Source organism: Anomaloglossus baeobatrachus, chromosome 5 (genome assembly GCF_048569485.1).
Source record: "Anomaloglossus baeobatrachus isolate aAnoBae1 chromosome 5, aAnoBae1.hap1, whole genome shotgun sequence".
In the NCBI taxonomy this organism is placed as follows: domain Eukaryota; kingdom Metazoa; phylum Chordata; class Amphibia; order Anura; family Aromobatidae; genus Anomaloglossus; species Anomaloglossus baeobatrachus.
The window spans coordinates 268,125,086-268,197,174 of NC_134357.1; the positions used below are offsets into that span (position 1 = coordinate 268,125,086).

The 72,089-nt window shown below is 47.1% G+C and overlaps 1 long non-coding RNA gene across 1 annotated transcript; it reads left to right on the top strand.

The window, feature by feature from the left end:
- Positions 1-2,468: 2,468 nt before the first annotated feature.
- LOC142309954 (uncharacterized) lies at positions 2,469-51,535 on the top strand. The gene is made up of 2 exons (XR_012754045.1): positions 2,469-2,640; positions 50,585-51,535. It is a non-coding gene; the product is annotated as an uncharacterized LOC142309954 (long non-coding RNA).
- Positions 51,536-72,089: the final 20,554 nt, after the last annotated feature.

Sequence of the window (72,089 nt, forward strand, 5' to 3'; positions counted from 1 at the left end):
ACTGGAGGGGGAGTAGAGTCTCAGGAGGCAGGCACGGCGGTGGGAACGGTGTGGCTGTGCTGGCAGCGGAAGCTGTGCTGGCTGTGTGGAGCAGGCCGGTGCGGCGGGTGTCCCAGATGCTCTGTCAGCGGTGCGGGCTTCAAAGAAATAGCATCCGGAGCTCTCAGTTCAATGACAAGATCTTGAGCTGAGGGCTCCATCTGGACATCATTTGAACCCAGAGCATCTGGGACATCAGCCACACCGTCCTGCTCCACACAGCCACCGCTGCCTGCACAGATATATATCCAGCCGGCAGAGGCCCGCACAGAGGCAGGCACCCAGCAGCCCGCACAGAATCGCAGGCACCCGGCCACCCGCACAGAGGCGCAGGCACCCATCCGCCCGCACAGAGGCACAGGCACCCACCCGCCCGCACAGAGGCACAGGCACCCACCCGCCCGCACAGAGGCGCAGGCACCCACCCGCCCGCACAGAGGCACAGGCACCCATCCGCCCGCACAGAGGCACAGGCACCCACCCGCCCGCACAGAGGCGCAGGCACCCACCCGCCCGCACAGAGGCAGGCAGCGGGCCACCCGCACAGAGGCAGGCACCCAGCCGCCCGCACAGAGGCAGGCAGCGGGCCACCCGCTCAGAGGCAGGCAGCCGTCTGCCCGCACAGAGAGACAGGCAGTCGGCCGGCCACCCGCACAGAGAGGCAGCCAGCTGGCCGCCCGCACAAAGAGGCAGGCACCCGGCTGCCCGCATAGAGAGGCAGGCACCCGACCGACCGCACAGAGAGGCAGGCACCCAGCCGCTGCCCGCACAGACAGCTACCGCGCCAATTCTACACCTGGTAGGACTGCCTGCAATAAACTGCACCTGCTCTGCGGTCACATACAGGGCATGATCTTCTCTCTGCTGTCGAGGTCTGGGGATGTGAGATGAGGTGAGGCCGTGGAGCTAGGCAGGAGAGCGACTGGATGCGCACATTCACTGATTGGAGCAGGGGCAGTAGATGAAACTCATCTTTCTGTCTCTGCGCCAATTACACCGTTTGTATGCACGGCGTGGGCGCCCGGTTGCCAGGCTTCAAGAAAGGGATGGAGAGGCGCCGCTGGAGACAGTACGTTTAGCTTCACACATAGGGTCTCCTTGCGGCTCCTCCCATCAAAGTCTTCTGGCCGCGCAGCGGCGGTTACAATAAAAATGCAGTGCTGGGACCAGAGGAGGCAGGAAATTTACATCTTACCTCTCTGCGGCGCTGCCGCCCCCCCCCCGAAGCATGGCCGTCGGCGCCCTGTGCGACTGCACAAGTCGCACATGCCTAAAGCCGGCCATGTGCGGGAGCATTGTCTCTCTATACGTGTGGTAACATTACTGTGTGGGGCGAGCACTGTGGGGGCATTATAGTGTGTGTTTGCACTGAGGGGAAATCATACTGTGTGGGGTGGTGGTGAGCACTGTAGGGGCATCATACTGTGTGTGGGGGTGTGGAAACTGTGGGGGCATTAAACTGTGTGGGGGCGAGCACTGTGGGGGCATTATACTATGTGGGGGGGAGTACTGTGGGGCATCATACTGCATGGGGGGACACGGGCACTGTGGGGATATCATACTGTGTGGGGTGGCGGGCACTGTGAGGGCATCATACTGTTGTGTGAGTGGGGTACGGGGCACCATACTGTATGTGAGGGGCAGGTGCTGTGGGGGCATCATACTTTGTGTGGGGACTATGGGGATATTATGCTATGTATGTGGGAGTGGGGTGGGCGGTTCCATCCTGTGTATGCGCTGGGCACTGTGGGAACATCGTACTGTCCGTGGGAGTGGGGTAGAGTGTGTGTGTGGGGGGGGGCTCCATCCTGTGTATGCGCTTGTCACTTTGGGAACATCTTACTGTCTGTGGGAGTGGGGTAGTGTGTGTGTGTGTGTGTGTGTGTGTGTGTGTGTGTGTGTGTGTGTGTGTGTGTGTGTGTGTGTGGGGGGGGGGGGGGGCTCCATCCTGTGTGTGGGGGGCACTGTGGGAACATCATACTGTTTGTGGAAGTGGGGTAGGGGGCCCTGTGGGGCATCATAGTGTGTGGGGGTTTGGGGGCGAGCACTGTGGAGGCATCGGGCACACATAAATGACCTGGCAAGCGTGGGGCAGTGCGAGTCTCTTTCAAAGTGGGCTGATGACTATGTAGATACTGTGGCTGCTGGTCCACTAGTATGGCCACCTACAGCTGGGTCACTGTAGCATCTGCTGTGAGAGTAAACAATTCACCTTGTGGCGATTGCCTCATTTTCAGCTCCGGCTGTGTAGAGTGCAGGGCGGGCTGTGAGGGGCGATAAACTACAGCACTGCAGCTATGTGAAATGATTGGTCGGGTAATTCCATCATTGTGATTAGCCGTCCCCTCAGTGCGAGGCTCAGCCCTGTGATTTATGGGTGCTATAAGCATTTGTCTGCAGCATCTATAGTCGCCAAGATGGCGCTGCAGCTCCAGTGTTGGAGACAGAGTGGTGCGGAGCTGCCCGGCCTCTAGTGCTCGTCAGGGCTTATCCCACACACAGGAGCGGCGGCGGCGGCGGCGGCGCTGTGAGCAGAGCAGACGCCTGTGACCGGAGCGGTGCGGGGTGCGGAGCGGACGGAGACAATACATCAGCCGCTGGGTGCGTGCGATCCGGGGAGGACTGTGCCCCCCGCACTGCAGTCTGGGGATAACGTGGCTGGGTGGTGTCGGGGAGGGGGCGCGAGCAGTGAAGATGAATCGAAGTTTTAGCAAGTCCCAGACTCTGCGCTATGTGGAGGTGAAGAGCAAGGTCCCCCCGGTCCTCTCCCTCCTGCTGCCGTGTATTGTCCGGTAATGAATGGAGGGATGGCAGCCCGTCCTGTACACAGCGCTCAGACTCCGCTTTTGTTTCTTGTCTGGCGCTCACTTGGGGAAGAATTCTTAAGGTCCAGTCACACTAAGCAACTTACCAGCGATCCCAACAACGATAGGGATCGCTGGTAAGTTGCTAGGAGGTTGCTGGTGAGCTGTCACACTGCGACGCTCCAGCGATCCCACCAGCAACCTGACCTGGCAGGGATCGCTGGAGCGTGGCTACACGAGTTGCTGGTGAGCTCACCAGCAACCAGTGACCAGCCCCCAGTCTCCTAGTTACAGCACACATCAGGTTAATTAACCCGATGTGTGCTGCAGCTAAATGTGCACAGAGCAGGGAGCAGCGCACACTGAGCGCTGGCTCCTTGCTCTCCTAGTTACAGCACACATCGGGTTAATTGCCTGATGTGTGCTGCAGCTATCTGTGCACAGAGCAGGAGCCGGCAGCACAGGCAGTGAGAGAGGCTGGTATCAAAGGTAAATATCGGGTAACCAAGGACAGGGCTTCTTGGTTACCCGATGTTTACATTAGTTACCAGCCTCAGCAGAAGCCGGCTCCTGCTGCCTGCACATTAGTTGTTGCTGTCTCGCTGTCACACACAGCGATCTGTGCTTCACAGCAGGACAGCAACAACTAAAAAATGGCCCAGGACATTCAGCAACAACCAACGACCTCACAGCAGGGGCCAGGTTGTTGCTGGATGTCACACACAGCAACATCGCTAGCAACGTCACAAAAGTTGTTCGTTACCAGCGATGTTGCTAGCGATGTTGCTTAGTGTGACGGGGCCTTTACTCCAGTTTGCTATGAACCCCGTGTGTCATCCCTATGTATGATCCCTATGCAACTATCCAGTGTATGATTCCAGTATGTATGATCCCTATGCAACTATCCAGTGTATGATTCCAGTATGTGCGATCCCTATGCAACTATCCAGTGTATGATTCCAGTATGTATGATCCCTATGCAACTATCCAGAGTATGATTCCAGTATGTGTGATTCCTATGCAACGATCCAGAGTATGATTCCAGTATGTATGATCCCTATGCAACTATCCAGTGTATGATTCCAGTATGTGCGATCCCTATGCAACTATCCAGTGTATGATTCCAGTATGTGTGATCCCTATGCAACTATCCAGAGTATGATTCCAGTATGTGTGATTCCTATGCAACGATCCAGAGTATGATTCCAGTATGTATGATCCCTATGCAACTATCCAGTGTATGATTCCAGTATGTGCGATCCCTATGCAACTATCCAGTGTATGATTCTAGTATGTGTGATCCCTATGCAACTATCCAGTGTATGATTCCAGTATGTGTGATCCCTATGCAACTATCCAGTGTATGATTCTAGTATGTGTGATCCCTATGCAACTATCCAGTGTATGATTCTAGTATGTGTGATCCCTATGCAACTATCCAGTGTATGATTCCAGTATGTGCGATCCCTATGCAACTATCCAGTGTATGATTCTAGTATGTGTGATCCCTATGCAACTATCCAGTGTATGATTCTAGTATGTGTGATCCCTATGCACCTATCCAGTGTGTGATTTCTCTGTAACTATCCAGTGCGGGGGGGGGGGGGTGTCATTCTTGGGCTGCTTTCACACATCAGTTTTTTGGCATCAGGCACGATCCGGCGAAAAACTGATGCTACTGATCCGTTTTTTCGCTGGATCCGTCACATCAGTTGCATCAGTTTTTTCCATCAGTTCCTTCAGTTTTTTGACAGATCCGGTGTGATACTGAGCATGCTCAGTTCAAAGAAACGGATCCGGCGGCCGGATCTTTTTTTTTTTTTTTACCGCATTACGCCGGATCAGGCATCCATAGGCTTCCATTCTAAAACACGCAGTACGGCGCCGGATCAGTTTTTTTTGCCGGACACAAACGTTCACTTAAACGTTTCATCCGGAAGCTGGACAAGTAAATTTTGCCAAAATTTCGGCAAAAACGGGATGAAACGCAAGGCCATCCGGCACAACCCAACGCTAATGAAAGTTCATGGGGGAAAAAACGAATCGGGCGGCAACAGACGCCGGATCCGTTTTTGCCGGATTGTGCATGATTGCAAAAAACTGATGTGTGAAAGCAGCCCTATGCAGCTCTCCAGTGCGTGGTTAGGGTGTCTGCCCTATGCAGCTCTCCAGTGCGTGGGTAGGGTGTCTGCCCTATGCAGCTCTCCAGTGCGTGGGTCGGGTGTCTGCCCTATGCAGCTCTCCAGTGCGTGGGTCGGGTGTCTGCCCTATGCAGCGCTCTAGTTCGTGGGTAGGGTGTCTGCCCTATGCAGCTCTCCAGTGCGTGGGTAGGGTGTCTGCCCTATGCAGCTCTCCAGTGCGTGGGTAGGGTGTCTGCCCTATGCAGCTCTCCAGTGCGTGGGTAGGGTGTCTGCCCTATGCAGCTCTCCAGTGCGTGGGTAGGGTGTCTGCCCTATGCAGCTCTCCAGTGCGTGGGTAGGGTGTCTGCCCTATGCAGCTCTCCAGTGCGTGGGTAGGGTGTCTGCCCTATGCAGCTCTCCAGTGCGTGGGTAGGGTGTCTGCCCTATGCAGCTCTCCAGTGCGTGGGTAGGGTGTCTGCCCTATGCAGCTCTCCAGTGCGTGGGTAGGGTGTCTGCCCTATGCAGCTCTCCAGTGCGTGGGTAGGGTGTCTGCCCTATGCAGCTCTCCAGTGCGTGGGTAGGGTGTCTGCCCTATGCAGCTCTCCAGTGCGTGGGTAGGGTGTCTGCCCTATGCAGCTCTCCAGTGCGTGGGTAGGGTGTCTGCCCTATGCAGCTCTCCAGTGCGTGGGTAGGGTGTCTGCCCTATGCAGCTCTCCAGTGCGTGGGTAGGGTGTCTGCCCTATGCAGCTCTCCAGTGCGTGGGTAGGGTGTCTGCCCTATGCAGCTCTCCAGTGCGTGGGTAGGGTGTCTGCCCTATGCAGCTCTCCAGTGCGTGGGTAGGGTGTCTGCCCTATGCAGCTCTCCAGTGCGTGGGTAGGGTGTCTGCCCTATGCAGCTCTCCAGTGCGTGGGTAGGGTGTCTGCCCTATGCAGCTCTCCAGTGCGTGGGTAGGGTGTCTGCCCTATGCAGCTCTCCAGTGCGTGGGTAGGGTGTCTGCCCTATGCAGCTCTCCAGTGCGTGGGTAGGGTGTCTGCCCTATGCAGCTCTCCAGTGCGTGGGTAGGGTGTCTGCCCTATGCAGCTCTCCAGTGCGTGGGTAGGGTGTCTGCCCTATGCAGCGCTCCAGTGCGTGGGTAGGGTGTCTGCCCTATGCAGCTCTCCAGTGCGTGGGTAGGGTGTCTGCCCTATGCAGCGCTCCAGTGCGTGGGTAGGGTGTCTGCCCTATGCAGCGCTCCAGTGCGTGGGTAGGGTGTCTGCCCTATGCAGCGCTCCAGTGCGTGGGTAGGGTGTCTGCCCTATGCAGCGCTCCAGTGCGTGGGTAGGGTGTCTGCCCTATGCAGCGCTCCAGTGCGTGGGTAGGGTGTCTGCCCTATGCAGCGCTCCAGTGCGTGGGTAGGGTGTCTGCCCTATGCAGCGCTCCAGTGCGTGGGTAGGGTGTCTGCCCTATGCAGCGCTCCAGTGCGTGGGTAGGGTGTCTGCCCTATGCAGCGCTCCAGTGCGTGGGTAGGGTGTCTGCCCTATGCAGCGCTCCAGTGCGTGGGTAGGGTGTCTGCCCTATGCAGCGCTCCAGTGCGTGGGTAGGGTGTCTGCCCTATGCAGCGCTCCAGTGCGTGGGTAGGGTGTCTGCCCTATGCAGCGCTCCAGTGCGTGGGTAGGGTGTCTGCCCTATGCAGCGCTCCAGTGCGTGGGTAGGGTGTCTGCCCTATGCAGCGCTCCAGTGCGTGGGTAGGGTGTCTGCCCTATGCAGCGCTCCAGTGCGTGGGTAGGGTGTCTGCCCTATGCAGCGCTCCAGTGCGTGGGTAGGGTGTCTGCCCTATGCAGCGCTCCAGTGCGTGGGTAGGGTGTCTGCCCTATGCAGCGCTCCAGTGCGTGGGTAGGGTGTCTGCCCTATGCAGCGCTCCAGTGCGTGGGTAGGGTGTCTGCCCTATGCAGCGCTCCAGTGCGTGGGTAGGGTGGGATGGCACACTGAAATCACACAATGGATAGTTACATAGGGATGACACACTGGAATCACAATGTAACTATCCAGTGCCTGATTCCAGTGCCTGATTCCTATGTAACTATTCAGTATGTGATTCCAGTGTGTCATCCCTATGCAGCTATCCAGTGCGGTGTCATCCCTATGCAGCTATCCAGTGCGTGGTTTCAGTGCGGTGTGTCATCCCTATGCAGCGTTTCAGTCCCTGATTCCAGTCCCTGATTCCTGGTTCTGATTCCTATGTAACTATCCAGTGAGTTATTCCAGTGTGGGATGGCACTCTGGAATCACACGCACTCTGGAATCACACACTGGATAGTAACTAGGGATGACGCACTGACTTTACAATGTAACTATCCAGTGCCTGGTTCCAGTGCCTGATTCCTATGTAACTATTCAGTGTGTGATTCCAGTGTCATCCCTATGCAGCTATCCACTGGAATCACACACTGGATAGTTACATAGGGATGACGCACTAGAATCACACACTGGATGACACACTGAAATTACAATGTAACTATCCAGTGCCTGATTAGTGCCTGACCCTTATGTAATTATCCAGTGTGTGATTCCAGTGTGTCATTCCTATGCAGCTATCCAGTGCCTGATTCCAGTGCCTGATTCCTGTGTAACTATCCAGTGTGTTATTCCAGTGTGGGATGGCACACTGGAATCACACACTGGATAGTTACATAGGGGTGACTCACTGGAATCACAATGTAACTATCCAGTGTGTGATCCCAGTGTGTCATTCCTATGCAGCTATCCAGTGCCTGATTCCAGTGCCTGATTCCTATGTAACTATCCTGTATTGGATCACACACTGGATAGTTACATATGGATGACACACTGGAATCACAATGTAACTATCCAGTGCCTGATTCCAGTGCCTGATTCCAGTGTGTCATCCCTATACAGCTATCCACTGGAATCACACACTGGATAGTTACATATGGATGACACACTGAAATTACAATGTAACTTTCCACTGCCCGATTCCAGTGCCTAATTCCTATGTAACTCTTCAGTGTGTGATTCCAGTGTGTCACCCGTATGCAGCTATCCAGTGCGTGGTTTCAGTGCAGTGTGTCATCCCTATGCAGGGACCCGTGGAAGCCTAATCACAGGCGAAACGGCCATCGTCCATAGTGAGGGGCCGCATCCAGGTCTCCTCCACCCGCTGATTTTACAACACCTTTTAACCGAGTTTATGGAATAAAGATTATCTGGAAAAAGACATCAGCATTGGTGCGGTCTTATTCTTCTTCTGTATTGATGAACTGAACTGACTTTTGCTGTTTGGACCTGCACGCTGATCCGGCTTCCAACAAGGACGTCTGGTGCTATACTCCTTACCCTCCAGTGATCCCAGGTGTGATAGGCGTGTATGGGTGGTGCAGGACTGTGTTCTCTTGGATTCATATCATCCCTATGCAGTGTTCCAGTCCCTGATTCCTAACTATCCAGTGTTATTCCACTGTGGGATGGCACACTGGAATCACACACTGGAAAGTTACATAGGGATGACACATTGAAATTACAATGTAACTATCCAGTGCGTGGTTTCAGTGCGGTGTCATCCCTATGCAGCTATCCAGTGCCTGATTCCAGTGCCTGATTCCTATGTAACTATAGAGTACCTGATTCCAGTGTGGGATGGCACACTGGATAGTTACATAGTTTTGACGCACTGGTATCACACTCGATTGTTACATAGGGATGAAGCACTGGAATCACACACTGGAAAGTTACATATGGATGACACACTGAAATTACAATGTAACTATCCAGTGCCTTATCCCTATGTAACTATTCAGTGTGTGATTCCAGTGTGTCATCCCTATGCAGCTATCCAGTGCGTGGTTTCAGTGCGGTGTCATCCCTATGCAGCGTTCCAGTCCCTGATTCCTATGTAACTATCCAGTGTGTTATTCCAGTGTGGGATGACGCACTGGAATCCCACACTGGATAGTTACATATGGATGACTTACTGTTATCACAATGTAACTATCCAGTGTGTGATTCCAGTGTCATTCCTATGCAGCTATCCAGTGCCTGGTTCCAGTGCCTGATTCCAGTGTCTGATTCCTATGTAACTATTCAGTGTGTGATTCCAGTGTGTCATCCTTATGCAGCTATCCACTGGAATCACACACTGGATAGTTACATATGGATGACACACTGAAATGACAATGTAACTATCCAGTGCTTGATTCCAGTGCTTGAATCCAGTGCCTCATTCCTATGTAACTATTCAGTGTGTGACTCCAGTGTGGGATGGCACACTAAAATCACACACTGGATAGTTACATGGGGATGACGCACTGGAATCACACACTGGATAGTTACATATGGATGACACACTGAAATTACAAATTAACTATCTGGTGCCTGATTTCGGTGCCTGATTTCGGTGCCTGATTTCGGTGCCTGATTTCGGTGCCTGATTTCGGTGCCTGATTTCGGTGCCTGATTTCGGTGCCTGATTTCGGTGCCTGATTTCGGTGCCTGATTTCGGTGCCTGATTTCGGTGCCTGATTTCGGTGCCTGATTTCGGTGCCTGATTCCTATGTAACTATCCTGTGTGTGATCACACACTGGATAGTTGCATAGGGATGACGCACTGGAATCACACACTGGATAGTTGCATAGGGATGACGCACTGGAATCACAATGTAACTATCCAGTGCCTGGTTCCAGTGCCTGATCCCTATGTAACGATTCAGTGTGTGATTCCAGTGTGTCATCCCTATGCAGTTATCCAGTGCGTGGTTTCAGTGCGGTGTCATCCCTATGCAGCGTTCCAGTGCCTGATTCCAGTGTGGGATGACACTCTGGAATCACACACTGGATAGTTACATATGGATGACACACTAAAATTACAATGTAACAGTCCAGTGCCTGAGTCCAGTGCCTGAGTCCAGTGCCTGAGTCCACACTGGATAGTAACTAGGGATGACACACTGAAATTACAATACCTATCCAGTGCCTGATTCCAGTGCCTGACCGTTATGTAACTATTCAGTGTGTGATTCCAGTGTGTCATCCCTATGCAGTTATCCAGTGCGTGGTTTCAGTGCGGTGTGTCATCCCTATGCAGCGTTCCATTCCCTGATTCCTATGTAACTATCCAGTGTGTGATTCCAGTGTGTCATTCCTATGCAGCTATCCTGTGCGTGGTTCCTGTGCCTGATTCCAGTGTGGGATGGCACACTGGATAGTTACACAGGTTTGACGCACTGGAATCACACACGATGGTTACATAGGGATGACGCACTGGAATCACACACTGGAAAGTTACATATGGATTACACACAGAAATTACAATGTAACTGGCCAGTGCCTGGTTCCAGTGCCTAATCCCTATGTAACTATTCAGTGTGTGATTCCGGTGTCATCCCTATGCAGCTATCCAGTCCCTGTTTCCTGGTTCTGATTCCTATGTAACTATCCAGTGAGTGATTCCAGTGTGGGATGGCACTCTGGAATCACACACTGGATAGTAACTAGGGATGACTCACTGAATTTACAATGTAACTATCCAGTGCCTGATTCCTATGTTACTATTCAGTATGTGATTCCAGTGTCATCCCTATGCAGCTATCCACTGGAATCACACACTGGATAGTTACATAGGGATGACGCACTGGAATCACACACTGGGTGACACATTGAAATTACAATGTAACTATCCAGTGCCTGATTCCAGTGCCTGATTCCAGTGCCTGATTCCAGTGCCTGATTCCAGTGCCTGATTCCAGTGCCTGATTCCAGTGCCTGATTCCAGTGCCTGATTCCTATGTAACTATCCTGTGTGGGATCACACACTGGATAGTTACATAGGGATGACGCATTGAAATTACAATGTAACTATCCAGTGCCTGATTCCAGTGCCTGATTCCAGTGCCTGATTCCTATGTAACTATCCTGTGTGGGATCACACACTGGATAGTTACATAGGGATGACGCACTGGAATCACACACTGGATAGTTACATAGGGATGACACACTAAAATTACAATGTAACTATCCAGTGCCTGATTCCAGTGCCTGATTCCAGTGCCTGATTCCAGTGCCTGATTCCAGTGCCTGATTCCAGTGCCTGATTCCAGTGCCTGATTCCAGTGCCTGATTCCAGTGCCTGATTCCAGTGCCTGATTCCAGTGCCTGATTCCAGTGCCTGATTCCAGTGCCTGATTCCAGTGCCTGATTCCAGTGCCTGATTCCAGTGCCTGATTCCAGTGCCTGATTCCAGTGCCTGATTCCAGTGCCTGATTCCAGTGCCTGATCCCTATGTAACTATTCAGTGTGTGATTCCAGTGTGTCATCCCTATGCAGCTATCCAGTGCGTGGTTTCAGTGTAGTGTGCCATCCCTATGCAGCGTTCCATTCCCTGATTCCTATGTAACTATCCAGTGTGTTATTCTAGTGTGGGATGGCACACTGAAATCACACACTGGATAGTTACATGGGGATGACGCACTGGAATCACACACTGGATAGTTACATATGGATGGCACACTAAAATTACAATGCAACTATCCAGTGCCTGATTCCAGTGCCTGATTCCAGTGCCTGATTCCAGTGCCTGATTCCAGTGCCTGATTCCAGTGCCTGAATCCAGTGCCTTATCCCTATGTAACTATTCAGTGTGTGATTCCAGTGTGTAATCCCTATGCAGCTATCCAGTGCGTGGTTTCAGTGCAGTGTGTCATCCCTATGCAGCGTTCCAGTCCCTGATTCCTAACTATCCAGTGTTATTCCACTGTGGGATGGCACACTGGAATCACACACTGGATAGTTACATAGGGATGACACATTGAAATTACAATGTAACTATCCAGTGCCTGATTCCAGTGCCTGATTCCAGTGCCTGATTCCAGTGCCTGATTCCAGTGCCTGATTCCAGTGCCTGATTCCAGTGCCTGATTCCAGTGCCTGATTCCAGTGCCTGATTCCAGTGCCTGATTCCAGTGCCTGATTCCAGTGCCTGATTCCAGTGCCTGATTCCAGTGCCTGATTCCAGTGCCTGATTCCAGTGCCTGATTCCAGTGCCTGATTCCAGTGCCTGATTCCAGTGCCTGATCCCTATGTAACTATCCTGTGTGGGATTACACAATAGATAGTTACATAGGGATGACGCACTGGAATCACACACTGGATAGTTACATGGGGATGACACACTGGAATCACACACTGGATAGTTACATGGGGATGACGCACTGGAATCACACACTGGATAGTTACATATGGATGATACACTAAAATTACAATGTAACTATTCAGTGCCTGATTCTAGTGCCTGATTCCTATGTAACTATCCTGTGTGGGATCACACAATAGATAGTTACATAGGGATGACGCACTGAAATGACAATGTAACTATCCAGTGCTTGATTCCAGTGCTTGATTCCGGTGCCTGATCCCTATGGAACTATTCAGTGTGTGATTCCAGTGTGTCATCCCTATGCAGCTATCCAGTGCGTGGTTTCAGTGCAGTGTGTCATCCCTATGCAGCGTTCCAGTCCCTGATTCATAACTTTCCAGTGTTATTCCACTGTGGGATGGCACACTGGAATCACACACTGCATAGTTACATAGGGATGACACATTGAAATTACAATGTGCCTGATTCCAGTGCCTGATTCCAGTGCCTGATTCCAGTGCCTGATTCCAGTGCCTGATTCCAGTGCCTGATTCCAGTGCCTGATTCCAGTGCCTGATTCCAGTGCCTGATTCCAGTGCCTGATTCCAGTGCCTGATTCCAGTGCCTGATTCCAGTGCCTGATTCCAGTGCCTGATTCCAGTGCCTGATTCCAGTGCCTGATTCCAGTGCCTGATTCCAGTGCCTGATCCCTATGTAACTATCCTGTGTGGGATCCCACACAGGATAGTTACATAGGGATCACACACTGGATAGTTACATAGGGATGACGCACTGGAATCACACACTGGATAGTTACATATGGATGACACACTGAAATTACAATGTAACTATCCAGTGCCTGATTCCAGTGCCTGAATCCAGTGTCTTATCCCTATGTAACTATTCAGTGTGTGATTCCAGTGTGTCATCCCTATGCAGCGGTCCGGTGCGTGGTTTCAGTGCGGTGTCATCCCTATGCAGCTATCCAGTGCCTGATCCCAGTGCCTGATCCCAGTGCCTGATCCCAGTGCCTGATCCCAGTGCCTGATCCCAGTGCCTGATTCCAGTGCCTGATCCCTATGTAACTATCCTGTGTGGGATCACACAATAGATAGTTACATGGGGATGACACACTGGATAGTTACATGGGGATGACGCACTGGAATCACACACTGGATAGTTACATATGGATGATACACTAAAATTACAATGTAACTATTCAGCGCCTGATTCTAGTGCCTGATTCCTTTGTAACTATCCTGTGTGGGATCACACACTGGATAGTTAACTAGGGATGACGCACTGGAATCACACACTGAATAGTTACATATTGATGACAAACTGAAATTACAATGTAACTATCCAGTGCCTTGTTCCAGTGCCTGACCCTTATGTAACTATTCAGTGTGTGATTCCAGTGTCATCCCTATGCAGCTATCCAGTGTGTGGTTTCAGTGCGATGTTATCCCTATGCAGCGTTCCAGTCGCTGATTCCTGTGTAACTATCCAGTGTGTTATTCCAGTGTGTGATTCCTATGCAGCTATCTAGTGCATGGTTTCAGTGCGGTGTCATCCCTATGCAGCTATCCAGTGCCTGATTCCTATGTAACTTTCCAGTGCCTGATTCCAGTGTGGTATGGCACACTGGATAGTTACATAGGTTTGACGCACTGGAATCACACTGGATAGTTACATATGGATGACACACTGAAATTACAATGTAACTATCCAGTGCCTGATTCCAGTGCCTAATTCCTATGTAACTATACTGTGTGGGATCACACACTGGATAGGTAACTAGGGATGACGCACTGGAATCACACACTGGATAGTTACATAGGGATGACACACTGAAATTACAATGTAACTATCCAGTGCTTGATTTCAGTGCCTGATTTCAGTTCCTGATCCCTATGTAACTATCCAGTGCCTGATTCCAGTGTGGGATGGCACACTGCAATCACACACTGGATAGTAACTAGGGATGATGCATTCAAATGACAATGTAACTTTCTTTGTCGCTTTGTGGGATCACACAATGGATAGTTACATAGGGATGATGCACTGGAATGACAATGTAACTATCCAGTGCTTGATTCCAGTGTCTTATCCCTATGTAACTATTCAGTGTGTGATTCCAGTGTGTCATCCCTTACAGCTATCCAGTGCGTGGTTTCAGTGCAGTGTCATCACTATGCAGCGTTCCAGTCCCTGATTCCTAACTATCCAGTGTTCTTCCACTGTGGGATGGCACACTGGAATCACACACTGGATAGTTACATAGGGATGACACATTGAAATTACAATGTAACTATCCAGTGCCTGATTCCAGTGCCTGATTCCAGTGCCTGATTCCAGTGCCTGATTCCAGTGCCTGATTCCAGTGCCTGATTCCAGTGCCTGATTCCAGTGCCTGATTCCAGTGCCTGATTCCAGTGCCTGATTCCAGTGCCTGATTCCAGTGCCTGATTCCAGTGCCTGATTCCAGTGCCTGATTCCAGTGCCTGATTCCAGTGCCTGATTCCAGTGCCTGATTCCAGTGCCTGATTCCAGTGCCTGATTCCAGTGCCTGATTCCAGTGCCTGATTCCAGTGCCTGATTCCAGTGCCTGATTCCAGTGCCTGATTCCAGTGCCTGATTCCAGTGCCTGATTCCAGTGCCTGATTCCAGTGCCTGATTCCAGTGCCTGATTCCAGTGCCTGATCCCTATGTAACTATCCTGTGTGGGATCACACACTGGATAGTTACATAGGGATCACACACTGGATAGTTACATAGGGATGACGCACTGGAATCACACACTGGATAGTTACATATGGATGACACACTGAAATTACAATGTAACTATCCAGTGCCTGATTCCAGTGCCTGAATCCAGTGTCTTATCCCTATGTAACTATTCAGTGTGTGATTCCAGTGTGTCATCCCTATGCAGCGGTCCGGTGCGTGGTTTCAGTGCGGTGTCATCCCTATGCAGCTATCCCAGTGCCTGATCCCAGTGCCTGATCCCAGTGCCTGATCCCAGTGCCTGATTCCAGTGCCTGATTCCAGTGCCTGATTCCAGTGCCTGATCCCTATGTAACTATCCTGTGTGGGATCACACAATAGATAGTTACATGGGGATGACACACTGGATAGTTACATGGGGATGACGCACTGGAATCACACACTGGATAGTTACATATGGATGATACACTAAAATTACAATGTAACTATTCAGCGCCTGATTCTAGTGCCTGATTCCTTTGTAACTATCCTGTGTGGGATCACACACTGGATAGTTAACTAGGGATGACGCACTGGAATCACACACTGAATAGTTACATATTGATGACAAACTGAAATTACAATGTAACTATCCAGTGCCTTGTTCCAGTGCCTGACCCTTATGTAACTATTCAGTGTGTGATTCCAGTGTCATCCCTATGCAGCTATCCAGTGTGTGGTTTCAGTGCGATGTTATCCCTATGCAGCGTTCCAGTCGCTGATTCCTGTGTAACTATCCAGTGTGTTATTCCAGTGTGTGATTCCTATGCAGCTATCTAGTGCATGGTTTCAGTGCGGTGTCATCCCTATGCAGCTATCCAGTGCCTGATTCCTATGTAACTTTCCAGTGCCTGATTCCAGTGTGGTATGGCACACTGGATAGTTACATAGGTTTGACGCACTGGAATCACACTGGATAGTTACATATGGATGACACACTGAAATTACAATGTAACTATCCAGTGCCTGGTTCCTATGTAACTATTCAGTGCCTGATTCCAGTGCCTAATTCCTATGTAACTATACTGTGTGGGATCACACACTGGATAGGTAACTAGGGATGATGCACTGGAATCACACACTGGATAGTTACATAGGGATGACACACTGAAATTACAATGTAACTATCCAGTGCTTGATTTCAGTGCCTGATTTCAGTTCCTGATCCCTATGTAACTATCCAGTGCCTGATTCCAGTGTGGGATGGCACACTGCAATCACACACTGGATAGTAACTAGGGATGATGCATTCAAATGACAATGTAACTTTCTTTGTCGCTTTGTGGGATCACACAATGGATAGTTACATAGGGATGATGCACTGGAATGACAATGTAACTATCCAGTGCTTGATTCCAGTGTCTTATCCCTATGTAACTATTCAGTGTGTGATTCCAGTGTGTCATCCCTTACAGCTATCCAGTGCGTGGTTTCAGTGCAGTGTGTCATCACTATGCAGCGTTCCAGTCCCTGATTCCTAACTATCCAGTGTTCTTCCACTGTGGGATGGCACACTGGAATCACACACTGGATAGTTACATAGGGATGACACATTGAAATTACAATGTAACATTCCAGTGCCTGATTCCAGTGCCTGATTCCAGTGCCTGATTCCAGTGCCTGATTCCAGTGCCTGATTCCAGTGCCTGATTCCAGTGCCTGATTCCAGTGCCTGATTCCAGTGCCTGATTCCAGTGCCTGATTCCAGTGCCTGATTCCAGTGCCTGATTCCAGTGCCTGATTCCAGTGCCTGATTCCAGTGCCTGATTCCAGTGCCTGATTCCAGTGCCTGATTCCAGTGCCTGATTCCAGTGCCTGATCCCTATGTAACTATCCTGTGTGGGATCACACAATAGATAGTTACATAGGGATGACGCACTGGAATCACATGTAACTATCCAGTGCCTGATTTCAATGCCTGATTTCAGTGCCTGATCCCTATGTAACTATTCAGTATGTGATTCCAGTGTGTCATCCCTTTGCAGCTATCCAGTGCGTGGTTTCAGTGCAGTGTGTCATCCCTATGCAGCGTTCCAGTCTCTGATTCCTATGTAACTATCCAGTGTGTTATTCTAGTGTGGGATGGCACACTGAAATCACACACTGGATAGTTACATGGGGATGACGCACTGGAATCACACACTGGATAGTTACATATGGATGGCACACTAAAATTACAATGCAACTATCCAGTGCCTGATTCCAGTGCCTGATTCCAGTGCCTGATTCCAGTGCCTGATTCCAGTGCCTGAATCCAGTGCCTGAATCCAGTGTCTTATCCCTATGTAACTATTCAGTGTGTGATTCCAGTGTGTCATCCCTATGCAGCGTTCCGGTGCGTGGTTTCAGTGCGGTGTCATCCCTATGCAGCTATCCAGTGCCTGATTCCAGTGCCTGATTCCAGTGCCTGATCCCTATGTAACTATCCTGTGTGGGATCACACACTGGATAGTTACATAGGGATGACGCACTGGAATCACACACTGGATAGTTACATATGGATGACACACTGAAATTACAATGTAACTATCCAGTGCCTGAATCCAGTGTCTTATCCCTATGTAACTATTCAGTGTGTGATTCCAGTGTGTCATCCCAATGCAGCGTTCCGGTGCGTGGTTTCAGTGCAGTGTGTCATCCCTATGCAGCGTTCCAGTCCCTGATTCCTAGCTATCCAGTGTTATTCCACTGTGGGATGGCACACTGGAATCACACACTGAATAGTTACATAGGGATAAGACACTGGATTCAGGCATTGGATAGTTACATTGTCATTTCAGTGTGTCATCCATATGTAACTATCCAGTGTGTGATCCCACATAGGATAGTTACATAGGGATCACACAATGGATAGTTACATAGGGATGATGCACTGGAATCACACACTGGATAGTTACATATGGATGACACTGAAATGACAATGTAACTATCCAGTGCCTGATTCCAGTGCCTGATTCCAGTGCCTGATTCCAGTGCCTGATTCCAGTGCCTGATTCCAGTGCCTGATTCCAGTGCCTGATTCCAGTGCCTGATTCCAGTGCCTGATTCCAGTGCCTGATTCCAGTGCCTGATTCCAGTGCCTGATTCCAGTGCCTGATTCCAGTGCCTGATTCCAGTGCCTGATTCCAGTGCCTGATTCCAGTGCCTGATTCCAGTGCCTGATTCCAGTGCCTGATTCCAGTGCCTGATTCCAGTGCCTGATTCCAGTGCCTGATTCCAGTGCCTGATTCCAGTGCCTGATTCCAGTGCCTGATTCCAGTGCCTGATTCCAGTGCCTGATTCCAGTGCCTGATTCCAGTGCCTGATCCCTATGTAACTATCCTGTGTGGGATCACACACTGGATAGTTACATAGGGATGACGCACTGGAATCACACACTGGATAGTTACATATGGATGACACACTGAAATTACAATGTAACTATCCAGTGCCTGATTCCAGTGCCTGAATCCAGTGTCTTATCCCTATGTAACTGTTCAGTGTGTGATTCCAGTGTGTCATCCCTATGCAGCGGTCCGGTGCGTGGTTTCAGTGCGGTGTCATCCCTATGCAGCTATCCAGTGCCTGATCCCAGTGCCTGATCCCAGTGCCTGATCCCAGTGCCTGATCCCAGTGCCTGATCCCAGTGCCTGATCCCAGTGCCTGATCCCAGTGCCTGATTCCAGTGCCTGATCCCTATGTAACTATCCTGTGTGGGATCACACAATAGATAGTTACATGGGGATGACACACTGGATAGTTACATGGGGATGACGCACTGGAATCACACACTGGATAGTTACATATGGATGATACACTAAAATTACAATGTAACTATTCAGCGCCTGATTCTAGTGCCTGATTCCTTTGTAACTATCCTGTGTGGGATCACACACTGGATAGTTAACTAGGGATGACGCACTGGAATCACACACTGAATAGTTACATATTGATGACAAACTGAAATTACAATGTAACTATCCAGTGCCTTGTTCCAGTGCCTGACCCTTATGTAACTATTCAGTGTGTGATTCCAGTGTCATCCCTATGCAGCTATCCAGTGTGTGGTTTCAGTGCGATGTTATCCCTATGCAGCGTTCCAGTCGCTGATTCCTGTGTAACTATCCAGTGTGTTATTCCAGTGTGTGATTCCTATGCAGCTATCTAGTGCATGGTTTCAGTGCGGTGTCATCCCTATGCAGCTATCCAGTGCCTGATTCCTATGTAACTTTCCAGTGCCTGATTCCAGTGTGGTATGGCACACTGGATAGTTACATAGGTTTGACGCACTGGAATCACACTGGATAGTTACATATGGATGACACACTGAAATTACAATGTAACTATCCAGTGCCTGGTTCCTATGTAACTATTCAGTGCCTGATTCCAGTGCCTAATTCCTATGTAACTATATTGTGTGGGATCACACACTGGATAGGTAACTAGGGATGACGCACTGGAATCACACACTGGATAGTTACATAGGGATGACACACTGAAATTACAATGTAACTATCCAGTGCTTGATTTCAGTGCCTGATTTCAGTGCCTGATCCCTATGTAACTATCCAGTGCCTGATTCCATTGTGGGATGGCACACTGCAATCACACACTGGATAGTAACTAGGGATGATGCATTGAAATGACAATGTAACTTTCTTTGTCGCTCCATTGGGAGACCCAGACAATTGGGTGTATAGCTTCTGCCTCCGGAGGCCACACAAAGTATTACACTTTAAAAAGTGTAACCCCTCCCCTCTGCCTATACACCCCCCCCGTGCATCACGGGCTCCTCAGTTTTATGCTTTGTGTTGAAGGAGGCACACATGCACTCATGCTCCCATTTTTAGTCAGCAGCAGCTGCTGATTATATCGGATGGAAGAAAATAGGGCCCTAACAGGGCTCCCGGCATGCTCCCTTCTCACCCCACTAAGTCGGCGGTGTTGTTAAGGTTGAGGTACCCATTGCGGGTACACAGGCCGGAGCCACATGCCGTTTTCCTTCCCCATCCCTTAGGGGCTCTGGGAGAAGTGGGATCCTATCCGGTCATCCAGGCACTGGGACCGGGCTCCCTCCGCAGCCCCTGTGGGATTCTGTCGGACAGGAGACTGAGTATCATCAGGGACAGGGCCCTGCATCTACAGGTACTCTGTGTCCCCTTGGGGACGGTGCATGGAACACCTTGACCTCAGACGCTGCAGCGACTGCGCTGTTGGTATGAGACCGGGACTACCGCGCCGACCGCGCCTGCTTGCCGGCCGCGGTTTTTAACTTTAGTCCCCGGCTTTTGCGGCCTAGTGCCTTAAACTCCCGCCCCCGGGCCTGCCAGTCAGGGGGAAGGGCGGGACGGTCGGTCTGACGCCGACAGTGAGGGCTGGAGCACACTTGGCTGTCCTCCGCCCCCCTCACTATTCACTCTGGGGCACCAGATTCCCGCACTTTTGTGGTTACGCCCACGGCTCACTCCTCCCCTGTGAACGCCGACGGCCATGTTTTAAGCACATTCTGCCGGTGGAGGACTTCTGGCAGCACCTCTGGGAGACCCGAGGCAGGGAATCTGGTGGCCACACACTGCTTGAGCGGTCGGTAAGCCAGGTGGCTTCTTCCCACCGGTGCTGGGCCCCCTAGAGTGCTGAACTGTGTATGTATGTATATATATATATATATATATATATATATATATATATATATATATATATATATATATATATTGTATACATTTTCTCGGTTCGGCTGTACTGTTAGCTTGTGGCTATATATCCCTCAGTGATCACTCTCCTGGGAGACTACAGCATGTCGTTCACAAGGAGCAAGGATGCCAAGACACAGGGTTATTTTGCAACCTGTACCTCTTGTGCGGCTATGCTACCTGCAGGTTCCACCTACCCTCACTGTGAGCAATGCTCGGGCCATGTGGCACTCGCTCAGCCGGAGCCTGGGGCACTGGTGGGACCCTCGGCCCAGGTAGAACCGCCGGCTTCCCCTGTCCAGGCGGCAGGGACAGAGTTTGCAGCTTTTGCTGAGAAACTCTCTGAGTCACTTTCACAATCCATGGCTCAGTCTATGGACAAATGGTCTGCTAAGATACTAGAAGCTTTGCAGCCCAGACCGGCCCTTACACAGGCCCTTTGCACTGCGGGATCGCCCCCAGGCCCCTCTCGGTCTGCGACGAAGCGTGCGCCTGGGGTGGCCTCTAGTTATTACGTGGAGGACTCCGGCACGGACCGCAGTCCCAGACCGGCTAAGTGGGCTCGCTTAGAATCTTCCCCGACTTCATCACGCTGTTCGGGGTCTCAGCTTGAGGACTCTCTAGAGGATGAGGCGGAGGTCGCAGCCCAGGACTCTGACCCTGACGTTGCTCTCAATCTTGATACACCTGAAGGGGACGCCATAGTAAATGACCTTATAGCGTCCATCAACCAGGTGCTAGATCTTTCTCCCCCAGCTCTACCTATAGAGGAGTCGGCAGCACAGCAGGAGAAACACCAATTTAGGTTTCCCCAACGTACTTGGAGTTTTTTCTTCGATCACTCGAACTTCAAAGATGCTGTCCAGAAGCACAGGGCTTTCCCGGACAAGCGCTTTACTAAACGCCTTAATGACACACGTTACCCCTTCCCCTCTGACGTAGTTAAGGGTTGGGCTCAATGTCCCAAGGTGGATCCTCCAGTCTCTAGACTGGCGGCTAGATCCGTAGTAGCAGTGGCTGACGGTTCAACGCTCAAGGATGCCACGGACAGGCAGATAGAGCTCCTAATGAAATCCATCTATGAAGCCATAGGCGCGTCCTTTGCCCCAGCCTTTGCAGCAGTGTTGGCACTCCAGGCTATCTCAGCTTGTCTGTCTGAGATTAATGCGGTCACCCGTACCTCTGCTCCGCAAGTAGCGTCTTTAACGTCTCAGGCGTCGGTATTTTCATCCTACGCCATGAATGCTGTCCTGGACTCGGCTAGCCGTACAGCGGTAGCATCCGCCAATTCGGTGGCAGTCCGCAGGGCCATGTGGCTACGCGAATGGAAGGCAGACTCTGCTTCCAAGAAGTTCTTGACCGGTTTGCCCTTTTCTGGCGACCGATTGTTTGGCGAACAATTGGATGAAATTATTAAGCAATCCAAGGGAAAGGACTCGTCCTTACCCCAGCCCAAACCAAAGAGACCTCAGCAACGAAAAATTCAAGCGAGGTTTCGGTCCTTTCGGCCCTCAGCCAGGTCCCAATCCTCATCGTCCAACAGGCCACAGAAGAGCCAGAGAAACTCTTCTGCATGGCGGTCTAAGTCACGTCTCCAAAGACCGCCGGAGGCACCGTCTCCAAGGCGGCCTCCTCATGACTTTCGGCCTCCCCAAACCGCATCCTCGGTCGGTGGCAGGCTCTCCCGCTTTTGCGACGCCTGGTGGCCACATGTCCAAGACCGATGGGTGAGGGACATTCTGTCTCACGGTTACAGGATAGAGTTCAGCTCTCGTCCTCCGACTCGTTTTTTCAGAACATCTCCGCCCCCCGAGCGAACCGTTGCACTTTTTCAGGCGGTGGACACTCTGAAGACAGAAGGAGTTGTGATCCCCGTTCCCCTTCAGGAACGTGGTCGCGGCTTTTACTCGAACCTGTTCGTGGTACCAAAAAAGGATGGTTCATTCCGTCCCGTTTTGGACCTCAAATTGCTCAACAGACATGTGAGAACCAGGCGGTTTCGCATGGAATCCCTCCGCTCTGTCATCACTTCGATGTCCCAAGGAGACTTCCTGGCATCAATCGACATCAGGGATGCCTATCTCCACGTGCCGATCGCTCCAGAGCATCAACGCTTCCTGCGTTTCGCCATTGGGGACGAACACCTTCAGTTTGTGGCACTGCCTTTCGGCCTGGCGACAGCCCCACGGGTCTTCACCAAGGTCATGGCATCCGTGGTGGCGGTCCTACATTCTCAGGGCCACTCAGTGATCCCTTACTTAGACGATCTCCTAGTCAAGGCACCCTCCCGGGTGGCATGTCAACACAGTCTGACCGTGGCTCTGGAGACGCTCCAGAGGTTCGGGTGGATCATCAATTTCCCAAAGTCAAAATTGACTCCGACCCAATCACTGACTTACCTCGGGATGGAGTTTCATACTCTCTCAGCGATAGTCAAGCTACCGCTGGACAAACAGCGTTCGCTGCAAACAGGGGTGCAATCTCTCCTTCGGGCCCAGTCACACCCCTTGAGGCGCCTCATGCACTTCCTGGGGAAGATGGTGGCAGCAATGGAGGCAGTTCCCTTTGCGCAGTTTCATCTGCGTCCACTCCAATGGGACATTCTCAGCAAATGGGACAAGAGGTCGACATCCTTAGACAGGAACGTCTCTCTTTCTCTGGCAGCCAAGACCTCTCTTCAGTGGTGGCTTCTTCCCACTTCCCTGTCGAAGGGAAAATCTTTCCTGCCCCCATCCTGGGCTGTGGTCACGACGGACGCGAATCTGTCAGGGTGGGGAGCGGTTTTTCTCCACCACAAGGCTCAGGGAACCTGGTCTCCGACAGAGTTCTCCCTTCAGATCAATGTTCTGGAAATAAGGGCAGTGTATCTAGCCCTAAAAGCGTTCCATCGGTGGCTGGAGGGCAGGCAGATCCGCATACAGTCGGACAACGCCACGGCGGTCGCGTACATCAACCACCAGGGCGGCACTCGCAGTCGTCAAGCCTTCCAAGAAGTTCGGCGGATTCTGCTGTGGGCGGAGGCCACAGCCTCCACCATCTCCGCGGTTCACATCCCAGGCGTAGAAAACTGGGAAGCTGACTTTCTCAGTCGCCAGGGCATGGACGCAGGGGAATGGTCTCTTCACCCGGACGTGTTTCAAGAGATCTGTTGCCGCTGGGGAACGCCGGACGTCGATCTAATGGCGTCTCGGCACAACAACAAAGTCCCGGCATTCATGGCACGGTCTCAGGATCACAGAGCTCTGGCGGCGGACGCCTTAGTTCAGGATTGGTCGCAGTTTCGACTGCCTTATGTATTCCCTCCTCTGGCAATGCTGCCCAGAGTGTTGCGCAAGATCAGGTCCGACTGCCGCCGCGCCATCCTCGTCGCTCCAGACTGGCCGAGGAGGTCGTGGTACCCGGACTTGTGGCACCTCACGGTGGGTCAACCGTGGGCGCTCCCAGACCGACCAGACTTGCTGTCTCAAGGGCCATTTTTCCATCTGAATTCTGCGGCCCTCAAACTGACTGTGTGGCCTTTTGAGTCCTGGCTCCTAGCGTCCTCAGGGTTATCTCAAGATGTCATTGCCACCATGAGACAGGCCAGGAAACCAACGTCAGCCAAGATCTATCACAGGGCTTGGAGGATCTTCTTAGCCTGGTGCTCTGATAAGGGGTTTACCCCCTGGCCGTTTGCCTTACCCACGTTTCTTTCCTTCCTTCAATCTGGAATGGACAAGGGTTTGTCTCTCGGCTCTCTCAAGGGACAAGTCTCGGCGCTTTCCGTGTTCTTTCAAAAGCGTCTAGCCAGGCTTCCGCAGGTCCGCACGTTCCTGCAGGGAGCTTGCCACATAGTTCCACCTTACAAGCGTCCACTGGAACCCTGGGATCTCAACAGGGTTCTACGGGCTCTTCAGAAACCACCTTTCGAGCCGCTGAAGGATGTCTCTCTATCACGTCTTTCGCAGAAGGTGGCATTTCTAGTGGCAGTCACATCACTCCGAAGAGTGTCAGAGCTTGCAGCGCTGTCATGCAAAGCCCCCTTCCTGGTATTTCACCAGGATAAGGTGGTTCTGCGTCCGGTCCCGGACTTTCTCCCCAAAGTGGTGTCCCCTTTTCATCTCAATCAGGTATTTCCTTACCTTCATTTTGCCCTCATCCAATTCACCAATGTGAAAAGGATTTGCATTTGTTAGATCTAGTGAGAGCACTCCGGATCTACGTGTCTCGCACGACGCCACTGCGCCGTTCTGATGCGCTCTTTGTCCTTGTCGCTGGCCAGCGTAAGGGGTCGCAGGCTTCCAAGTCAACCTTGGCTCGGTGGATCAAGGAACCGATTTTTGAAGCCTACCGTTCTTCTGGGCTTCCGCTTCCTTCAGGGCTGAAAGCCCATTCTACCAGAGCCGTGGGTGCGTCCTGGGCATTGCGGCACCGGGCGACGGCTCAGCAGGTGTGTCAGGCAGCTACCTGGTCTAGTCTGCACACTTTCACGAAACACTATCAGGTGCATACCTATGCTTCGGCGGATGCCAGTCTAGGTAGGCTAGTCCTTCAGGCGGCGGTTGCCCACCTGTAAGAGGAGGGCCGTTGTTGGCTCTTTTTCTCAGGGTATTCTTTTACCCACCCAGGGACTGCTTTTGGACGTCCCAATTGTCTGGGTCTCCCAATGGAGCGACAAAGAAGGGAATTTTGTTTACTTACCGTAAATTCCTTTTCTTCTAGCTCCTATTGGGAGACCCAGCACCCGCCCCTGTTCCCTTCGGGCTGTTGTTCTTTTGTGTACACATGTTGTTCATGTTGAATTGTTCTTTTGGTTCATGGTTTTCAGTTCTCCGAACATCCTTCGGATTGAATTTACCTTAGACCAATTTATAAGTATCCTCCTTCCTGCTTTTGCACCAAAACTGAGGAGCCCGTGATGCACGGGGGGGTGTATAGGCAGAGGGGAGGGGTTTACACTTTTAAGTGTAATACTTTGTGTGGCCTCCGGAGGCAGAAGCTATACACCCAATTGTCTGGGTCTCCCAATAGGAGCTAGAAGAAAAGGAATTTACGGTAAGTAAACAAAATTCCCTTCATCCAGTTCCTGAATCCAGTGCCTGATTCCAGTGCCTGATCCCTATGTATCTTTGCAGTGCCTGATTCCAGTGTGGTATGGCACACTGGATAGTTACATAGGTTTGACGCACTGGAATCACACATTGGATAGTTACACTGTAATTTCAGTGTGTCATCCATATGTAACGTTCCAGTGCCTGATCCCAGTGCCTGATCCCTATGTAACTATTCAGTGTGTGATTCCAGTGTGTTATCCCTATGCAGCTATCCAGTGCGTGGTTTCAGTGCGGTGTCATCCCTATGCAGCATTCCAGTCCCTGATTCCTATGTAACTATCCAGTGTGTTATTCCAGTGTGGGATGGCACACTGAAATTACACACTGGATAGTTACATGGGGATGACACACTGGATAGTTACATATGGATGACACTGAAATGACAATGTAACTATCCAGTGCTTGATTCCAGTGTCTTATCCCTATGTAACTATTCAGTGTGTGATTCCAGTGTGTCATCCCTTACAGCTATCCAGTGCGTGGTTTCAGTGCAGTGTGTCATCACTATGCAGCGTTCCAGTCCCTGATTCCTAACTATCCAGTGTTCTTCCACTGTGGGATGGCACACTGGAATCACACACTGGATAGTTACATAGGGATGACACATTGAAATTACAATGTAACTATCCAGTGCCTGATTCCAGTGCCTGATTCCAGTGCCTGATTCCAGTGCCTGATTCCAGTGCCTGATTCCAGTGCCTGATTCCAGTGCCTGATTCCTATGTAACTATCCTGTGTGGGATCACACACTGGATAGTTAACTAGGGATGACGCACTGGAATCACACACTGAATAGTTACATATTGATGACAAACTGAAATTACAATGTAACTATCCAGTGTCTGGTTCCAGTGCCTGACCCTTATGTAACTATTCAGTGTGTGATTCCAGTGTCATCCCTTTGCAGCTATCCAGTGCGTGATTTCAGTGCGATGTTATCCCTATGCAGCGTTCTAGTCCCTGATTCCTGTGTAACTATCCAGTGTGTTATTCCAGTGTGGGATGGCACACTGGAATCACACACTGGATAGTTACTTAGGGGTGACTCACTGGAATCACAATGTAACTATCCAGTGTGTGATTCCAGTGTGTGATTCCTATGCAGCTATCCAGTGCCTGATTCCAGTGCCTGATCCCTATGTAACTATCCAGTGCCTGATTCCAGTGTGGGATGGCACACTGCAATCACACACTGGATAGTAACTAGGGATGATGCATTGAAATGACAATGTAACTATCCAGTGCCTGAATCCAGTGCCTGAATCCAGTGCCTGAATCCAGTGCCTGAATCCAGTGCCTGAATCCAGTGCCTGAATCCAGTGCCTGAATCCAGTGCCTGAATCCAGTGCCTGAATCCAGTGCCTGAATCCAGTGCCTGAATCCAGTGCCTGATTCCAGTGCCTGATCCCTATGTATCTTTCCAGTGCCTGATTCCAGTGTGGTATGGCACACTGGATAGTTACATAGGTTTGACGCACTGGAATCACACACTGAACTCACACATGTAACTATCCAGTGCCTGGTTCCTATGTAACTATCCTGTGTGGGATCACACACTGGATAGTTAACTAGGGATGACGTACTGGAATCACACACTGGATAGTTACATATGAATGACACACACTGAAATTACAATGTAACTATCCAGTGCCTGGTTCCAGTGCCTGATCCCTATGTAACTATTCAGTGTGTGATTCCAGTGTGTCATCCCTATACAGCTATCCAGTGCGTGGTTTCAGTGCGGTGTCATCCCTATGCAGTGTTCCAGTCCCTGATTCCTATGTAACTATCCAGTGTATTATTCCAGTGTGGGATGGCACACTGAAATCACATACTGGATAGTTACATGGGGATGACACACTGGAATCACACACTGGATAGGTACATATGGATGACACACTGGAATCACAATGTAACTATCCAGTCTGTTATTCCAGCGTGGGATAGCACACTGGAGTCGCACACGGGATTGTTACATAGGTATGACACACTGGAATAACAATGTAATTATCCAGTGTGTGATTCCAGTGTTTCATCCCTATGCAGCTATCCAGTACCCGGTTCCAGTGCCGATTCCTATGTAACTATCCAAGATGTGATTCCAATGTGTCATCCCTATGTAATGTTCCAGCGCCTGATCTTTATGTAACTATCCAGTGTTATTCCAGTGCGGGATGACACTGGAATCACACATTGAAAAGTTATATAGGGATGACACACTGGAATCACAATGTAACTATCCAGTGTGTGATTCCAGTGTGTGTTTTTTCTGTAGCTATCTAATGCGGGATCCCCATGTATGATCCCTATATGTCCAGTGTCTGATCCCACTTAAGTATGCAGGGTATAATTGTCATGCATGAGCCTTAAGAATGAGCCCATGTAACTATCCTTCTTTTTCTAGTATATGGTCCCATGTAACGATCCCTATGTATCCAGTATATGATCTCATGGAACGCCCGTGTGTGATTATGTATGATCCCTACTTGTCTATCCAGTGTGTTAGCTATGCTCTATGTATACATTGTGTCCATGCTCAGGACTTGACACTTGGTCTTATGTATATGAGGCGTATCTGAGACTTTCCGCTTTAGTGGTGATTAGAGCGCTAATACGTTGGTTTTCTTTTCTACAATAAGACATTTTTGTGCGTATTCTGGACCTGTGGAGCACAATGAGCTCCTAGAAGTGGCCCCATTGAAGTGGTGGAGTGTATTGTGGATGCTTCGGTAGGTACTTCAGCAGATGTGTAAACCAAAAACATGGATGGCCAGAATTTGTCTGGGGCTGCCACTCTATGGCTGCGGATTGAATTTTTAATAGGGATGATTGTATACCTCAAATATTCGGCTTTGAGAATATTCGATGTGCAATGTAAGTCTATGGGAAGCCCGAATAGTTGTTGTTCGGGTTTCCCATAGACTTGCATTGCGTATCGAATATTCGCGAATAGGTCGCCACTATTCGTCAAATATTCGTGAAGCCGAATATTTGAAGTATTCGATCATCCTTAATTGTTAACTATTGAGCTGCTGTCAAGATGAATAGGGAGCTGTATAAAACCCTGTGCACTGCTGTGGTTACTACATGGTTAAAAGCAATCAGTTGTGTGACAAAGTCTGTCGCACCAGTCTTAGAAACGAGTGTTACGGCAAAGCAGAAATCACCGTGATATTGATGTGCCTCAATGACACCAAGTGTTGTGTAGAAATTATGGTGTATTTTCCACAGGTAATGGGCTTTGGAGTCATATGGCTCTGTGACACGGCCATAATTGAGTTATTGGAGAGCATATGGGTTGTCATCTCAATGTGAGAGCTGCGTGTAGGGTTGGGGGGGGTTTATATGGGTGTGGGAACGTGGCGGGGGGGGGGGGGGAAACGCCTGGTGTTAACAGCATGCACATGTTGTGGTCTGGACAAGCATGCTATAGGCTGGGGGAAGGCCTCAGACTGCCGCACTGCCTGGGCCCCTCACCAGCCCATGGACACAGCCGGCTGCCCGTACTCCCATTATACACAGCTCAGCTTTCTTTGTGACTGTAAAACCATTAGGCCAGAATCACACTTGCTAGTGCCTCGCGTGTAACTCGCGCGAGTCTCTCATTGAATCATCCGGCATGGACTCGCACTCTCCTGACAGGAGCGGGTCGGTTGCATGTATGTCTATGCAGCTGAGATGCTCCTGTCCTGAGAGTGTGAGTCCATGCCGGGTGATTCAATGAGAGAGACTCGCGCGAGTTACACGCGAGGCACTCGCAAGTGTGACTCTGGCCTTACGGTGAGCCTGCCACCGATCATTAAGTGTTTTTCAGGAGGAGGCACACACCTTGGTGAGTCAGGGCCGAGCTGGAGCTCGGAGCAGTTTTTTAGGCTCTTGCTTTCTTTATTGCTAAGGCAGAGTGAAGTTTCTCATCATTAAATCCGTGTGCGTAATAGGACAGGCTTGACATCATGCATAACTAATCATCCAGAGCATGATGTGTTTTCCTGTCAGTGATAGATAAACCCTTTCCACTTTAAAACCAGGAGGAACATCCTCTACGTTTTTAGTCCTATTGAGTGGAATTGTGCCATCCTGCCGGGCGTTAGCGGGTACTGCCAGCCCTGTATTCATGTGGAAATGTTACATGGCAGGAAAGATGGCTGTGTGCTGTTGTCTGCAATGAAAACTTGTGGGAAAAAATAAGGCATTATGTTAATAGGAAGCATGAGGAGCTTAACCATGCCCCCTGCGTGTCAGAACTAGGTCAGACTCTTTCCATGTCTAGTCTGTAAATAATATAGACCCTAAATATTCCACAGCAATGTGCCGAGACTGGCGGCAATGCCTCCATGACTCTCCGGGATATTGTTCCCCAAATCCCAGGTTTAACCCTCTCAGATGACGTTTTGGTTTCACCAATATTGTGTGCAGTTTTAATTTCTCACCAGAATATTCAGTCATTTGCAGACCTTGGGGCTGGTTCACACTTGGAGGAAATGCTGGGGAATACAGGAGAACGGGCGATATCTTAACAGCTCTTATTCACATTTTGTGTAACATTTCCACACGGGAATTGACCTGCAACACAAAATTTATATTTTTTTTTTTATTTTTTTTTTTTAAACACTGCATTTTCCAAAGTGTACAGAGCAGAGTTTTTTTTTTTTTGTTTTTTTTTTCTTTCAGATTTTTCCCTCTGAACTCTACTGGTAGACATCATTTGTAATCGGATACTAGTGTTGCAGATTTTGCTTCCGATCCGTAGCTATATCAACGAAAATAGGGTAAATGCTGTTTCTCTTCTGCCTTTTTATGGATTTTTTCATTGTTGTAAAAAAAATAATTAAACCCCACAAGTTTGATTTTGCACTCAAAAAAATAGTGGTATGAGTATTCATCTTTTCACATTGCTTTGCTTTGAGTGTAAATATCTTCGCCATCCCCCTGCGCTCGTGGTGATGTTTGCCTGGTCCTCCACCCGTCTCTGTTCCCTGACTTGCGCCAATGACTTGTCATGTCAATGTGGGACTATTGCTGAGCTGCAATACCTTTTGATAACTGAGGACAGGCATGGCAGTAATTGGAAGAAAGCATCCCTTCCAGTGAGCCCATACTTTTCTGAGGTCGGGGCCACACGAGGATCTACTGCGATCCTCTCATAACACCCAGCTCACACTGGCAGCACAGCAGGAGCCAAGTGTCATGTGAGTCACTGCGACTGAGGTCCGATCGTGCGACCGGACTTCCGTCCGCTGCGGGGGGCGGGCCAGTGGTGGGGTGGGCCAGCACGGAGGAGGAGAGGAAGGGATTTATCTCATTCTCTGCTCCGTTGCCGGCTATTGCCGTTCTCGCCCTGCACTCGCAGTACACCAGTGTACTGCGAGTGCAGTGCTATTTTTCTCTCGCCCCAATAGACTTGAATGGGTGCGAGAGAAACAAGAGTCCCATTACAGTCACAGCATGCTGCGATTGTTTTCTCGGTCCGATTAGAGCTGAGATAATAATCTCTCATGGGTGCTGGGACATAACCTAATATTGGTCCGAGTGGAATGCGATAAAACATCGCATTCCACTCGTTTCGATCTTCAAGCCGCGTGTCTTAAGCCTCGATGATGTGAAGGTATGGGCTCATGTTGTATATAGGGGACTATGCGAGAGCCTGTGTATGTGTCTATACATGTATGTATGCATATACTGTGTGTAATAAATAAATATATATTTTTTTTTTTTTTTTTTTTTAGGCAATACAATGTAAAATATAAAGGTGATTTTTACAAAAAAGGAAATTGGGCTGATGCAAGAGTTTTTGCACCCTGCTTGGTTAGAACCTAGTAGCACCCCCTCTGGCAATTATTGGCATGACAATTTTTTTTGTTTTTTGGGGGTTTTTTTGTTTTTTTTTTAGCAGCCATGAGTTTTTCACTTCTTTTTCATCCATTCTTCCTTGGAAAAGTCTTCCAGTCCTGTAAGTTTCCTGGGTCATCTTGCTTGCACTGCTCTTTTGAGGTCTAGCCACAGATGTTCAATGATGTTCAGATCAGGGGTCTGTGAGGGCCATTGCAAAACCTTCAGCTTGCGCCTTCTCAGTTAGTCTATGGTGGATTATGACATGTTTTTAGGATCATCATCCATTTGTAGGAACCATCCTCTTTTCAACTTCAGCTTTTCTACAGATGGTGTTATGTTTGCATTAAGATTTTGTGGAAATTTCATTGAACCTATTCTTCCCTCTATCTATAAAATGTTCCCCGTGCCATTAGCTCTATTTAGCAAGGGACACTGAAGGTGATTGTTCCAGGACGACTAAGGCTACATGCGCACGTTGCGTTCTCTGCAGTGCTGAAAAGGACGCACCCTCTGGCAGACTGGACTGGACACTGCGTTTATAAAATAAAATGCATTCACAACGCATGCATTTTGGATGCTTTTTCCATGTGTTTTGGATGCATTTTTGACAGTGCGTTCTCCTGGCAATTCAGCTCTGCTACATGCCAGCTGACAGCCGACAGAGTCGTGCGATGAGAATGAACTCGGGAGAACTGCACCCGACTTCATTGTCATACCGCAGCTGTGTCTGTGTGTGGCGTCCCGATTATCATCTTCACCGCACACATCCCGACATTACCACCGACATCCCCGCACACATCCCGACATTCACCGCCGACATCCCCGCACACATCCTGACATTCACCGCCGACATCCCGACACTACAGCCTTCATCATCACTGCACACACACATGCCGGCATTACCTCAGTGACGTCCCCGCTGACAGCGCGATTTACTTCAGTTGCTGCGTGGAGCTCAAGGAGCTGCGGTGTTCTACGGCTGCTCCTGTCAGCTTCATGTAGCAGAGCTGGATGTATCGCTGGACCTCTGGATTACGCTGGACCTGGAGGGGTATTTGGGGATTTTAATAAAGTGGTGAAAGAGGGTGTTGTTTTTTTTTCTTTGTTTTTTTTTGTCTTTTATTCCAAATAAAGGATTTTTTCGGGTGTATGTGTTTTATTTACTTTTACTTACAGGTTAATTATGGAAGGTATCTCGGGGAGACACCTGTCATGATTAACCTAGGACTTAGTGGTAGCTATGGGCTGCTGCCATTAACCCCTTATTTCCCTGATTGCCACCGCGCCAGGGCAAGTCCTGGGACTGTCGCATGTAATGGATTCGGCAATTCCGGGCGGCTCCTGGCTGATATTGTTAGGCTGGGGGGCGCCTCCATAACGTGGCGCTCCCCATCCTGAGAATACCAGCCTTCAGCCGTGTGGCTTTATCTTGGCTGGTATCAAAATTTGGGGGGGGGGGCACGGGCACGGGCACGTCTTTTTTTTTTTTTTTTAAATTTATTTTACTGCACGATGTAGATCCACACACCTGCGGCTGTGATTGGTTGCAGTCAGACATGCCCCCACGCTGAGTGACAGCTGTCTCACTGCAACCAATCATAGGTGCCGGTGGGCGGGGAAAGCAGGGAATACGAGATTGAATAATGAGCGGCCGGCATTTTCAAAAGCGGAAAAGCCGCCAGAGCAGTGTGAACGCCGTGCAGCGCCGGTGATCGGGGATCAGTGAGTATGAGAGAGGGGGAGAGACCGACCGGACAGAGAGAGGGATGGACAGACAGACAGACAGACAGACAGAGAGACCGACCGACAGAGAGAGAGATTTACCGACATCCACAGACAGAAATTGACAGACTGAAAAGACCCACATCATTGATTTGAATGGGTGGAGAACGCAGCTACAGCGCACAAAAGTGACATGCTGGCTTTTTTTTCCGCAGCGATTTTTGGGCATCCAAAACGCTGTGTTTTACAAACGCAGCGTGTGCATTGATTTTTTTCAGCTTTCTCATAGACTTTGCTGGGGAAGCTGAACGCATGCAGTTACGTGGAAAAAAACACAACGTGCGCACATAGCCTAATACCTCACAAAAATTAATTTTAAAGCTATAGCACCATGTGAGGAATAAATATAAAACTTAACCTTTAATAACTGGTATTTTTATATGGTTGGGGCGTTTTTGTACACATGGATTTTAAACAAATGACAAATGCCCTAAAGTGCACTGCGCGCACAAAATGCCCACGTATGGTGGCAATTATATCCCATTGTATGAGTGATATATCCCAGCTTAATATTACCACCCATAAAGGAATCAAAATAGTCAATCAAGCAGTAGACCATCAATATGTGTTAATAGCTGTGTGAGCCCATGAGGGAAACTGTGAAAATCACAAGGATGTTTCCACATGGACAGTGATCCAAAATGAGGTAATACCTCAATGGGCCCATGTGGGGGATTATACAGACTAACCAAAAATGCTTCCAAAACGACAATAGTCCAAATTAGTAAGCAGTATGTACACCCCTCATTCACAGAAAAACATTTCATGACAGAGATAGGACTGATCTTACCCATCCAGGTGTTTCCACTTTCCGTCACAGCAGATTTTGTCAGGTGGAGTCATAGGTAGGCATCAGGATCCGAAATCCAGGTCTATCTTGCCCTAGCACCCACCGACTCTCGCCCTTACAAGAACGGTCCACAACTGTACCTAGTCACTGTCCCTTTAGATGCCACCTGGCACGTTTCGTCCCTAAACGGGATTCATCAGGGGGGAAAAAAGCCATAAGTCCTCATAAACAGGGCTAATACTGGTGTTCAAACCCAGAAACACCAGGCTGCTGTAGATAGCCGGCCCCACTCACATTGACCTATAAATACAGTGATATCAAGGGCAACCAATGAAAGCTACGCAGGTGGTTTGTCATTCAGTCCACCTGCAGTGACGCTCACCACATGAGAGAGGGGTGAAACGCACGCCAGGTCTCCATTCCAGGTAGCGCTATACACGTGCAGCCAACGCCATGACAGCTGCGGGTTAACAGAAGCCTGGGTAATGCCTCCCGTCTGGATTAAGGTCCTGGAACGCAGCTGTGGAATGCATGGCGTCATAGTGGGTGGTAGAATATCAGCGTCATAGTGTGACGCAGGTGCCCGCCCACAATCTCCATGGTAACCCGCATCACAATACCGGCGAGCACTGAAACCACAGTCACGCCTACGGTTACCACAGTAACCAGTCTTATCGTTTGTAGAATGGCCTGCAGTCATAAAGCCACCTAAATCCAAGCCAGTGGCCAAAATGAGGCTGCAGGCACACAACTGTCAGCATCGGACTACAGATTCCACCTCTTAGCCCTCTTATACAGGGTGGTCCAAAAGTAGGTGGACAGTGTAAAGTGAAACTCACTCAGTTGCCCTTAGCAACTAATCAGATTCCACTTTTCATTCTTCAGACTCTGGAAAATGAAAGGTGTAATCTGATTGGTTCCTAAGGGCAACTGAGTCAGTTTAACAGATCCCGTTTTCACAGATAAATCTCCCCCAAATCTGTTTTCTTTTCAGATAATCAGATGACCCATAATGGCAAATAATTTAAATACAGATCAAAGAAAATGGGGGGAGCCATGTGTACTGTAGCCATGTGTACTGTTTCGGTGCACTAAAGTGGCTGTGAACTAGCCTATCCTCAATTGATCTCCCTTTTCTATAGGACACATGGGGGTATTCACCAATCTTTGAGTCAAGACCTTTAGGCTATGTGTCCACGCTGCGGATTTTGCCGCGGATTTACCGCGGATTTTCCGAAAATCTGCAGCAGCGGCACTTCCAAGCCATTTCAATGGCATTTTGGAAATGCTGTGTCCACGCTGCGGATTTTGCCGCGGATTTACCGCGGATTTTCCGAAAATCTGCAGCAGCGGCACTTCCAAGCCATTTCAATGGCATTTTGGAAATGCTGTGTCCATGCTGCGGATTTTTCCGCGGCGCATTTGCCGCGGATTTTGATCCGGAAAAATCTGCAGCATGTCAATTATTGTTGCGGCTTTTGTTGCGGATTTTGGGTATAGAATGGGGGAAAAAAAAAAAACCGGATCAAAATCTGCGGCAATTTCGCGGTAATCCGCGGCAAAAATAAGGTGTGGATTTGCCGCGAAAGTCGCGGATTTTCATGCAGAAAAATCCGCAGGTACATTCTACCGTGGACACACAGCCATATATATATATATATATATATATATATATATATATATATATATATATATATATATATATATATATATATATATATATATATATATATATATATATATACTTTAAAGATCCATATCTTAAAATACAAAGGAAATTTGTCCTCTAAAAGGTACAAAGTTGAAGAGATCATTTCATCTTCAGTTTAAGCAGGGCGGTGGCTCAGTGGTTAGCACTGCAGTCTTGTAAGGAGTTTGTAAATGTTCTCCCTGTGTTTGCATGGATTTCCTTTTGGGTTCTATGGTTTCCTCCCACACTTCAAAGACATACTGATAGGGAATTTATTTGGTGGGGACGGTGCATTTAATAGCAAGTGAGTAAAATAAATAAGTTGTTTAACTGTTCACAATAACAGTAATGTTTAACCAGTGGTGCCCAAACTTTCTTCATGTGAGGGATCGTAATGTGTATAGGCGGCTATGTGGGGTTCATATTGTGTATAGGCGGCTATGTGGGGTTCATATTGTGTATAGGCGGCTATGTGGGGCTCATATTGTGTATAGGCGGCTATGGGGGGCTCATATTGTGTATAGGCGGCTATGGGGGGCTCATATTGTGTATAGGCGGCTATGGGGGGCTCGTATTGTGTATAGGCGGCTATGGGGGGTACATTTCAGTGGGGCTTTTATAAGTAATGTCCGACAAAGTTAACGGTCAAGAAAAAACAGCTGAATGCATTCGTTCATGTTCTCTTATAGGAACTCTCTAATCTATCCCCACATGTGGTATAAAAATTTACTTGGGCTGGCGGAAGAAGAGCTGTAGGTTGCCCATCCCTAATCTGGAGCATTATTATCTTCTTTAGTGTAAACATGCTCCATATTGTTCCACTTAGAGATTATCGAGCAGGTTCACATTTCTTAACTTGTGCATTATTAATGTTACTGTAGAAAGTTAGAAAGTATCTCCTATTTGCTGTCTCGAAATCCACGGATTTGTGTTCCCCTGCATGACTGGACCTGTTCTTTTAATATTTGCACACTTTGCTGTATAATTTTTTTTATTATTAATTACAATTTTTATTGATATGACACAAGATGTGCAAACCTGAAATAAATTTCCACATTCACTTTTCAAAAGATTTAAATGTCTATACAGCATTTGAGAAAAGTAAGCCCTCCTGCTTAGATGCTCCTAAGATCCTCCTGTAGTTTTTGCGGGACCTGTGTTAGTGCTTTTTCACTGTGGAATTACGCTAAAAACGCATGTATTTTGCACATGACTGTGTTAAATAAAGGTTTTCTTTTTTTTTTTTGCAAAGCTAAATACCAGGAAGTATAAGAAGCAAAGTTCTGTTTAAAAACCAGGCATCATAAACCTAATAAAAATGCAAGTAATCTATTTTATCCAATTCTGCAAAATATCTGCAACATCAAAAACTCAATGTGGGAACTTAGCCTTTACAGGGGTGGTTCAAAGTAATTTTCGTTCTAATTCCCTATCTATTTAGTGCCATAATCTAAACTATTTTCTAATATACTTGGATTAAATATTCCTTCAGGTATTCTGATGAGTGGTCCTGCCAGCGAGAGAACACTTTCATTCTGCACAGGGACTAGCCCAGCCCTGGAAACAAGCATCACTGATGACAGTGTCGCGGGCGGAGGAGGGGACGCTGCGCTTTCCCACTGCTCGGGTCCGGCTGCCGCTGCTGCTGCGGCCGCTGCTGCTCGGTGGCTCGAGCGATGGGCCGGATCCCGGGGACTCGAGCGGCGCTCCTCGCCCGTGAGTGAAAAGGGGATTGGTTTTGGGGATTTATTGTCCGTGACTCCACCCACGGTTGTAGTGATTGTGTGGACACCACCGCTGCTCTGTATGGGGATCCCGGGAGCGGTGACGGAGCAGCTTTGTTGTTATTTCTCCCCTCCGTGGGTAGGGGGTTGGCTGGCCTGGTGATGGGGTAGGGGTGGATGGCAGGCCGGGTGCCGGGCCTGGTGAGGTGCAGGGTCGCGGAGGCAGCGCTGTGCCGTACGGCACGGTAGTACTCACTCAGCCTGAGACGTTGACACAGTTTTCGGTAAAACACACGGCTGGAAAGACGGTTCCCACGGACGGCTGCTGTTGCTTTTCCCCGGTAGTTAACGGTGACTGTCTCTTTCCCTGCACCTTGTGTATTGTTGGTAGCGATGGATTCCCACTGGTAACCCGCTCCCCGACTTGGATATGGGCCGGAGGAGCCCCTCTTTGCCCGCAGGCGCTGGCCCTGAGAAACTGGTGCCTTGGCGGTGGCGGTGTCTCTCTCATACGGTTGGACGGTTGCCTTCAATCGGGACTTAGTTGTTTGGAGACCCGGAGGTCAACTTCACTGACGGATTTGGCAAATTCACGGCGACTCCTAGCCTTGCCGGGATCCGAAAGGCCCCTGCCAATGGTGCTGGCTTCTCTTTGTAAACCGGTCCGGTACCGCCGGGCCACCACCCGTCCACTGTCCTTTCGGCAACCTCCGATCAGCCTCCACTGCAGACGGTCACCGCCGTCTGCTAACCTTGCTGTCTCAGTCCGGGGCACACACCCGGACCAACTTCAGGCTTTCAAAACTGTCACTTTTCTCCTCACACTTCCTCCTCCAAACTCTAACTCCAAAACTAATCTGCCTGGTTTTCCCGCCTCCAGGACTGTGAACTCATCGGTGGGCGGAGCCAACCGCCTGGCCCACCCCCTTGTGTGGACATCAGCCCCTGGAGGAAGGCAACAAGAATTTCTGGTCTAGCTTAGGTGTACCTAACCGGGGTGTAGGGTGTGGTGATGTCATTACCTGTGACCCCTGGCTTGCCCAGGGCGTCACATTCCCCCTTAGCAAAATGCAGACCGTCCGCGGGCTGCCCGTCCAACACCGGTTTTATTTTTCTGAAAAAGATAAAAACATACATACAAGTAGAAGAACATCATCCCACAATGGGAGGCACTTTTCTTAAACGTTGCAAACGGTTTTAACGGTTGCGGCTTCCGCTCTCACCCACCCAAGTAACCTGGCCCTGATGCTGCCCCTAAGAAACAGGCAGCACCCCTTGACCCCAGTTCTGCACCAAGTTACCCGAGCGGGATCTGTCCTTTCCAGGGGACCCACGTCCATGGGGAGTCACTGGAACCCCCAGAGGGTAGCCACCGGTTCCTGTGGTGGCTGGGCCCCAGCCTGCTCTACTGCGGGCCCTCCCTCCAATCTGCCTCTCCGGAGGCGGCAACGGTGGAAGCTGCAACAACATTTTTATTTACATTCCACAAGTTTGTGGTTGCCCTGCAAGTTCACGGGCTTGTCCGTAAGGAGTCCCTTACGCAACTTTTCAATCGGTCCCCACGGGGACAACGGTGCTGGCAACGACCGGTTCAATCAGCCATAATCAGGTTAACTTCGGTTGATCACTCATTTTCAAAAACTTTCAAAAACCTTTAACATACACTGGTGGTCCCAACGGGGAACTGTGACAACGGTGCTCTGCTGCCATCACTGTGACTCTTCTGTGTCTACTGGGCCCTCTGCCACCAGCATATCAAACATACAGTGACAGGCTTGCTGGGACATGGGCGCCCGGTATCCATTCCCACCATTACGCGCGGTGTAATAAACTACCGGTTCTCCCACATAGCGGAGACACTCACTTGCCTCCTCACCTTCAAGGGCGGGTTCAGCACCAGAGCTGGAATCACCATCACTTGCATCTGCGTCAGGCGGGTTGCCGCCAGCTGCTGCAGCTTCCTGGCCTCCAGTATCCAGCACATCAGATCCCTCCGCAGTAGCACGGGGCAGCAGGTCAGGCGAGTTTACACCGAGGCGCCCCATAAGTAACGGCAAGGGTGATGCATAGGTCGAAACCAGGCCGGGCCCCTCAGCCGCAGCGGCCGGTCCTGGTAGGACATAGGGACGTGGGTCACCAGTCGACTCTGTTACATCTGTTCCCCTCCCGTACATCGGGGCAGTTGCAATCAGCATCTCCACCTCGTTGGTCCACTGCTCAATCATCCGGAATATTTGATCCTGCTGACGTTGGTGGAATTTAATCACCCGGGCCTTCATCCATGCCACGGTCCCGGGCTCAGGGTCTGGCGCAATCACTGCCGGGGCATCTGGCACATTTTTGTTAAGGGGCCGCGGTCCTAGCGGTTTCCCCGGGAGGGATTCAGGGACGTCCTGGGCGTCTGCAGCCGGTTGGTCCGCCGGGGCGGATTGGCAGGGTATCGCTACCGGTTGTGGTGGCAGCGGACCTAGTGGCGGGGCGGCAGCAGCTAACACGGGTGGCGGGGAGAGAGGCAGGGTGAGCGGATGCGGGCCGGGATCCTCAGCTTCAGTGGCCGATCCCTCAGGAATACAGGGGCGTGGGTCTCTTACCCGCTCCTCCAAATCCTCTTCCACCTCGCATCTCCGCATAGCAGCCACCACGTCCGCCATGTCGGTCTCCCACTCCTCTAGGAGGAGCTGCATATGGGCTTGCAGACGGTTGCTCAGCGGGATGGTCCGGTCCCTCAGCCACGTCGCCGTGCCGGGAGCGGGGGCTTCCTCGTTGGGAGTTGAGTTATTCATCTTGGTAGTGAGGTCTTCCAGGAACCCAATATCGCTGCAGAGTCCTTGCGTCCCTGCCTTTATAGCCGCGGCTACATGCGACCAGTCACCATTTCGTCCCCCTTAGCCTCTTTCCGGCTCCTCCTCTATCGGGGCGGGGTTTTGGCATTCGCACCTCCACTACTCAAGGAGACGCTCGAGCGGGAACTTTTCGCGCCAAAGATGGCGGCTTCTGAAATTTTCCGGCCGGACACCTCCGGCGGTAACAAGGCGCACCTCTACCCACCGGCAGAGCGGTAAGATCCTGTTCGTGACGCCAAGTTGTCGCGGGCGGAGGAGGGGACGCTGCGCTCTCCCACTGCTCGGGACCGGCTGCTGCTGCGGCCGCTGCTGCTCGGTGGCTCGAGCGATGGGCCGGATCCCGGGGACTCGAGCGGCGCTCCTCACCCGTGAGTGAAAAGGGGATTGGTTTTGGGGATTTATTGTCCATGACGCCACCCACGGTTGTGGTGATTGTGTGGACACCACCGCTGCTCTGTATGGGGATCCCGGGAGCGGTGACAGGGAGCAGCTTTGTTGTTATTTCTCCCCTCCGTGGGTAGGGGGTTGGCTGTCCCGGGGCCCGGTGATGGGGTAGGGGTGGATGGCAGGCCGGGTGCGGGGCCTGGTGAGGTGCAGGGTCGCGGAGGCAGCGCTGTGCCGTACGGCACGGTGGTACTCACTCAGCCTGAGACGTTGACACAGTTCTCGGTAAAACACACGGCTGGAAAGACTGTTCCCACGGACGGCTGCTGTTGCTTTTCCCCGGTAGTTAACGGTGACTGTCTCTTTCCCTGCACCTTGTGTAATGTTGGTAGCGATGGATTCCCACCGGTAACCCGCTCCCCGACTTGGATATGGGCCGGAGGCGCCCCTCTTTGCCCGCAGGCGCTGGCCCTGAGAAACTGGTGCCTTGGCGGTGGCGGTGTCTCTCTCATACGGTTGGACGGTTGCCTTCAATCGGGACTTAGTTGTTTGGAGACCCGAAGGTCCCCTTCACTGACGGATTTGGCAAATTCACGGCGACTCCTAGCCTTGCCGGCATCCGAAAGGCCCCTGCCAATGGTGCTGGCTTCTCTTTGTATACCGGTCCGGTACCGCCGGGCCACCACCCGTCCACTGTCCTTTCGGCAACCTCCGATCAGCCTCCACTGCAGACGGTCACCGCCGTCTGCTAACCTTGCTGTCTCAGTCCGGGGCACACACCCGGACCAACTTCAGGCTTTCAAAACTGTCACTTTTCTCCTCACACTTCCTCCTCCAAACTCTAACTCCAAAACTCATCTGCCTGGTTTTCCCGCCTCCAGGACTGTGAACTCCTCGGTGGGCGGAGCCAACCGCCTGGCCCACCCCCTTGTGTGGACATCAGCCCCTGGAGGAAGGCAACAAGGATTTCTGGTCTAGCTTAGGTGTACCTAACCAGGGTGTAGGGTGTGGTGATGTCATTACCTGTGACCCCTGGCTTGCCCAGGGCGTCACAACAGCAGTGACTGTGGCCTCTGCTCCCAATGACCCTTCGTTTCAACAAGGGGAAGGGAAGAGGCTGCAGCAGTGACTGTGGCCTGTGCCAACTGATGACGCTTCATTTCAGTGAGAAGGGGGGGAAAAGGCTGCAGTAGTGACCGTGGCCTCTGCCCCCGATGGCCCTTCGTTTCAACAAGGGGAAGGGAAGAGGCTGCTGCAGTGACTGTGGCCTCTGCCCCCTTGATATATGTGCTTATAAATTGGGCCTGCGAGACGTGCTCTTACGAGTCCCCTAGTCCACTTGGTATGGAATCCACCAGCTTGATGCCACATACGCTGCTCAATGTGAAAACATAGACAGCTTTTCTGTTAAACCCCTAAAAATTGTAGCTGGGAGAAGCGATCCCATCTAACATGGAGTATTTTCTCAGTGTCTTGAATGCTGACAAACACTTCTGTGCTGCCTTTAGGCAGGTAATAAATCTCAGATAGTAATGATATGTCTGAGCAGATCATTTACTGCGGAGCGGAGGAAGGATAGAATATGGAGGTTTGGTGTGACTAGGTGTACGCAGGAAAACAAATGGTTTCAGTCATAGGGATAACCAGGTTTACAAAATCTTTATTTTCTGTTACGGATTAAAGGAGATTAAAAAAAATGTTACTCTGTAGTATTTTTAGTAGGGATGGGAAGATCTATTTGCAGAACTCCAACCCATCGGCCAGGTCTGTAATTTGTCAGCCTAGGACAGGAGGACTGCGAGTCTCCTCTTACCAAATTTATACATCAAATTCTAAATAAAGGGAGGAACCCAATTATCAAAAAACCATAAAGAAATTCCTATATTAAAAATATCAATTTTTATTAGTCATTTTCTAAAAAACTGTCAGTGCAGTCAAAAGAGGAATAGCCACTTAAAAGTGGTTGGGCGGGTGAATGGGAGACACGTGCGCCAGATGTCGATATTGAGGATATAGGCAGGGGAGGGGGGGCCTATCCTAGCCCTATGAATTTCCCCTACCTACCAGCGGAGTGTAAACACCCTAACACTCGGTGCCCCCGCTCCTCGGCGGCTGTCCCTTACTGTCCCTCCAACCATAAAACCACCATCACCAAATAGTGTACGTGAAAAAACAATGCAGGTCGAAAAAACCTAAAAAGTCTGGTATGCAGTTTTGTTAATACATATGAAATCAAGTAGTTCCCCTATCAGGGTGAACCATAATCACAATAGTTCCCTTAAGGATGACCAGAAGGTACTCCCATCCCAGAGGACACAAGCCTAAATAGTCTGGGTAACCACTCTATATTGTTAATACATGTCAGGTCAACATACATATGTAATCAAGTAGTTCCCCTAAGAGGGTGAACCATAATCACAATAATTCCCTTGAGGATGATCAGAAGGTACTCTCATCCCAGAGGACACAAGCCTAAATAGTCAGGGTAACCACTCTCTATTGTAAATACATATCAGGTCAAGTAGTTTCCCTCTCAGGGTAAACCCAAATTGCACTAATTTCCTTCAGGATAAACAGGCTGTACTTCCATCCTACAGGACATGTTAATACAAATACCAGCCCAAACAACTGCACACCAATCTCAGGTTAAAATATTTAACATTTTGGAATGATTAAAGTACTTATTATATCCCTTGTCATGTTATATCATAATATTTATCTCACAATGATTAAAGTACTTATCATGTCACTTAGCATATCATCTCAGCATATCTCAACGCGTTTCTCCCTCAGGATGTCTGGGGGTTCATCAGGAGATTTTCAATCTGTAAAGCCGATCTCACAATGGAGGAACGGTTGCTGTGCCTGGTAACGCCACTCTGGACCACAAGAATCTGGGTCCTAGCTCATTAGTGGTATCAGAGGTAATGCCTCATTTGGCCATACACCACCTCCACTTATATCAACTCGATCAGTGCCATTTTACCCCGCCCCCATGAGACTTACTGTCCATGATATTTTCAAGCGCCGCGCCATTCTGCCGGCGGTCACTTCCGGTTTGAAGTCTATGTGACGTAGGACCGGAAATCAATATTCCCCACCAGGCCTTGCACACACTTCCAGGCCTCCGACGTCACACCGGAAGTTACGGCACATGGACCGCACATTGCGTTCCACTTGTCAGGAACGCCCTCATAAAAACCAGAGGGTCACATGTAGTGGGAGGATAATTGGCTAATCACAAGACTTTACAAAAGTGGAACGCACACTGCGTTCCACTTGCAAAAGACGCCCTCATAGCAACAAGAGCGTCGCCTGTAGTGGAGGCTAGTCACGTGACTCACGAGTAAGATAGGGCTATTCATATAAATAGAGAAATAAGAAAGGTGCGATATCATTGTATCGCCACAAAATTAACCATTGCTCGTCCTATAGGGACAATAAGCACATAGACATCAGATATCAACATATGTATGTTGACCTGACATGTATTAACAATATAGAGTGGTTACCCAGACTATTTAGGCTTGTGTCCTCTGGGATGGGAGTACCTTCTGGTCATCCTTAAGGGAACTATTGTGATTATGGTTCACCCTGATAGGGGAACTACTTGATTTCATATGTATTAACAAAACTGCATACCAGACTTTTTAGGTTTTTTCGACCTGCATTGTTTTTTCACGTACACTATTTGGTGATGGTGGTTTTATGGTTGGAGGGACAGTAAGGGACAGCCGCCGAGGAGCGGGGGCACCGAGTGTTAGGGTGTTTACACTCCGCTGGTAGGTAGGGGAAATTCATAGGGCTAGGATAGGCCCCCCCTCCCCTGCCTATATCCTCAATATCGACATCTGGCGCACGTGTCTCCCATTCACCCGCCCAACCACTTTTAAGTGGCTATTCCTCTTTTGACTGCACTGACAGTTTTTTAGAAAATGACTAATAAAAATTGATATTTTTAATATAGGAATTTCTTTATGGTTTTTTTGAGTCTCCTCTTACCACCTGACATTCTCGCCTCGTCTTGTGATTAATCGGGCTGGTGTGACATCATCTTTACTGCATGACACTCGCGTATCGGGGTGTGATTATTGGGATCCATAGCAATCTTCAATGTAGAAGACTAATAGTGCGTACCCATGAATAGGGGTTGTGAGACGTTCTGGATGCAGCGTATTCTCGCTGTATTCTGTGCATGAGACCTGGGTGTCTCTGCTCGAGAAATTGACAAGATGCGGATAGGAAATGCAGGTCTGTTTAAGCAACATTTAAAAACAAAAAAAAGTGGGCATGAGATTTTTATTAATGTGCTGTGCTTGTACTGTACTACACTACTAATCCTGATTGTGGGCACGTACCCTAACCGCTCTCTGTATTAATAAAAAATAATAGTAAATTGGACCTTGTGCTGCTCACGCTCAGTCTTTAGTAGAGATTCGTACCGAACACAGACTTTAACAAAGAACAGAGATCGGGTGCTTTATGTATGCAACCCACTCGTACAAACATCGCTGTGCTCGGACCAGTGCAAGCCGCTTCAGTGTTCACACTGGTGGTAACAGCATGATCGGATGTAGTGTGCACCCCAAAAGAACCATGCCCATCCTCCCCTGGAGGTGATCTGTATATGGCTGGCTGCATGTGGGCGGAGACCTGAACTGACCAATTAGTGACTTCAAATAAAAGTTCAGGTCAAGTCCAAGTTCCAAGTCGAACCTTATAGTCCGGCTGCACCCACCGAACCGATCTTCTGCAATGAGTCCGCCCCATTCAGATGGCAGACAATGCTAAGATTGGCCACTGGTCTCCTGACCTTGACAGTCTCGTGTATGTATATGATCCTGTCATGTTCTGATTAGGAGACCCCAGTCCAGTCTGTGCACTGCGGCCCATAGTCTGATCGTGATACATGTGCATCTGAACAAGATACACCAGGTTGTGAAAACCTCTGTATACCTCCTCAGGTTTTCTACATAAATCTTATGGCAGAAAATTGCTACACCCCTACTTTAAAATATGGGATATCCAAACAAAGAGTCTCATGGTTATACCTTAAGGTCTCATGTGGGTCATACTGGAAAGGGTATACTTTAACCCTCCAGTATGGCCACGAGACAGCACACTCCAAAAGTATGTAATAAACAAAAGCACTAGGAGTTTTTATGGTGCAAATATAGAAAATGTATTTCAATGTCAATAAATAACAAAGGATAAAGGACGTATAGAGCACAGAATCAGAGAATTAAATACCTGGGTCCCGTAGACCACAATTATAAATACTTGTAAAAAATTAATATAGTGGGACAAGATTTTTAGAAAGGCTAAGTGAATTTCACAATGAATTTAAATACCAGGCCAAGCACAGAAAATGATCTGTCTAACAAACCCTTATATAATAAATAGGCTATATGTGGTGTAGTTATGAGGGTCAGCAATCATTACATTAGCCAATATGAAAAAGTGGGTTTAAATGAGGTGCTTGCCTGTTCACAGCGGTGGTGCAGGGGAGTCAAGTCAGAGGAAAACCTCCACCCAGGTCCCGTGGACCCCAGCCGTGCAGTAGTCAGAGTGATAGGACTTTGCCACAAAAGGCCCACATGGAGTAACATGTATTTTAATAGATAAGGCAAAACATTCCAGGTAATCCACTTAAATGAACCCTTGAGGCTCGTGAACCCTTGAGCTGTGTGTAAAATAAACTAGAAATACACAGGGTCTCAACAGCAGCTCATATTCAGAGGTTAGTTGTGGGTTAAGAATGGAACGCTTACCTAATTTCAAAGGTGGTGCTGGGGAGCCAGACCAGAGGGGACCTCCGACGGCTGTTTCGCGATATACTACCGCTTCTTCCGGGAGGAGTGAGTGCCTCCACGGGACCCAGGTATTTAATTACCTGATTCTGTGCTTGTTACGTCCTTTATCCTTTTAAAACATGAGCACCTATGGGTGACAGCTGCCACTGTATGCCTGTGCACGAGATCTGTCGTAGGCGGCTAAGAAGGGATAACCAGTCTTTGAGTCTAGCTAAATGAACACCTTTTGTATGGCATGGAGGCTTTTACACAAACACTACATACATAAACATCTGGGTGATGGTTCTAATACCCCCCCACCCCCACCCCAGCAGACTATAACCACTTCCATTATTCCAGAATGACTTTTCTTTTCTTTTTTTTTTTTACTACTATATTGAAGTTTGGTTGCAGGGACTTTCATCTGTAATCTCGGCAAGCCCGTTAGTGAGGTTGGCCATTGATGTTATGCTAATAGACAAGGCCTGCCTTCTAGTGTGGGAACCAGTTATTCCCTAATATTCTCATTTGGATTTATACTGGAGATCACAATTAGAGAACAATGTATGATCTACATTGAAATTGTCTCTCCAGGAAAGGAAATAAACCCTAGCGCCACCTATTGGAAGTAGCAATCCTAAAAGGCACAAGTGGCCTTCTAACAAGCCTTTTCATATGACCTAGGATATATGCCAGATCAGAATCCCAATTTGCAGACACGGTGTTTCTGGGTGATTGCCCCTCGTCAGTGCAAAGTGTGGGTAACTGATCTGGCTTATGAGAAGCTTTGTGGGGATCACGGGGGAAGACTATTCTCCTTACGGAGCCCTGACAAACCAGTCTCGCTGTCAGTGGTGAGGGGACTTATAGCTGCCATGCCCTGCTGGGAATTATTCAAATTGTCTCTCCAGGAAAGGAGACAAACTCTAGCGCCACCTATTGGAAGTAGCAATCATAAAAGTCACAAGTGGCCTTCTAACAAGCTCTACAATGATCTACATTGGACATTTGAAGGGTTTTGTTTTTTGTTTGTTTTTTTTTGGTAAGGGGTATACCATGCCACTAGAACAGGGTTTTACAAAAGATCCAAAGTTTATCAACATAACCTTTTATTTTGCTCAAAACGTGATGATAATTAAAGAACAATGACTGTAGCAATGAGATTATAACTAAAATTTCTGAAGGTAATGACCGTCACCAATCAGTAGGAAGTGTACAGGCCTTTGCTTTGAATGACTTCAACACATCTGTGGCCACAGGACATCACTAGTCTCTCACTCTGCTCTGATGTGATTTTGGACCACTTTTCTTCCTGTCTCTTCCACAGTTCTTTTGACTGTTGTGGGTTTCTTCGCTATAACTTTGTCACCAAAGATTTTCCATAGGTTTTCTATTGGGTTTAGATCTGGGCTGGACATTTTATTGTATCAATGTTTTCTGTTTCAAGGAACTGCTTTACACGTTTTGCTGTGTGACAGGGGGCATTGTCCTGCATGTGTTGTTGAAGGTCCTGATACACACTTGCATTCATTCTGCCATGTAGCTGTATGAGAGGTCCAACTCCTGCTGCAGAAAACATTCCCGAAACTAAGATACTTCCTCCACCACCTTTCACTGACTTAACACATTTTGGGTTCAGTTTTTCCCCAGTTTGTCGACGAACATAATGTTTCCCATCAGACCCAAATAAATTAAACTTGCTTTCATCACTAAAATGAACTGTGGATAAGTCTCCCCTGTCCACACAACATGCTTCTCACCAAGGGTGAATCTATCCTTTTTGATTCTTTCTGCTAATGAGGATTGGTTGCTACAGGGTGGGCTTTCAGTCCAAATTCTCTTAAACGGCGTGACACTTTATCATGATGACAGATCCTTACCCTGTTCAGTGCTGAACTGGCAAGGAATTCCAGCTGCAGTGTTGAAATGGTAACCCATAGATATTTCCGCATTATCCTGTCTTCTCTTGCATTTGTCTTTTGAGGGCGACCAGCCTTCTTGGGGGGACTTGAAATTGTTTGTTGTAAAGATCAATATTCTCAATCACAGACTTGGAACAACCAACTTCTCCTGCTATGGCTAATAGGGTCACCCCTTTTGGCCTTCATCTGGATAACCTGTTGTCTGAGGGTTTCAGTCACTTTTAAACGGCACACCATTTTTCCAAAGTTGGTGCAAACTGTAAAGTTGGGCTGCCAGATAAATAGACTTTGTCAGATAATTAAGGAAAAAAGCAGCAGGTGCCAGATTAACACCAATAACTTGCAGGAACCTGAAAGTGTTCTCTAATTTTTGATCAGTTTCTTTTTCATTTAGAATAAATTTAGTTTATGAAATATGCTTACAATACTGCTAGGTTACTCATGTTAGGTTATAATCACATAGGACTACACAATGGCCGTAACATTTAGGAAATTGTGTGTTCTCTAATTTTGATCTCCAGTGTTGGTGATCATTGTGCGGTTGCTGGGAAGGCGTCTTTGGACATGTATCTTACACATTGAACCATTAGGCTTCCTGATGGTTAATGTAGGATTCCAGAAAATTTCCATACCTCCAAAGTCCACTTTGGCCCATTCGAGTCAATCCTTAGAATTTCTTATGGTCCTCAGACTTTTTTTTTATATCTCGTCCATGATGGCTTCAATGGACAGTTCTGCTTCAGAGCATTATGGACTAATCTATAGTAAATGTTCCAACCAAGAATTGATAACTGTATCAGCTATGGATATCAACACTTGGCTTTCACATTCTGTGACCTTGAGTTGGCATATGCCTGAGCTTTTTTTTTTTTTTTTTTACCTCAGTAATACGTCTTAAAGTAGAATTAGTTGACTCCAGAAATTTGAGGGCACTGGTTTCTACAGCTGACTGTAATGCTTGAACCCCCTCATTAGTAGGGGTGTTTTCTGACCCGTGGCCATATGTATATATGTCACTACATTTTGGTTATACTGCTATTTTTATTTTTCTGCTTTCGGGTAGGATATCCCGAGTTCCTCTTTATCAACAAGAGCTCATGAACCAAGGACTACAGCTTTATTTCTTCTCAGTAGGCCGCCATGTACAGACTTAAAGAAGCTTTTATTTTCTGCCTCGTCCATAGTTGAATGTTTGACTGAACAAAGAAACATTACAATCTGTGAGTTTTTGATCTATTGTCAGAGGTAGACTTGGAGATATTTCAAATAACTCTAAGGCAAATTGTTGTAGCAAAACAGTGGAAAAGTCCAGCAGGATATTGGCATATAAATAAAGCGCTATGGGCGTCAGGAAGACCTCATGTGGTCTGCTGAATTAATGTTCTTTGCCTCATAATTTAATAACATAGAGCAGTGCTTCACTCGAAACCAGACTAAATGTAACAGGTTCAGTCACATCTGAAAACATCATACAAAAAGGTACTGTTTAGAAAACCTACAAATTCCTACAAAAAAGGCCAGAACCTTGAAGGATCAGATTGTAAGAAGCCATTATACCCCTATGGGAGACAAAAATTTCTTTGGGATTAATAGGGGCCCAAGGTGGGGTTCCCGGTCCTGTGGGGACTGTGGGGCTTGCCCACAAATGGAGCGTGTGGTGGAGTTCTGGGACTCATCTCGGGAACACACGTATAAAATCGTACATTTTATCAACTGCCGATCCTCTGGGATCGTGTATTGGGCAAACTGTCCTTGCGGACTGATTTATGTTGGATTGACCACCCGAGAATTCCGGGTGCGTATTTTGGAGCATATCCGAGATATTAAAAATGCTGCAAAAATACACAAACCGGAAGAAATTAGTCTCTTAAAAAAACATCCCAAAACACTTCAAGGACAAACATGACTGTAATTGGCGGATGTTAAAATTCCGGGGCATAGAGAAGATCCATCTGGGGATAAGAGGGGGAGACTTTAAAAATCTATTACATCAAAAAGAAGCACGGTGGATAATAACTTTGGATACTGTTAAACCTAAGGGACTAAATGATGCTATTAGTTATAAGCCCTTCTTGATCTAATATCTTGGCTTGGCTCATGGTGCTGTACTTTTAATGGGTGGTTGCATCTCTGGCTGCCTGTCATTTACCATATGTTTTAATTATGCAATTTTTTTATATACTTTTTTTTTTTTTTTTTTTTTTTTTTTAGATATGGCTGCTTATGTCCTGGATACCTATTCCATATAAGGGATCTAACTAGTGATCTGCTGCATAGAAGTTGAATTCATCTGATTTGAGGACTCCTCGAATAGAACAAACTGATCCCGTGGATTCAATATAATGACATTTGGTTATATGTTTAATGTTACTGCAGTAATCATTTGTATGCCCTTCCTGTAACCCTTTTTAAAAATGGCGCTCATGGCCTCTGTCCTGTGCGCGCGCGGTGATCTGATCCCCTCTCCTCCTCTCTGTTGGACGACCTATTGGATGCTCATTGTGTGCGCATGTGCACGATGGGTTCCGGGACGCCGAACGCGGTGGAGGATGGGCATCTGTTCACCGCAGCGCGCCGCCATAGGACGGTAAGTCTGACCTGCTGGGGTTATAAGCAGCCGTACACATCACACCTGCACCTCCCAACGAAGCGGTTGCGAAACGCGTCGAGGTGCAGGGCGGTGTGTATGTGCACAGTGTCCGAGGGGTCACCTGGGTAGGTTATTCAACTTGTACCGTTCCTGGGTGCTCTGCCTTCTTTCATGTATGACAGGCTCTGGTATTCTGAGGGTCTGTTAGCAGGCAGTATAAAAGCTGATATTTTCTTAGTCACTTGAGTGGCTTTATTGTCTGTGTATTGCTTATACTTACAATTGGTAACATTTATAACGATTGGTTAGCCAATTTGATATAATTCACTGACGATTGCCTTTTCTTATGACTAAATATACTTGTATCTTGATATGTCTATTCACATTTTATGTATGAAGGCATGTGATGATTATTGTTGATATGTTACTTGGACTCTGTTTCAGACACACCTCCCTGCTTCATTGCAGTTTTTATATATGTGCACGATTCTGTACCTTACTCTCTGTTTGCATCCTTGTAATATTTTGATAAAATTTTGTATGGAATAAAGAACATTCTTAATAATTTATAATGGTTGATATCATATTTATGACAATTGAGAGAAATATGGAGGTCTTTTGTAGGAATTTGTACGTGTTGGTGACTTTCCATATATGAATTATGAATATGGACCAGGTTATTCATATATTACTGTTTAGAAAACCTACTGAAAGATCCTTCTTAAAGGGAATCTGTCATCAGGTTTTTTTTTCTACCTCATCTGAGAGCAACATAATGTAGGAGCTGTGACCTTGAATCCAATGATGTATCACTTAGTTTATTGGGTGTAGTTGTTCTGACAGTTTTTAGATTTAGCATGTAGCAGAGCTTAAAAAGCTGCTAATCACAGCAGGGTGCCAGCCAGTCATAGCAATAAGCTACTGGTGCTAAAACAAACATTGCAGGTAAACAGCAACATACTTTGTGATAAGAGGTATTGCTGAATTCGTTGTTAACCCTTACGGAATGCTGTCTTCAGACTACATAACACACTGACATATTCCCTTTTTAAAGGATATATCTAGAAATTTTAAAGGGGGGGGGGGGGAAGTGCCCAAGCAACTAACGGGCAGGTAGATGCTGCCTACTTGCCTGTTGTGCCCAGTGCCATTCTTTGCCAGCATAGAGTAGTCGTTGATCTCTCCTGTCGATGACACAATGGCTTTTTAGGGGGAGGGTCATACTGTGATTTTTACAATGGTCCAAAAAAGTCATTCACGGAATAGGACATAAACTCAAAAGAATTTAAAAAAAATCACCAGAAAAGGCTATTAGCCAACAAGAGTCAAATATCAAATGCACTAGCAGGATTCAGCTGGCCCCTGTGATAAAAGCGGGGGCCACACAGGTGCAGAATACCAATCTGGCAATCTACCAATATCATGGAGGGGGTGGTTGCTGGTATTAAACATATACACACAGATGAGGTTTGTATACGGTGCCAACAGACGATCAGGATAAAATGCGGTTCCTCTGTGCTGCCTCAGTGGACGAGAAGAACTCAAAATGGATTAAGTTGAAAATGGTTTGTCTATGCGTTTCAAGGCAATCTAGCCCCTAGATGGCTTTGTCCTTAGGGAAGGGCTGAATTGCCTTGAAACGTGTAGACAAACCATTTTCAACTTACTCAATTTGGAGTCCCTCTCAGCCATTGAGGCAGCACAGAGGAACCGCATTTTATCCTGATCATCTCCTACAGTATCTCTGTATAATTTTATATCTATTTGCACATACCTCATTAGTGGTCACCACCACAGCTATCCCAGGTGTGGAGATCATCACATCCCTATTGTAACCAGGTAAGACCTTATTGCGCTTGTTTTCTGCCTTCGTTCGTTTTTCCAATTTTAAAGCAGAAGATAGATACCATACTCTCCAACACACACAGCACTGGCAAAAATTAAGCGACCACTGCAAAATTCAGTTTTTCTGATTTTTCTCTATAGGTATATTTTTGAGTAAAATGTAAATTGTTCTTTTATTCTATAAACTACTGACATGTCTCAGTTTCCAAGCAATACATTTTTTTTTCTGAAAACGAGAAATGGTCAAAATAACAAAAAAAAAAAAATGCTTTCAGACCTCAAATAATGCAAAGAAAACAAATTTCATAATCATTTAGAAACAACAATACTAATGTTTTACCTCAGGAAGAGTTCAGAAATCAATATTTTGTGGAATAACCATGATTTTTAATCACAGCTTTCAGGCTCAGGCAATGATTCCTCTGCTTCATTTCGCCCCGTGTCGAGAGCAGTGCCTTCTCTTCCGGGGTGCTCCTGTCAATGGGGTGTCACTGTACACTTGATTGACAGCCGGCTCCCTGCAGTTTGGCATTGGAAAGCGGGCTGTCAGCATGGCGTTGGCAGAGAGATGCCCAGTTAACAGAGCAGCAGAAAAGACTGTTTGATGTGACATCAGCAGAAGTTTCAGAATCAATGGCAGGAGCGTTCAGTGAACAATCTAAGCCAGTAGACATCGGCTCTGGGCAGAACAGGCAGACCGTTTATAGTATGGAACTACTAAAAGACCCAGATAACCCTCTTTTTAAAGGGGTTATCCACAACTCGGACAACTCCTTCTATGTCCTCCATCTCCTTAGTAAAAATAACACCTATACTCCCGGTCTGAGCACACTTCCAGCATTGTGTTGTCACTGTCTCTCCTGGGGATTGCATGACACTGTCATGCGATCCCTGTGGCCAATCAGTGCTGACTTCTCTCCCCTCCTTTAGACTTATCAGACATCCATAGGAATTAAGAGCTGCCACAGCTGCATTCATTCAAGGTGTGGCTGATTAAATATGGGTTCTGGGTATTGGATTCTTAACTGATCTTATACTGATGACCTACCCTATGGAGAGTTCAGTGACATGATGCGACCCAATAACCCCTTTAAATATCAGTTGTGTGGCATCTTTGCCTTGTAGTCACTGTGAACTAATTGAAGATGCTGAATGTAGCAAATTTGGTTGACATTGTGGTTGGCATTGTTATCTCGGATCTGACCAGGACAACATCTGCATGGAGATCGAATAATCTCCCAGTCTTTGCTGGGTTTCCTTTCATATTCTAATGTTCTGATTGGGAATTTCGATTGTGAGCCCTAAAGGAGACAGTCTAGCAAGAGCCGCAGAATGATGCTACCGCAGTATAAGCAGGCATAATAATGACTGCAATGACCTGCTCTTCACTCTTTGAGAGCAGCTGGAGCTGGTCCTCCCAAAAGTAATATTCTTATCTCCTAGCACTCTGTAGAATTTGTGAACTGTGTTTAGTAATTAATTTCGTGCTTTATTGAGCGGCTATCCTGCCAGCGAGAAGATGGGGTATAGCTTGCATATTGGATACCTATTGACTGCTAATCTATGCAGCTCATAAGGCAGCTTTCACCCAACGTGTAAAATTATACGGCAGAACCTGCACGACAATCCGCAATGAAATCACACCGAAAACAAGATGTTATTAAAGGGGTTAGCCAGGTAAACAGCTGCAGATGGGGAGAAAAAAAACCTACTCTCCTATTGTGTCCAGTGCGGATTGATCAGTGTTACCTGGTGTTTGTTACAGGTGTCTGGCATGTGACCACTTTGCTTTTATTAGGCTAGTTTCACACATCCAGCTTTTCGCCGGTTTGCCGGATCTGGCACACTCCAGTACAGTGTAATACTGTACAATGGCAGGGCGGCAACTTCCGGGTCACATGCTCTGGTCACATGACAGCATGTGACCCAGCTTGTTGTGCTGCCATTGTACTGTAAACACTGTACTGGAGTCCGGCAAACCGGCGAGAAGCCGGATGTGTGAAACCAGCCTTACTGTTCTATATATTTTCAAACGTTGTCAGGGTCCGATATGAAATTAGATATATATTAGTGATTTTGACCTCCTGAATTGAAATCTGACAATGACCATTTTAGTTGGCTCTTGTTTCTATATCCGCTTTCCTTTTAACTGCTACATACAAGTGATTCCCCAAAAATTAAAACCGGGTCTCTTATTACTTTTTGCTATGAAAGATGTGTTGGAGCTTATTTTCAGAGGGTGTCTTATAGTTTCCCAGTAAACGTATATTCCAGAAAATGGTGCACGACAGAGCACACGGTGACCAATTCTGCTCCATTATAGTCAATGGCCCCATTGGCGCATGCATCCGAATACCGGTTTGGAGGGAGGAGGTAGTTCGAACGGAGGCCCTGGCGGGACCAGTGAATGTAGGTAATAAAGCAGTGTGAAATGGCCCTTACAATTGTCCACCATTAATCTGCAAGCATTGATGGATTCTATTTTCCTTTTATCTTTTCTCCATGGCCGCAATATCTTGGTGAAATCTCCTACTCCACAATTTGGTGGGAAAAAAGTCTAGATGGCAATGTAAGAAGAAATGAATCTTTAAGGACGTTACAGCAAAGATCCTTTTTTTGTTTTTTTGAGATTTTTCCACCAACTTTTTATAGTTATCTGCTCTTGAGTTTCCCAAAAAACTAGTTACCACTAATATGAATATGCAGCCTTTTCACTGCCCGGCAACAAACTGAGAAACTCATCTTGAGGCCCAATAAAGTCTCCTTCCTTTCATTTATCACTGAAATATTGGAATGCTTTTGCATTTTTATTCATTACCTTTACAAGATCTTATGTGGGTCAACAAGTGCTGGATGCATTTTACTCATTGACTGAAGTGAATGTCAGAGAGGCCAGTGTCTCCATCCTCTGGATTATGACTTCTTTAGAGCGTCCATAAGGCCCAGTGCCCACGCTGTGTAGTTTTGACGCATATTTTCAGAAATCTGCAGCAAAATCTGCATGTCCATTGTGACGCCAGCAAAGTCTGAGAATTCAGCTGTGCCCACGTTGCTTATTTTTCCCTTGCGTATTTGGTGCAGAAAAAAAGTCGGCAACCTCAACTGAACCGCACCTTATACAGTATGGGTCGTGAGAGGGGAAGATAATTCATGACACAAAGTGCTGTCTTTTACCGCACTTAACTCGATTGAAAAAATGTTTCTGGTGCTTTGGAACAGACCGTTCTTCTGTGTGTGATACTGGGTGTATTACAGATAGGGTGGTTGCATACTGTAAAGTCCTCTACTTCCCTAATGGGGACACCATGCAGAAATCGCAATTGGTAGTTATGATACACAGAAATAGGTAAAATACAACAGTGATTGGATATAGAGAAACAGAGAAATCCCTATCCCAAGATATCTGCCACATCCAAATAATAAGGTAAATAATGAAATCGGTAATTAGTCCTCGCACATGATCACTACATAATCACAACAAATCATAGCATAATTGCACATATTAGTAATCACGACCGATCAGATCAAAGATCCAAAACATACGAGAGAACATGGAATCATCTCTTACCTATAATAAAGTGCATGTGCTGAGGTAGATGTCTGGTGGAATGGGGGAAGCCCCAACCGACGGCACTGCCCCCCGAGGAAGCAACGCTGCCAAACGCGTTGGGGCTTCCCCCATTCCACTGTTGTATTTTACCTATTTCTGTATATCATAACAGTGCCCTTGTGTGAACTTTCCTGAATAAACCTTTTGCATATTTACCTTCAAGGTGCATCTATTTGTTTTTTTTCAATATGAATGGCCCTTTAAAGCTCATTTTTCTCATTTACTATTGTATTCCTATATTGAGTGGCCAACAGTGTGATGTTTTTGTTAAATATCCATCTGTTATTTTTTGCTTTTCCTTACTAACTCCCCACTAGGCCCATCTCTGTAACCAACCCACTGGCCTTCTGTCACTCATCCTCTTATTTTACCTAACATCTAATCTTATGCTGCTCTTACCCCCCCGCTAGATGGCACTGGCCACTTTCTGGTCCCTATATTGGTGACCCGTGCTTCAATAGCAGCAGCAGTAACTTTACCACATACATTATCAGCGTACTTGGTACCTAAAACACATTACTTTTACAACACAATCAATTCAGTATGGGGGGCATCACCACCTCCTACATGGGCTCGTAAAGTATATAGGATTTTATGTGGGGGTTCATAAAGTACATCAGAGGCTATGTGGGGCTAATAAAGTATATAGGAGGCTATGTGGGGACTCAATGTATATAGGAGCCTGTGTGGGGACTCAGTGTATATAGGAGGCTATGTGGGGGCTTATAGTGTATATGGACGGTTATGTGGGGCTCATAAAGTATATGGGAGGTTATGTGAGGGCTCATGCTGTATTTATAAGGCTGTGTGGAGGCTCTAGCTGTATTTAGGCTATGTGGGGCTCACAATATATATAGCAGGCTACGTCAGGGCTCATGCTGTGTTTAGAAGGGTGTGTGGGGCTTCCCACTGCATATAAAAGAGCTATGTGGGGGTTCACACTGCAAGTTGTGCCAGAAGTTTGTGACTTTCCAAAGCAATTTATGCCAGATTTCTGGTTTAATGACTTTGATCAATTTGGGCCTTTATAATGTATCAGAAAGTAAAGGGTCCAGTAATGAAAAAAACAACATTCATTCCCTCTTTCATTCTGATGAAAAAAGCTGCAGGGAGAGGAAGATGCTATTAGATAGTGGCGCCCCCTGCAGTCACCCTGAGTGGTGCGATGTCACCTATGTAGGATCATTATAGGTTGGATATCGCTGTGATACAATCGCTGTTTTGAAATTTTTGTCACTACTTTTCTTTACTTCTTCAACAGATGGATCCACAAAATCAAGACTATACTACCAGCATTCAAACCATATATAAATTTAAAAAATCTATCTGGAGACCATCACTTGCAACTATCCAGTACGTATGTTATTTCTGCCCATATAATAGTATATGACAAGTGTAATATATTATACAAGGTTTTCACCTGGCCTAGTGGTGGAGTGCAGTATGAAATGTTTCGCTCACTCCTGCTGGTCCAGTGCTTTGTATTACCCCCCAGGTATCTTGTAGGTGTATTACTACCGCCCCACCACCGTGCGGAGCTGCCGCCCCACCACCGTGCGGAGCTGCCGCCCAACCTACACCCCACCTACTGTCTCCTCCCCAAAATCCTTTAGGATGTAAGCCCGCAAGGGCAGGGCCCTCTTCCCTCTGTGACAGTCTGTCTATTGTAACGTGTATATGTATTCTGTATGTAACCCCCTCATGTACAGCACCATAGAATCAATGGTGCTCTATAAATAAACAATAATAATAATAATACTACCACAAGTGATCCACATGGCTGACTCTTTTTCTTGTGGTTCAGCTTAATAAGAGCATCATGGTTTCCCAGGAGTTAATATTAAAGGGCCTGCTTTGTAAAACTCACTTCTAACTATTAATAGAAATGAATGGGATGTATTATTCACATGGAATATATTCTTATATTGTGCATCCCCCATAGTCTTGTCACATCACACTCAGTTTCCTGCCAGAGTCAGGTCAGAACTGAAGCTAAAAGTGGGGGAAATGGCAGGGTTCACAGAAAGCAGTGTGCAGACAGGAAAGGAAACAGCCTTCACTCCTATCCGCAGTGCTACCCCTCCTCTTTAGGATGTATCACCCCCTCCACGACTGGCCTGGAATGAGTGGGTATAAAGAAGAGTGATGAGAGAGATATAACAAAGATGAATGCATGAGTGACTGTGTGTGTGTATATACAATATATAGTATGTGTATATGTGTAGAGTAAACCATGTATGTATGTGTGTGTATGTATAGTTATGGCCGAAAGTGTTGGCTTCCTTGACATTTTTCCAGAAAGTGAAGTATTTCACCCAGAAAATTATCTCAATTACACAATTTGTTATACACATGCTTATGTCCTTTGTGTGTATGGGAAAAACACAAAAAAAACAGGGAAAAAAAGGCAGATTGGACATAACTTCACACAAAACTCATAAAATGGGCCAGACGGTATAAAACAGCAATCAATCACTTCTTAAAACCATCAAAAAGCTTCTTACACCTCTTAACTGGAATTTTGGACTACTCTTCTTTTGTAAACTGCTCCAGGTCTCAATTTTAAGATCTCTCCACAGGTGTTAAATGGGATTTAGATGTGGACTCATTGCTGGCCACTAGTGATGGACGAACCCAAACTGTAAAGTTAGGGATGCGTACCAGACACCTAGTGTCCGTGCATGGACCCCGAACATGGACTTCTGAGGGAAGTCCGTGTTACTGTTCGGATTTGGCCACTCGGAAAAGAAAAAAAACATTAAAAGGAAAGCAAAATATAGATTAAAGGAGTAACAAAATTATACTTAACAAGTCTCCCATGCGGCTGTCACACTACTTCTGGGTTCGCTCATTAGCTCTCATACATATTCACTGCTTTCCCCTTCCACCCTCTATGGCAGCATCTGTGACTGGTTGTAGTCAGACTGCCAGCATGCCAGCATCTGTGAATGGTTGTGAAGTGTAAAAATAAACAATTGGAAAAAAAAATGGCATAGAGTCCCTTGTATATTGATACCTAGAGCAGTTAAAGCAGAAAGCTGGAGGACGCAGCCCCCAAATTTAGCATGTTATCTTGACTGTGTATCAAAATCATAAGATTCAATGCAGCTTTTTAAAATTTATTTAAATTAATAATTAAAAAACAGCGGTGCTTTCCCGCAATTTTGATACCCAGCCAAGATAAAGCTGACAGCTGGGAACTGGTAATCGTAGGGTGGGGAGGCCCATGGTTATTGCCCCCCCCCTCAGCCTAAAAATAGGAGCCTGCAGCCACCTTAGAATTCGTGCACCATTAGATGCAACAATTCAGCCTGTTTACCCAACTCATCCCAATTGCCCTGGAGTGGTGGCAGTTGGGGTAATATAAGGGGTTAATGACAGCTGTGAATGGAAAAATGATAGCTGTCATCAAGCTTGAGGTTAGTAATGAGGAGGCGTCTGAGACCTCACATTACGAAGCCTGTAAGTCAAAAGAAATAAACACAAAACCTAAAGGATTTCAAAAACACCATCTTTCTCCAATTTATTAACCCCCAAAACACCCTGCAGGTCTGAAGTAATCCATATAAGGTCCCACAACTATCTCAGTTCTGCTACATCCAGAGATTGCAGTGTGCACTCACATAAGAAAAAGTGACTGATCACTGTGGCGTCAGGGACACACTGATGGAACCACAGCTGTGAGCGATGACATCACTGAGTTCACCTGATGTCTGAACTGGTGTAACCACGGTACTCCAGGTGTGACCTCAGGTGAACTCATTGTACTCAGTGACCTCACCTCAGGTGAAATCATTAAACTCAATGCCTGATTAATGGATTAGGCAATGTGTCCACATTGAGTATTTGGGTGCAGACATTTTTGCACTAAATCTGAATCTCTTGGCAAAAAACCACACTGAAATCGCATCAAAATGAATTTGGTTTTGATGCGGTTTTTTTGCCACAAAATGCAGATTTGGTGCAGAAATGTCTGCATTCACATAACAAATGTGCACACATTGCCTAATCCGGTAATTTGGCATTGAGTTCAATGACTTCACCTGAGGTCACAGCTGGGGTTCCCATGGTACACCAGGTGTGACCTGAGGTGAAGTCATTGAAGTTAATTCTGGATTACCGGATTAGGCAATGTGTACACATTGCATATTTGGGTGCAGATATTTCTGCACCTCATGTCAAAATCGGCACCAAAGCTGTCTCATATTTGCTGATGAGGCCATCAAATTTGGGCCAGACCATGCCTCGAGGTTTGTAGTCAGACCAAGTATCAAGGACATCTGAATGAGGCATTAATGTGTTCTAATAAATTGTAGACTCTACATACAACTGGCCGCTAACAAGCAAAACTCCATGTTATGTAATCAGTGGGATTTCCATGGGGATTCAGACGTCTGCTGCCCGGATATTTGTGGCGTTTGCTAATAATTGGTCATCAAAAGTCTAATCTTGGAAAACCCCTTTATCTCTTGATGTAGTAAATGTTCAAAGCTTACCTCGAACGTTTTTGGGTTGGTTTGAGAAAAAGGGGAATTCATTATGTAATGCTCTTGAAAAGTCACCTTTACAAATCCTAATACTCACCATTACTTGTTCATTTACATACGATAATATATGATTCATGTACTATAGAGAGGAGCCAACCGAAGTAGAAGAGGACGAGTTCACCACCACTGTGTAAGAGCAGAGATACTGAGAACACATTCTAGGTGAGGTATCGATGATTGCTTATTACTGCATATCTCTGACTGGCCAGATAGCCGCCATTTAGTGGTTACCAATTATGCATCTTACATCACTTATTATAAAGAGGTATTACAAAGTTTGGGAAGAGTTGCTTGTTCTAAACAAACAGACCTCACAAATCAGCAAACAATATGGCCATATCTGGTGTCCCTGTAATCATAACAACCCGCACAACTCAGCCACCAGATTATTTATGGGGATCGGTAAATGGTGGAAAAACATGGCGTGATTGATGACTTTTCTCTATTAAACCCATAAAAAGTGTAATAAAACTGTAACGCTGAGACCGTGTTCACATGCGGTGTAAATGCTGTGTTTTTTCTCCAGGGGTCCGCACCACAATAACAATCTTCTAGGATTATTGCGTGTTTGCTGCGCATTTTATACATTTTCCCTGATATTTGATCCAGATTTGTTGCAGATGTGAATCCTGTTTCTGTTTAATGCATTTTAATGTACAGAAAAGCTTTGATTCTGCGCTTAAAAATACAATGGCTTTTTTTTCCTTGTGCTTTTTTAAGACTCTACAAAGAAGCCTATAAAGAAAAAAAAAAGCACCAAAACTGCCGAGTTCAGCATCTTTACACACCGAGGGCCGAGAGTTCATGAAATCACATCCACTTTGCTTGGACATTTAGGCCATGTTCACATGAATTGTAAATGCTGCATTTTTTTCTGCTGCTTTTTTCCACAGAGATTCTGCTGTGTTTCACTGTCCAAGCAAAGTGGATGTGATGTCAGAAAAGCGGCCGTTTTGGTGCTTTTTTTCTCTCTAGAGGCTTCTATGTGGAGCTATAAAAACCGCATTGAGAAAACCGCAGATACTTTTATAAGAGCAGAATCAAAGCTTTTCTGTACTATAAAAATGTGGCTTCACATCTGCACTAAAAATTCATGAAATAATGGGGAAAAGGCACAAAAACTGCAGCAACAATGCAATAACCAGAAAATATTCCAAAAACAGGAGGACAAAAGAGTAAAGTGCAAATGCATAGTTTATTAAAGAACAACTGGCATGGTTTAAAATTGGCAGCAATCCCAAGCCGGCAATGTGAAGTAGAGTTTGTAAAATACAAATTCAGATTGATATAGAAAAGAAGGGGAATCTGAAAAACTGGGTCCTAAAATGTGTCATAATATATGAATGCACAGAAGCACCCCAAATGCAAAGATCATGAATCCAAGGGTTTACACATATATGGATGTACACAAAGAGTCATCTAGACCAGCACTAAATGAATTAAAGTGGTAGAATTATACACTCTGGAAGACCAGAAATATACAATAAAATATCAAAGTTGTACATTTAACAGAGATGCTGGTACAAAATTGTAAAGACTTTGAGATGACAGAATACCATTATAAATGCAAAGCCATATCAGTATTAAATGCAGGGATTGACCACAAGGTGGTGCTAACAAATGCTAATGCAAAACCATGGTTATTAGGAACTCCAGTGGAGACAGACCCACTTAAAGGGAACCTGTCATCAGAAATTTGGCTTTCAACCTAAATGTTTTCCCCTCTGCAGCTCGTGGGCTGCATTCTAGTAAGGTTTCTATACTTTTTGTGCCCCCTTTTAAACCAAAATAAATACTTTATAAAACTGTACCTTTTGGTTTGAAAATCTTGTAAATTCTCCATGGGGGTGGGCCGTCTGGTGTCCGTTGCTGTATCTTACGCCGTCCCCCCACGCTTCAAATCATCCCTCAGGACGCCGCCCACTGCGCCCGAGGTCCCGTGCACGCCAGGACACCTGGTGATGTGGTTGCAGGCACGAGAGTATGGGCGGCGCTGTGATTGCATCGCAAGTGCCCACCCATACTCTCGTGCCCGCCCTTTCCCCATTGCCTCCAGCGTTCTGCGCCGGCCCGACGTCACCTCCTTCCCATCGTACCCTGCAGCAGGAAATAGATGGGAGGAGCGGAGAGGATCTGAGCAACGTACAGAGGGGAGAGCGCAGCCACGAAAGTATGGGCGGGCACTTGCGATGCAATCACAGCGCCGCCCATACTCTCGTGCCTGCGACCACGTCACCAGGTGTCCTGGCGTGCACGGGACCTCGGGCGCAGTGGGCGGTGTCCTGAGGGATGATTTGGAGCGTGGGGGGACGGCGTAAGGGACAGCAACGGACACCAGACGGCCCACCCCCATGGAGAATTTACAAGATTTTCAAACCAAAAGGTACAGTTTTATAAAGTATTTATTTTGGTTTAAAAGGGGGCACAAAAAGTATAGAAACCTTACTAGAATGCAGCCCAGGAGCTGCAGAGGGGAAAACATTTAGGTTGAAAGCCAAATTTCTGATGACAGGTTCCCTTTAAGTAAATCACATACCCATGAGGGATACAAAACAGGCTTGGGGAGCAGCAGAGAGGACCCCCTGGAGAAAGAGCCCCGACGCAGCGTTTCACGATCCAGCGGGTAAGATCATTTCATCAGGGGGGAAGAATGGAACAACATCCAGCAGCCATATGCATTTAAATATGGCGCTCGGTCGCTCCAGCTGCTCCGCCCCCACTGCGTCACGCGAGTGAACCAATCGCGGCCGGTCCCGACGCCGTCACCTGTCAACGCCCCTAATCGGTAGCGCACATGCGCGGTAAACGGGGACGCGTCAGCCAGAGACCGCACATGCGCGCAAGCGATGGTGACGCCGACAGGGCCGGGCCAGCAAGCAAAAAATGAACAAAAATAAAATTAAAAACAAGGCACAAAGACCAGGGGGATACAAGGAGAAGGCAATCATTGCAAAAAGGGCGATATATATATATATATATATATATATATATATATATATATAATATTTATATTTATTTTTGTTCATTTTTATTTTTTAGATACACTTATTTTTCCTTTTTGCTGGCACCCATGGAATTGACATCCTTTTGAAATCGGATAATGGACATGGACATTTTATCTATTTACCATTCGTCCTGTGTGCCCCATCTGGGATGCCTGGAAGCGATACTGAAAAGGATTTCTTGTTTTGCTTTATCCTGATGTGTCTCCCACCTGGGTTCACACTGTTTGTATTTGTCTATGTTTGGTTTCATGTGCTCGCTCCCGCTCCGTCTCCCCCTGTCGCGCGCGTGCATCAGTGGCTTGCTGGCCCGGCTCTGTCGGCGTCACCATCGCCTTCGCGCATGTGCAGTCTCCGGGTGACGCGTCCCCGTTTACCGCGCATGCGCGCTACCGATTAGGGGCGTTGACAGCTGACGGCGTCGGGACCGGCCGCGATTGGTTCACTCGCGTGACGCAGTGGGGGCGGAGCACCTGGAGCGACTGAGCGCCATATTTAAATGCATATGGCTGCTGGATGTTGTTCCATTCTTCCCCCCTGATGAAATGATCTTACCCACTGGATCGTGAAACGCTGCGTTGGGGCTCTTTCTCCAGGGGGTCCTCTCTGCTGCTCCCCAAGCCCATTTTGTAACCCTCATGGGTATGTCATTTACTTAAGTGGGTCTGTCTCCACTGGAGTTCCTAATAACCATGGTTTTGCATTAGCATTTGTTAGCACCACCTTGTGGTCACTCCCTGCATTTAATACTGATATGGCTTTGCATTTATAATGGTATTCTGTCATTTCAGAAGTCTTTACAATTTTGTACCAGCATTTCTGTTAAATGTACAACTTTGATATTTTATTGTATATTTCTGGTCTTCCAGAGTGTATAATTCTACCACTTTAATTCATTTAGTGCTGGTCTAGATGACTCTTTGTGTACATCCATATATGTGTAAACCCTTGGATTCATGATCTTTGCATTTGGGGTGCTTCTGTGCATTCATATATTATGACACACTTTAGGACCCAGTTTTTCAGATTCCCCTTCTTTTGTATATCAATCTGAATTTGTATTTTACAAACTCTACTTCACATTGCCGGCTTGGGATTGCTGCCAATTTTAAACCATGCCAGTTGTTCTTTAATAAACTATGCATTTGCACTTTACTCTCTTGTCCTCCTGTTTTTGTAATACCTTGAGTGTGCTATACAGGTGCCATGTTTGGTCTGCCTGTTTTTCTATTTTTTGGTTGATCTCTGTATTAAAACCAGAAAATATTGTTATTTTGTAATTTGGTGAGGATATCTGCAAAAAAACAACAAACAGTATTTATGCAGTGTGTGTTAAGGATAGGTCATCAATGTAAAAGTAATGGACAAACCCTTTAAATTAGAATAATTTAAACTACAAAATTCTGCTCAAAAGTCGAAGTCCCCTAAATGTGCACTATGTAAAAGCTGCACATTACATGACAGGTCCACTCCATTACATAAAATATCTGTAAAACTATTGTGCTTTTGGTTATTAGTAACAATTAGAGAATACAGTCAGCTCATTGTCCTGCATGTCTGCTGAAATCATTAGAAGCATAAGGCCCCGTTCACACTGCGTTCTTCCCCACATTCAGTGGTCCCGTAGGGGCTTACATCCAAACCCCCTGTAAAACGGGGCTCAGGCAGTGCCGATGCTGCAGACGGAGTCACCATGTGCTCTGCTGTGCATCACTTTGGAGTGTATACGCCTACTGGAGGGGGTCATCCAGACGCAGTCCACTACATCTCCGTGTCTGTCTACAGTAGTTGTATACACCTGAAAATTGCACTGCAGAGCACACAGTGACTCCATCTGCACCATTATAGTCAATGGCCCCATAGGCGCTGCCCGAATGCCGTGTTATGAGGGCTTCACATCTAAGCCCCAAAGGGACCACTGAACAGATGACAAAACACAGTGCGAAAGGGGCCTTACCCTCTCCTCTCACAACAATGAGGTCAAATGAAGCCACAGGATCAACATCAGGAGCGGTCCATGACGGGTGTGAGCCAGCACAGGTCAGCACCGTGCAGAACAGACAGGTTGGTAGAAACTACTTGTCTGGTAATTCTTAGCCCCTTAAGAAAAAAAAACAAAATAACCAAAAGCACTTTATTATTATTTGTGCCATTTTGACCTTAAAGGAGAGTGAACCTGTCACGTTAAGGCTATGTTCAGATTGTGTTTTTGCCACATGTCAGTTTCTCCATCAGGACTTCAGTATAAGGGTACGCTCACACGAGCGTTGAAAAAGGACAAGTGCACTGTGTGAAAATCTTGCATTGCACTCTGACCAATGTCAGTCAATGAGGGACAGCAGTTGGTCAGCTTTTCTTCCAGATTCTGGATGCGAGACAAGTAGCAGCATGCTGCGATTTTCTGCGAGAGCCATATCCCTCACACCCATTTAAGTGAAACATCAGACTGCACTCGATGTTATCCCAGTGCAGTGCGATATAAGCACAGGCTGACAATGGAGGAGGAGATGGGGGATTAACCCCTCCTTCTCCTCCGCAGCATCCGCCCTCAGCTTCACGGCTGTGACCTGATTGCAAGATCGGGTCACAGTCGCATGACACTCGGCTCACGCTCGCAGCAGAGCCGGGGGTCATTAGCATATCGCATCCAATGCTCTCGCATCGGCTGCCACACGCTCGTGTGAGTCAAGCTTAACACAACCAGTTACACAGGTATTGACCTTAATGAGGCAGTCACTTTGTGCTCTCTCCGACCTCACTTTTGGCAGTGTCCACCTTTCTAAGGCATGCACAAACATAGGCGATTGCACTTTTGTGCCCAAGCTGAGGTCAGACAGAGCCCAAAGTGACTCTGTCTGCCCTGTTTCAGTTTGCGCCTGAAACAATTTTTTTGAGGGCTTCATATGGAAATGTGGTTGGAGCCCTGGTACCTTGGCTAGGTGGCAGACGGTGGTCTCCGTCAGCAGGAGATGGGAAGACGGCTCGGCAGATCGGAGGAGGACCGGAGCAGGGTTGGAGCCCGCTGTTACCCACACCGGAGACCCGACCGGAAACCGTGCACAGAGGGGGTACTCGGACCCTGAAGCCAGGACCAGAACCAACGGCCTAGCTAATCAACCGATTGAGGGCAGGATTACAGGTCCTGTCCCAACCAAAGTCCCCAAAGTAGACAACCACCCACTGATAGGGATAGGGCAACCGCCAGGGCCCATAGATCCCATGCGTTAGCGGGCACAGCTTCTCAGGCACACAGCAAGCCGAGAGCGGACTCCCGTGTTCCACACCGGGAAGTCTAAACACACAACTACAACCAGTGCAGAGGAAGAGACAGCGACCAGCCCGGGTGGGGGACCAGAGTACAACCGGCCGCGGCGACCGGCCACCAGCACCTTGGTTTACTAAAAGACTCATGTGATTCATTTACTTGTGAGTAACATCCCCTGCTACGTCTGGGCGTGCAGGCCCCTGCCATCAACATACTCTGCACAGAGACACTGGACCAAGAGGCAACCACACATACAGTACAGACCAAAAGTTTGGACACACCTTCTCATCTCTAGAATAACTATTAAGAGGAGACTTTGTGCAGCAGGCCTTCATGGTCAAAAAGCTGCTATGAAACCACTGCTAAGGACAGGAAACAAGAAGAAGAGACTTGTTTGGGCTAAAGAACACAAGGAATGGATATTAGACCAGTGGAAATCTGTGCTTTGAGCTGATGATTCCAAATTTGAGATCTTTGGATCCAACCACCGTGTATTTGTAGAAAAGGTGAACGAATGGACTCTACATGCCTGGTTCCCACCGTGAAGCATGGAGGAGGAGGTTTGATTGGTGTGGGGGTGCTTTGCTGGTGTCACTGTTGGGGATTTATTCAAAATTGAAGACCTACTAAAGCAGCATGGATACCACAGCATCTTGCAGCGGTATGCTATTCCATCTGGTTTGCATTTAGTTGGACCATCATTTATTTTTCAACAGGACAATGACCCCAAACACACCTCCAGGCTGTGTAAGGGCTATTTGACTAAGAAGGAGAGTGATGGGGTGCTACGCCAGATAGCATGGCCTCCACAGTCACCAGACCTGATACCAATCGAGATGGTTTGGGGTGAGCTGAACCACAGAGTGAAGGCAAAAGGGTGAACAAGTGCTAAGCATCTCTGGGAACTCCTTCAAGACTGTTGGAAGACCATTTCCGGTGACTACTTCTTGAAGCTCATCAAGAGAATGCGAAGAGTGTGCAAAGCAGTAATCAAAGCAAAAGGTGGCTACTTTGAAGAGCCTAGACTATAAGACATATTTTCAGTTGTTTCACACTTTTTTAGGTATTTCATTCCACATGTTTTAATTCATAGTTTTGATGCCTTCAATGTGAATCTACAATTTTCAGAGTCATGAAAATAAAGAAAACTCTTTGAATGAGAAGGTTTGTCCAAACTTTTAGTCTGTACTGTACATAAAACAATACAGGGCAGTGTGATCAGTTACACAGAATCTTATTGTAAATAGCTAGTTGTCAGGACATGCAATGCTTGAGTCAATCCAGTTATATACACCGTGTGCAGAATTATTAGGCAAGTTGTATTTTAGAGGATTTTTTTTATTATTGAGCAACAACTATGTTCTTAATCAACCCAAAAGACTCATAAATATCAAAGCTTAATATTTTTGGAAGTTAGAGTGGGGTTATTTTAGATTTGGCTCTCTTAGGAGGATATCTGTTTGTGCAGGTAACTATTACTGTGCAGAATTATTAGGCATCCTCAACTCGAAAAGGTCCCACAAGTTCATCTTTGATGATACCAGCCCAACACAGTACCCCATCTCCACCTTTCTGGCGTCTGAGTCGGAGTGGAGCACTCTACCCTTTACTGATCCAGCCTTTGGCCCATCCATTTGGCCCATCAAGAGTCTCTCATTTCATCAGTCCATAAAACCTTTGAAAAATCAGTCTTAAGATATTTCTTAGCCCAGTCTTGACGTTTTATCTTATGTTTCTTGTTCAAAGGTGGTGGTTTTTCAGCCTTCCTTACCTTGGCCATGTTCCTGAGTATGGCACACCTTGTGCATTTTGATCCTCCAGTAACGTTGCAGCTCTGAAATATGGCCAAACTGGTGGCAAATGGCATCTTGGCAGCTTCACGCTTGATTTTCCTCAATTCATGCTCAGTTAGTTTCCGCTTTTTTGCCCAACACGCTTCTTGCGACCCTGTTGGCTATTTACCATGAAACGCTTGATTGTTCGGTGATCACGCTTCAAAAGTTTGGCAATTTCAAGACTGCTGCATCCCTCTGCAAGACATCTCTCAATTTTGGACTTTTCAGAGCCTGTCAAATCTCTCTTCTGACCCATTTTGCCAAAGGAAAGGAAGTTGCCTAATAAGTATGCACCCCTAATATATGGTGTTGATGTCATTACACCACACCCCTCCTCATTACCGAGATGCATATCACCTGATTTACTTAATTGGTAGTTGACTCTCAAGCCTATTCAGCTTGGAGTAGGAAAACATGTATAAAAAGTATCATGTGATCAAAATACTTATTTGCCAAATAAGTCTGCCCGCAGTGTAATACGTAATGACAAATTAGATCACAAACACCCATGTAGTTGGTCTGATAGTTATTGGGGTCGATAAAACTCTGATAACTATAGATAGCTTTGCTTAAACATACAGACATACTGCCGCCATCTTAATCACGACCACACTGCCCTTCACTTCAACGCGTTTCGCCAAAGCTTCGTCCAGAGGTGCAGGGACAGTGAATATGGCACTATTTAAAGGTCCTAAACTTAAAGCACCTGTGTATAGTGGCGCACGTTCACCGGCCACTCCGTCATTCACCGCCGCGCCCAGTGTCCTGGAAATCACACTGCACATGCGTGCATAATGTTATTCCAATTGGACGCCAGGCGCTGCGGGGAACAAGGAAGTGAATCAGCCGACACACGCACACACAGTGCAGTTTAGGCAGACATATCAAGTGTGGGCAAAGATAAGCACGTAGTGTTTTAAAGCATATTAAACATAAATCATAGTGTGGAGCCACTTAGACCAATGGAGTGATTTGTACCTTTACTGATATTTATGGTAAACCAGTTCCTAATTAGTCATACAAATGCCTAATGCCATATATAGTACATATATTTATACGATGTCATTCTTGGTGCATTTCCAGACTTATCCATGGATTCCACAGTAGTGTCACACAGATGCTAATTATCTTTGCTTGATTTTGTATGCAGTCTGTTTGTCCAGAACGCTATATGTTATTGGTGCCAAATATCAAAGCCCTGTAATGAACATACGAAATATGTGAAATTAAAATGCATGCCTTAAAATACAATGATGGGGTCAGGTTTAACAAACACCCCTGCAGTGTTAGTTGAGAGTTCCAAGAATGGCTTGAAACTGAATGTGTCGTGTAACTCTTTGGGTTTCACTGTATCAAGTAATGTAATCCATTTAATCTCTTTTTGAGCAAGGATATTTTTAAAGTTTCCACCTCTGATTCCTAGATGGACTCTATCAATCCCTCTGAATTTAAGAAGCCTCCAATTGCATCCATGGGATTCCCTAAAATGTTTAGGAATATTTTTCAGAGCCTCTAGTTCTTCCTTTTTTACCGTAGTTGCTTTCATAGCATTTTTAACATCCTTAATGTGCTCCATTACTCTAACCCTTAGTTCTCTCGAGGTTCGTCCCACATAAATAAGCCCGCAAGGGCATGTAGCCCAATAGACTACTCCTGTGGTCCGACAATTAGTATAGTGCAGAAGTTTGTATGTGGTTCTATTGGCTAAATAAAAAAAATCATAACATCTTTCAATTTGAGTATATGCTCCACAGTCCAATTTAATTTTTTCCTTTCTGAATCTCAGAAGACTTAAGCGTGCTTTATACGCTGCGACATCGCTAACAATATATCATCGGGGTCACGTCATTTGTGACGCACATCCGGCGCCGTTAGCAACATCGCAGCATGTGACACCAAGGAGCGACGATCAACGATCGCAAAAACGGCAAAAATCGTTGATCGTTGACACATCGCTCATTTCCTTAATATCATTGCTGCTGCAGGTACGCTGTTGTTCGTCGGTCCTGCGGCACCACACATCGCTATGTGTGACACTGCAGGAATGACAAACATCTCCTACCTGCGTCCACTGGAAAAGAAGGAAGGAAGGAGGTGGGTGGGATCTTCCACCCGCTCATCTCCACCCCTCCACTTCTATTGGACGGCTGCCGTGGGACGTCGCTGTGACGCCGCACAAACCACCCCGTTAGAATGGAGGCGGTTCGCCGGCCAGAGCGACGTCGCAGGGAAGGTAAGTCCGTGTGACGGGTGTAAGCGATGTTGTGCGCCACGGGCAGCGTTTTGCCCGTGTCGCACAACCGACGGGGGCGGGAACGCTCGCTAGCGATATTGATACCGATATCGCAGCGTGTAAAGTACCGTATAATTTTTTTTACTTATTTACCAGATGTGGTTGTATGAGGCCTTATTAAAGCTTAGAGCTACACGGTGACTTGTGTCTACTTACAGTAGTTAGCAACACCAGCTTCTATTATTTAGCAATAGCCTTAAAAATTTACAATACATATAAAACTACAGAATACCAAAGTATTAGGCTAAAATATTATATTATTGTACAGAAAATTACATATACAAAAATATATTTAACATTAAAATACAATTACAAAAGCTGCTTTACCAAAAATGGTGGTAATTAATTTGCATAAAAAATATAAACAATTGATTTTTGCAAAAAAAAAGTAAAAAAATATTCAATGGTAAAAATTATATTTTTTTATATATATAATTAATTAATATATATATATATATATATATATATATATATTATATACACTGTATATGCAGTCAAAAAATATATAATTAATTAAATAGATATGCTGTGCAATAGAATCTAATACATACGCTATAAATGACATATCCTCAAAGTGCATAGTGCATAGTGCAAAAGCAATAGTTATGTATATTAAGATTACCAAATCTGCTTATGTTTCTCATTAGAGTCAGTGGCTCAATGGTTAGAGCTACTGCCTAGGAAGCATTAGTTCACGAGTTCAAGTCCCGTTGCCCCGGTAAAGAATTT